The sequence below is a fragment of the Eucalyptus grandis genome, chromosome 5 (genome assembly GCF_016545825.1).
Source record: "Eucalyptus grandis isolate ANBG69807.140 chromosome 5, ASM1654582v1, whole genome shotgun sequence".
NCBI classification, from domain to species: Eukaryota; Viridiplantae; Streptophyta; class Magnoliopsida; order Myrtales; family Myrtaceae; genus Eucalyptus; species Eucalyptus grandis.
In genome coordinates, this window is record NC_052616.1 from 7,122,952 (window position 1) to 7,195,040 (window position 72,089).

Here is a 72,089-nt window from a genome sequence, read left to right on the forward strand (position 1 = left end):
CTCTCTAAACCATTACAAGGCCCCAATTTACATACTTTTCTCTTAATTAGAGCGCTTTGAATTTAACAAGAAAAGATCTACAAACATCATAAAAAATTCCGAATATCGACCTTAATTTTCTGAAAAAGAAGGATTAGTTAGCATCTTTGCTTGTTCCTATGTACTTTGAAAGCTGAGATTGAGAATATCCTTCAAACAACTTTAGTTGACAGTTCTTGTCCTCCCATCGGAGAGAGGCAGGACAGCTAAGCATTAGCAAGGACTTGTTCCTTTGGACACATGGGTTTTGGACACAACGGTTTTCACGCTAAACCAAGTCAAACGACTCTTTCTTAATCGTGTCTTACTTAGGAACCGAGTCAACTGAATTGTCATGCCTTTTCATTGAAGTTATTGGCAAACCAGCCGAAGAGTTGTCCGTAATCCCCGTCTTTACTTGCTCCGTTGAAAACATAGACAAACAAGGACTCTTCCGATGGATTTTTTAGGCATTTTGTTAGGTGTCGCCCATCATGACATTTCTCACTAATCGACCAGTTGTCACTTTCATTGACCCGCTTTGCAATGATTAATTATTTTATTTTCGTCACATTTTTATTAGAATTTAGATGTGACATATACTTTCAAGACTCGGAATTTTTATAATTTACGATGCATGCAAACTTCTTCCATCCAAATATCAAAGGAAATTTCGTGTGCCTCATATGCTTTTGTAGAAGACGAGTGAACCTTCATGGTCGACGAGTCCATCAAGCCCATGCTCGAAATCAGATTCATTTGGTGGTGGCCATCGGCTACCCTACCAACCATGTAATCGAAGATCCAATTATAAAATTCCATAAGCACATATAGTACAGGAAAAAATGGGGGAAATCATGATCAGAAAGTGTCTTTGGAAGTGGGTAAGGGGTGAGGGCGGAACGGTCACGGGCAGGTGACGGTAGAATGCGGGTGGGTGAGAGACGTGGTTGGGGGTTAGTTGGGATTGAAGGCAAGGGAGCAGGAGGCGCGGAGCTTTCGCGTGCGCGACTCCACGAAAACGAACGCGAACCAACCCTTGCGTCTTCGTTTTCCAATTTCGCGTGCCCGGGCGTCATCGCAACCGTACCTTGATCACAATTCACACAATCTGTCATTTTTCACTAAACCATTTTTTAATATTTAAAAAAAAGAAAATCAAGAAATTGGACCGAGTCTTCAACTCGGGTTATATTAGATTTGAGGTGCGGTTCGATTCAAAGTTAACGTACACTCAAATTGATTTAACGTACACTCAAATTGATTCGGGATTCAGAAAATTCGAACCGAATTGTTTACAAACCTTGCTGGCAGCAGGCCCAGGAGAAGCTACAGATGGCCCGTCACGATTGTGCCGCTAGACGGGTAGAGAGGTTGATCCGTATAATGTAGACATTCGTCATTTAATTTCTTCATTTTCGTCTAGTCCTTCTCGGCTTATCTCGTCTCAGTTAATCTATGTCTTCCGCTCGTCGCTGTGCGGTATGGCTGGATTGTTTTCCGACGTAACTTCCCTCTCATCAGGAGTCAATGTCACGGGGAGGTGGTGGATTTGCTTTTGCTGGCATGATTGGTTGCAACGGTCGCTTCCAAGTCAATCCAATTTAATTTTCTTGTCCACGTGTTGTATGGACACGCGGTAAATTCCTAATAATGTCTTGCGGGCTCACCTTAGGTGTCCCGTCGGATGAGGCGAGTTCCCACATGAAATTGATACGATTCAATGACACACGTGCATTGGACCCCGACAGAGTATGAACGCCTCATCTCTTAACGCGCATTGCCATATCAAAAAGCGTGACCACTTGAGCTCCGATCCACAAAAACTACTGTTGGAGTGCACTTGTCATTGGGATAGTAGGTCCCGAATCATACTTTCTCCAAGCAATTTGACCACGATCGCAGTCTGAATTCAATTAAAAGCTACTTTCGGTACTTCTCATTTTTAGAGCCCTCGTCTATCGCTATCAGTTGGCATCCAATGCCGGATTTGATGCCACATGGACTACATGTCCACATTGTGCTGATCACGTGAAGTTTGATTACTTGATCACTAAGTTGAAGAGTCATTAGACTATGTAAAATTTGCACATATAAACAAGAAGATAGAGTGGATAAAGAAAAGAAAAAGAAATGTTAAATTAAGGATATTAAATTGTTGTAGCTATACAGACATATAAAATCATGATATATATATATTTTAAATTTCATCAGCGTCCTATATAAATTTTATGTCTAAAACATAAATCAAACGGTATTTTTGAAATTAAAGACAAAAACTATGTACTGTGAAAAATAAGAATACTAATTCTCTTCATATGATAGTATATTTATATCAATCAATTTTCAACCTTGGGTTATGCATGCAAATTCCTGTTTATTTTTCTCTTTTGTTAGATGGAGACGTTCTTATACTAGGAACACAACCGGACACCGACAACATGCAATTCTTTGCGTTGTCCATCTTCACTCATTGTTCTACTCAAATTCTATTTATTTCATGAAAGAAGTTTTCTTGAAAAACATTTTTCAAAGTTTCTGGCGTAGGATGAAGTTTAAGTGATTAGAAGTATATTGTCTATAATTCATACACAATCTCTCATTTTTCACTAGACTTCTTTTTAATATTTAAAAAACAAAAAACCAAGAAATCGAACTGAGTCTTTGATTAGGGTTATATTAGATTTGAGGTGGAATTTGATTTAAAGTTAATACACACTTAAAACAATTCGAGATTTTAGAAAATTTGAAAAAATCCATTTACAAACCGACCGGCGACGGCCTGACAGAGGCTATAAATGGCCCATCAAGCCTGTGCCGGGTACAGAGGTTGATCAATATAATGTAGGTATCCTCTATTTAATATTTTCGTTTTTTGGTCTCGTCCTGTTCAACTAATCTCGTCTCCGTTAATTTATGTCTTTGCGTCCGTTGGCTGTGTGGCGTGGCTGGATCATGATCCGATGCACCTTTCCTCTCATCAGGAGTCAACGTCAGGAGGAGGTGGCGGGCCTGCCTTTGCTGGCATGATTGATTGCACCTGTCCCTCGGAAGTCAATCCAATTTCATCTTCTGTCCACATGTTGGACCGACACGCGGTAAATTCTTGATTATGTCTAGCGGGCCCAGCACAAGTGTACCGCCACGCGTCCCTATGAGAAATTCATACGATCCGACGGTGTACGTGCATTGAATCTCGACAGAGTATGAACACCTCAGGCCTCGATGCAGGTCGCAATCTGGCAAAAGTGTGAACACCTTGGCTCGGAGCCATAGAAGATACTGTGGAAGCTCGGCTCGTCACCAGAATAGAAGGTCCCGAGTCATAGTTTCTAGAAGCAATCTGTCCATGATAGAAAATTTTCTTTACTATCATGGTCTTTGAACTCCAATGAATTTAATAAATAGTTACTAATAGTTTCGGTACTTCTCATTTTCAAAACCATTACCTAAAGCTATAAGTTTCATCCAACATTGGACTCGATGCCACGTGGACTACATGTCTACATTGTGTAGACCGCGCGAAGTTTGATTACTTGTTCACTAATTAGGAGAATCATTTAGATTGTAAAATTTGCACAAATAAATGAGAAAATAGATTGGATAAAAGGAAAATAGAAATGTTAAATTAAGGATATTAAGTTGTGATAGCTATGCAGATCTATAGAATCATGTATTTTTTTTTTTTAAATTTCATTAGTGTCCATAAATAAATTTTATGTCTAAAACATAAATTGAATGGTATTTTGAAAGGCCGGCCCTATTTTTCACCCTCTAAATAACTATATCCACACCTTTTTCCTAAAAAGACAAAATTGTCCCCAATCTTTCAATTGCTATTTAAAATTATGGACGGACTCCCTTTTTTTTCCCCTTATTTTTCCCAATTTATTTAGGATAATTACCATAATTAAGAATTTCCTATATCTTTTTTTTAGCATATTAAAGAAAAGTGCATGCTTAGGTGTTTCTATAACATTTTACATGATTCATGTCACCAATAGTAAGAAAAAAGACATTTTTTAATATAGTATAAGAATGAAAAATCTCTTCTTCATCATGATCTTATAACAAATTATCTACCATTTTGTTCCTCTAATCTCAAGAGCTCATTTTCTTGGTGAAATTTTTATTAATTTAATTAGTCTTAAATATATGTATCAAGTCTCTTTATTTATTTATAGGAAAAAAAGATAATTTTTTTGATTATTATATTGGCAAGATACTTTAAATAGAGCATAAAAAACATTAGAGGAATATTTTTTGCAAGTTGTTCATAGATGATATTAATTTTTGTCAATCCAAAATAATAACTTTTCACTAAATTTTTTAAAAAATTCTTACTTATGCAATGTTGGATTTAATTAAATTTTCCATAATTTTGATCGCCAACATAGAAAAGAATTGGATTTCTTGGAAATTTCTCTTTTTGACAAACAAATTCTTATTGAAATTATATCAAACAATTAAAAAAAAATAGTTCCTTTAAGATAAAAGGAAAATTTACAATAAACAAAAGATAAATTTATGAAATTCTTAATTATGATAAGTCGAACCTATATAGATATCGAAATACAAAAAAAAAAGGTAAGTAAATAAATTTGTAACCACCAAGACAAATTGCAATTGGAAGATTGACGGTAGTTTTGTCTCTTTAGTGTAAATGAGGGTGAAGATAATTATTTAGAGGGTGGAAATAGCGCCTAAAATTAAAGACAGAAGCTATATTACGTAAAAAAATAAGAATATTACTCTTCATATAAAGGTATATTTATATCAATCAATTTTCAACCTTGGGGTATGCATGCAATTTCTTGTTTATTTTTCTCTTTTATTAGCCTCGGACGTTCTCCTTCTGGATACACACCTGGACACCGAACACATGCAATCCTATGCATCATCCGTTGCACTTATTTTTCCATTAAAGTTCCATCTACTTTTTTCAAATTTTTTGGTGTTCGAGGAGTGGAAAATTAGTGGTAAAAAAAAAAAAATTGTTTCTGATCGATAGGCTGGGACTCGCGTCCTCTTGCCCTTGTGTAGCTTCTCATCCTCACATCCTCGCACCCTCTCGTCGCCCTCGCATCCTCTCTTTGTTATTCCCTCTTTCTTACACGTTCTCTTCTCTTCCCTCTAGAGCTGCTCCTTTTTCCCATCTTTGTCATGCGATTTAGGGCTTCTTTGTCTTGTCCATCATCTCCAGAGCTACTCCTCCTCTGGTGCTGCCTCGCGCTTCTCTTACAAATTGCAGAGTAGAGAGGGTGCGCCGTTATTGTTTTCGCTTTCATTTTCTAATCCATGGAGGCGCGATTCCTGAGGTAATTATTGTAATTAGCTCTCATTTCTATAAATCAATCTCTTTGCTTAATGGCCTATTCAAGGGAAAATGCAAAAACCAACTCTTTGAGTTTAGTCTGATAGCAATATCTTTCCATTTGGCGCCATTAGCGGTTTTGGGTCTTCATACAATTGTTTGTTCGGATGATTCGTCCCGACAAATATTGTGCGATTCTTTTGTTTTCTGAACATGGATCGTGGTCTCTTCGTTGATTTTGTGTTTTTGGAGCAGCTTGTGTTGTCCCACGGTATCAATATATCTGCATTATTGATTACTCAGCTTTAAATTAGAGTGGAAGGATTACTATAGTCGGATGGGAAACTTAGCATCTACCGGTCAACATATATGTAGGAACTTGTCGAGATGTTTGACATTTTTTGGCCTTTATTGCCTAGAGAAAACCATATCGAGTACCTTGTTAGTGATTATCAATAAGCTTCATAATATTTACTACATCTACTACAGTGGGGACTTGATTTTAGGATAACATCGAGCTAACCTAGGATGGAGTTTGATTTATTTGAAGTATATTGTCTACAACCGGTTTGAATGAAGAAGACACCTACTTATTTTGTTCACGTTGAAATAAAATTGAGTGGATGCAAGAGCATTTGCATACCTAATGCATGTATTCTTGAATAGCAGCTTGTGCTGTGTCATGTGGTTCTGGCTCTCTAGTGTTGCCCTTCTAGGATTGCACGCATTTTGTGTTTCATGATCAATGTGCTCCAATATAGATGGATCATGACAAAATCCAAGTGGCGGTAATGGTTGTGGCTGCGACATTTATGACAATTATCATACTAGTTACAGATAATTATAATCATTTTGAGAACCAAATATTGAGAGAAGCTCATGTGAATCGAGATTACGAGAAAGAGTTGTATATGAATCGTGTGTTATATAGTGACGATACTTATTGTATAAATCAAATATGGATGCCGTCGAATGCTTTTTTAGAGCTTTGCAAGGTGCTCAGTGCAAGTAACTTGTGTTCCACAACCATATCATTGGATGTAATGTCAGGTTCAAAATCATCGGGGGGAGATTCCATAGGTCAATAGAACCCGTGCACATATATTTCAAAATTGTCTTTCAAATGATTTTGTAATCGTACAAACATGTGGTAAAAGAATTGGCTGATTCCATTTCTCTTGAGATAAGTAATGATCGAAGGTTTTAATGGTTGAAGGTTTTATCCATATTTTAAGATATGGAATTTGGAAAAAAAAGAAGTCTTTATACATTGCTCGAGAAGTTTCATTAGTATTTGGTTGATAACTATATTTCGGAGCAATAGATGGAACTCATGTGCACGCATCAATTCCTCTTAAAATTGAAGGAAGATTTTGTGGTCGGAAGGAACACAAAATGTATTGGTTGCTGTTACATTTGACTTGAGATTTTCTTATGTGTTAGCTGGTTGAGAGGGCACTCCACGTGATTCATGTATTTTTTTTTTTAATGTAATTTCAAAGCCGGATGGATTGAATACTCCTAGAGGTAAGAAAATGAAATTTATACTCAATTTTTGGTATTGAGCTGAGTATCTTAAGAATAAACTTTTTTTCTAACTTGTTGGAATATATTATCTTGCCGATGCTAGTGGAATGCAAAATGGCATCATCTCTCTATTGTGATGTTAGATACCATTTGAAGGAGTTCAGTGATCGCCCACTTGAAAATAAGAAGGAACTATTCAATCTGCGCCATTCATCTCTAAGAACTACTATCAAAAGAGCATTTGGAGTGTTAAAGAAGCAATTTCAATTGAATATTTTTGGTCGTTAAAACACAAGTCAATGTTGTCTTAGCTTGTTGTATTATTCAAAATTTTATTACAGCCCAATGACTATTATTGAAGAGATGAATAGACAAATGGAATCTTAAAGAAAAAAAATCCAAGAATCCAACTTTCTCAAAGAGAGGAAAACGAGGAAAATAAGATATGGATATAAAAAAGGGGTAGGATTGTGCACACGATGTGGATTAGTTACTAAGAGGTTAGAAGAAGCCAATATTTTTCTTTTTGTTTCTTTTGAGCGTTTCATTTAGAACATGTGGTTTTTATTCCTTTAGTAATAATCATCTTTGAAAATTAGTACTAGTCCTATTTATTATTTGTTTTCTTATGCAGCTGTTTAAGTTCTTGCTTAATTATAGTGATGGGTGAGATGGTCAACCAATCTAGGTGATCTAAACCTATGTAACTTATTCTATTTGAAATTCTTGCTAATGAATTAACCAAAGGTATCAAGCCCTCGAAACATTCAAACTCTTTTCAATTGCTCGAGTTGCCGATAGAATAAAAGAGAGACTTGGCATTCATTTTACGAAAAAGTAAAGACTCGGAAAAATATTTTTCGAATAATGATTAAATATGACGCTTAGAAAAATTAGTCAACGGAAACTAGTTTCATCATTGATGATAATTTATACCTAACTATTTTGGTAGTTGATAAAAATATTTTTTTACTTGTTAATTCTTGTAGGTAATACAAACAATTATTTTTAGAAAAATATTTTCCAAATCTTTAGTTTTGCGTAAACAAAAAATGCACCTTAAAATATGTTGATTTTTCTTAATTTTGACAAATGTACACATCCCATCGATTAATTGATTAAAACTACTATAGTGTCAAGAATTCATCACACTAGGAGGGTTTAGGTGGTTATATATAAACCTTTTTATTTTTTATTTTAAATTTTGATACAAATACTATCAATTAGCCGTGGAAAGTTTCTTTTTCATGATTATTTGTGTGAAAAATATGTTATATCGGCAGAGTACCTTACATACATTCTCTTATGAACTAATGTTGCATGAAACTAGTTGTCAACATTTTTGTTTTTTTGTTTTTTTATTTTGGCCAAGCAGGAGAGTTATTGACTCAATTTCTCAAATATACTCGCTTTTGATCTGTGGCATATTATTTTTAAAAAGTCTTTCATCCTGAGTTGTATAAAATATTTTATTTGAAAAAAAAATCTCATTTATATAAAAAAATCTCATATATATATATATATAGCAAAAGCAGAACAAAAGTATTTACATCGTTTGAATGAGCCTAAAAAAAGAGCATGCGTATGGTTCAAGTCTTTTAAAAACTAGAACTGCAAAAAATGCTAAACAAGTAAAAACGGATCAGCCCATGCCAATGTGGCTGGAACATCTTGCTCTTGTGATTCAGCAACGCTCCTTTGTTGATGGAGAGAAGTCGGACCCCACGTCTGGTTGTCCGGTGTGCCGAGTGTGGATGCGAGCATCGCATTTGTATCGTCTTCTGATGGATTAGCAAAAGGATTTGAACCAAAGAGATAATCGGCGTCAACCACCGGATCTATATCCATATCCATCAAGCGATCAATCCATTCATCGTCATCATTGATGACTTGCTCTGCTGTCGTAGGAAGTAAATCTGCATATGCCCCTGCTGACATCTGAAGTTGTTCGGCATATGCTACGCTGCTGCTAAAGGCTTGGGAAGTGGCGGGTTGAGCTCCATCCACTGTGGATGAGGACGCAATGGCAAAGTCACAGATGACGCTTGAGCGATCACTGGAGTCATTGAGTAGGCACATCCTCTTCGCTCGTCGATTCTCATCTTCAAATTGCACCGGTATGTCGGCCGAAATTACAATTTCCTTGTCTTTTAATTTCTTCTTGTCTCTATAAAATTTGATTTTGCATAGGACGTACTTGCACCGCTGCACCGAGTTAAGCCAAGCGATTAACAATTTCCAGCATGTAGAGTGTCAAAAGGAAAAAGAACGATACGGGAGGGTTAGATTATGGAAGGAGGACCAAGAACCTTTCATTACCGCCCTACGCACAGGAACCATGTTTCCTTGAAACAAACGGATCGTTGCTAATAGGCATTAAGCATCATTACATGAAAAATCGATGCCAATATTCTACCATCAATGCGAGTCAAAGAATTATCAATAGACATGGAATGAAAACCTTACCCTCTCGTCGCACATTGAGAACTCGTACATGATCCAGCGCCCGCTCGTTGCACTCGAGCCACGTCCACCTTGAAACTTGAAGGACTTCTTGTAGCCAGCCAACTCACCAAGAATGTCGGGGATTCTCATCGTGTGCTGCTCTTTCCATGTCCCGGACCCGGCGGTCCTTAAAACCCTCGACTTGTTCTTTCTCAACGTGGTGAAAACGTAGAACGTCTGCTCCGAGGTGGTGTCGAAGATCCTCCAAGGCTCTTGGCTGTACAGGTCGCACTCTTCGATAAGACCGGGAGGCAATGGCGCGCCCGTTGCTTTCTGCTGGAGGTAGTGAGCGAAAAGGTGCTCATCAGTTGGGCGAAACTTAACTAGCGGATTCATGTTGGCGATGATCTCTCTCGTTCTTCTTCTTCTTCTTCTTCTTCTTCTTCTTCTTCTCCTTCTTCTTCTTGATCTCGTTCTTCTTCTTCTTTTTGGTTCTCGATCTTGTTCTTCTGCTTCTTCGTACCGCCTTTCCTTTTTTTATCGTAAAAAAAATTAAAAGAGCTCTAGAAAAAGAAATACTAAAAAGTGGCAGGGCCGGGCTAGAGAGTAGAGACAGCCAAGCCCGGTCCCTTCTTCTTTTTCTTGCTTCTTCTTGCTTCTTCTTCTTCAAACCGTCTTTCCTTTCTTTATCAATAAGGAAGAGAGAGAGAGATCATCGACCGCCTTTCCTTCTCCGCACCTGTGCTGGCTCAGCGCATTCCTTCTCTTTTCTTTCTGAGCGCAGCCACTCCCTCCTTCTCCTTTCCCTTCTCTTGGACGCTAGCTGAGGAACGGCATGAAGAAGAAAGGACGTACATCGGGATGAAAGACAGGGATAACGACAACGGGGCGAGCGATCACGCTTAATGCTCGGTCGGGGGGCATTTTGTTAAATTAAGGATATTAAGTTGTGATAGCTATGCAGACATATAAAATCATGATTTTTTTTTTTAAAATTTCATTAGTGTCCGTAAACAAATTTTATGTCCAAAACACAAATTGAATGGTATTTTGAAAGGGCGGCCCCATTTTTCACATCCACGCCTTTTTCCTAAAAAGATAAAATTGCCCCCAATCTTTCAATTGCTATTTAAAATTATGGAGGGACTCCTTTTTTTTCCTTATTTTTCCCTATCTATTTAGGATAATTACCATAATTAAGAATTTCATATATCTTTCTTTTAGCATATTAAAGAAAAGTGCATGCTTAGGTGTTTCTATAACATTTTACATGATTCATGTCACTAATAGTAAGGAAAAAGACATTTTTTAATATAGTATAAGAATGAAAAATCTCTTCTTCATCAATGATCTTATAACAAATTATCTACCATTTTGTTCCTCTAATCTCAAGAGCTCATTTTCTTGGTGAAATTTTTATTTATTTAATTAGTCTTAAATATATGTATCAAGTCTCTTTATTTATTTATAGGAAAAAAGATATTTTTTTAATTATTATATTGGCAAGATACTTTAAATAGAGCATCGAAAACATTAGAGGAATATCTAGGTATACACTAAAAATATCGTGCAGAATGAGGTATCTTTATATATTTTTGGAAGTTGTTCATAGATGATATTAATTTTTGTCAATCCAAAATAATAAATTTTCACTAAAATTTTCAAAAAAAAAATCTTACTTATGCAGTGTTGGATTTCATTAAATTTTCCATAATTTTGATCACCAACATAGAAAAGAATTGGATTTCTTGGAAATTTCTCTTTTGAAGAACAAATTTTTATTGAAATTATATCAAACAATTAAAAAAAAAATAGTTCCATTAAGATACAAGGAAAATTTACAATAAAGAAAAGATAAATTTATGAAATTCTTAATTATGATAAGTAGATCCTATACAGATATTGAAATACAAAAAGAAAAAAAAGGTAAGTAAATAAATTTGTAACCACCAAAACAAATTGCAATTGGAAGATTGACGGTAGTTTTGTCTCTTTAGTGTAAATGAGGGCGAATATAATTATTTAGGGGTGGAAATAGCACCTAAAATTAAAGACGGAAGCTATATTACGTAAAAAATAAGAATACTACTTCTCTTCATATAAAGGTATATTTATATTAATCAATTTTCAACCTTGGGGTATGCATGCAATTTCTTGTTTCTTTTTCTCTTTTATTAGCCTCCGACGTTCTCCTTTTGGATACACACCAGGACACCGAACACATGCAATCCTATGCATTGTCCGTCTGCACTTATTTTTCCATTAAAGTTCCGTCTACTTTTTTCAAATTTTTTGGTGTTTGAGGAGTGGAAAATTTGTGGTAAAAAAAAAAATAGTTTCCGATCGATAGGCTGGGACGCACGTCCTCTGGCCCTTGTGTAGCTTCTCATCCTCACGTCCTCACACCCGCTCGTCCCCCTCGCATCCTCTTTTGTTATCCCCTCTTTCTTCCACGCTCTCTTCTCTTCCCTCTAGAGCTGCTCCTTTTTCCCATCTTTTCATGCAATTTAGGGCTTCTTTGTCTCGTCAAGCATCTCCAGAGCTACTCCTCCTCTGGTGCTGCCTCGCGCTTCTCTTACAAATAGCAGAGTAGAGAGGGTGCCCCGTTATTGTTTTCGCTTTCATTTTCTAACCCATGGAGACTTATTATAATTAGCTCTCATTTCTATAAATCAATCTCTTTGAGTTTAGCAAAATGCAAAAACCAACTCTTTGAGTTTAGTCTGATAGCAATATCTTGCCATTTGGTGCCATTAGCGGTTTTGGGTCTTCATACAATTGTTTGTTCAGATGATTTGTCCTGATAAATATTGTGCGATTCTTTTGTTTTTGAACATGAATCGTGGTCTCTTCGTTTCTTTTGTGTTTTTGGAGCAGCTTGTGTTGTCCCATGGTATCAATATATCTGCATTATTGATTACTCAGCTTTAAATTAGAGTGGAAGGATTACTATAGTTGAATGGGAAACTTAGCATCTATGCCGGTCAACATATATGTAGGAACTTGTCAAGATGTTTGACATTTTTGGCCTTCATCGCCTAGAGAAAACCATTTGGAGTACCTTGTTAGTGATTATCAATGAGCTTCATAATATTTACTATATTTACTATAGTGGGGACTTGATTTTAGGATAACATCCTTCTAACCTAGGATGAAGTTTGATTTATTTGAAGTATATTGTCTCCAACGGGTTTGAATGAAGAAGACACCTACTTATTTTGTTCACGTAGAAATAAAATTGAGTGGATTCATGAGCATTTGCATAACTAATGTATGTATTATTGAATAGCAGCTTGTGCTGTGTCAAGTGGTTTTGGCTCTCTAGTATTGCCCTTCTAGGATTGCATGCATTTTGTGTTTCATGATCAATGTGCTCCAATATAGATGGATCATGAAAAACCAAGTGGCGGTAATGGTTGTGGCAGCGGCATTTATGACAGTTATCATACTAGTTACAGATGATTATAATCATTTTGAGAACCACATATTGAGAGAAGCTCATATGAATCGAGATTACGAGAAAGAGTTATATATGAATCGTGTGTTATATAGTGACGATACTTATTGTATAAATCAAATATGGATGTTGTCGAATGCTTTTTTAGAGCTTTGCAAGGTGCTCAATGCAAGTAACTTGTGTTCCACAACCATATCATTGGACTTAATGTCAGGTTCAGAATCATTGGGGGGAGATTCCATAGGTCAATAGAACCCGTGCACAGATATTTCAAAATTGTCTTTCAAATGATTTTGTAATCATACAAACATGTGGTAAAAAGAATCGGTTGATTCCATTTCTCTTGAGATAAGTAATGATCGAAGGTTTTAATGGTTGAAGGTTTTATGGCCCTTGTGTAGCTTCTCATCCTCATGTCCTCGCACCCTCTCGTCCCCCTCGTATCCTCTCTTTGTTATCTCCTCTTTCTTACACGCTCTCTTCTCTTCCTCTAGAGCTGCTCCTTTTTCCCATCTTTGTCATGCAATTTAGGGCTTCTTTGTCTCGTCAAGCATCTCCAGAGCTACTCCTCCTCTGGTGCTGCCTCGCGCTTCTCTTACAAATAGCAGAGTAGAGAGGGTGCCCCGTTATTGTTTTCGCTTTCATTTTCTAACCCATGGAGACGCGATTCCGGAGGTAATTATTATAATTACCTCTCATTTCTATAAATCAATCTCTTTGAGTTTAGTCTAATAGCAATATCTTGCCATTTGGTGCCATTAGCAGTTTTGGGTCTTCATACAATTGTTTGTTCGGATGATTTGTCCTGATAAATATTGTGCGATTCTTTTGTTTTTTGAACATGAATCGTGGTCTCTTCGTTTCTTTTGTGTTTTTGGAGCAGCTTGTGTTGTCCCATGGTATTGATATATCTGCATTATTGATTACTCAGCTTTAAATTAGAGTGGAAGGATTACTATAGTTGAATGGGAAACTTTGCATATGCCGGTCAAGATGTAGGAACTTGTCAAGATGTTTGACATTTGTTGGCCTTCATCGCCTAGAGAAAACCATTTGGAGTACCATGTTAGTGATTATCAATGAGCTTCATAATATTTACTATATTTACTATAGTACTTGATTTTAGGATAACATCCTTCTAAACCTAGGATGAAGTTTGATTTATTTGAAGTATATTGTCTCCAACGGGTTTCAATGAAGAAGACACCTACTTATTTTGTTCACGTAGAAATAAAATTGAGTGGATTCATGAGCATTTGCATAACTAATGTATGTATTATTGAATAGCAGCTTGTGCTGTGTCAAGTGGTTTTGGCTCTCTAGTATTGCCCTTCTAGGATTGCACGCATTTTTTGTGTTTCATGATCAATGTGGTCCAATATAGATGGATCATGACAAAATCCAAGTGGCGGTAATGGTTGTGGCTGCAATATTTATTAGGGGTGTGCATGATCCGGGCGGGTGGTTCTCGACCTAGAATCGGGAACTGCCCACTAAGGACTGGTTTTGAAATATTGGGAACTGGATCCATCCGGGAACCGATCTTGACGCGAAACAATTTTAGTTTTCAACATGGAACGGTCGGGTCTATGAGTTGGGAAGGAGGGCAGGAGGTCTATGGTCGGGTTTCAACATAGAACGGTTGTGAAACAATTTTCGTGGCTGTGGCAGGTGGCGGCCGACGCGAGGGGGCAAATAGCAGCGGCGGCGTTGACGCTCGGGGAGGAATTGAAATGGCGATAGGATTAGGAGGAACCGAGGAAGAGACACAGAGAGAGAGAACCGAAGACGAAGGGAGTGAGGAGATGAGTTCTAATATAGGGTTTTTTTTAGTAATTTTTTTAATATTAAAAAGGTTCCAGTCCAGTTCGGGTGGGCGGATCCGCCCATGGAACCGGGAACTGGACCGGTACCCACTGGTTCTGAAAAATTGGAACCGGGAACCGGACCAGTTCCCTCAAGAACCGCCGGTTCCGGGTGGTTCCAGTTCGGTTTCGGGCGGTCCAAGTGGTTCATGGGTATTTTGCACACTCCTAGTATTTATGACATTTACCACACTAGTTACGAATGATTATAATCTTTTTGAGAACCACATATTAGAGAGGCTCATGTGAATCAAGATTACATGAGAGAGCTGTATATAAATTGTGTGTTATATAGTGATGATACTTATTGTATAAATCAAACGTGGATGCAATGGAATGCTTTTTAGACCTTTGCAAGGTGCTCGGTGCAAGTAACTTGTGTTCCACAGCCATATCATAGGTCAATAGAACCCGTACATAGATATTTCAAAATTGTCTTTCAAGTGATTTTGAAATCATACAAACGTGTGGTAAAATAATAGACCAATTCCATTTCTCTTGAGGTAAGTAATGATTGAAGGTTTTAATGGTTGAAGGCTTTATCCATATTTTAAGATATGGAATTTGGAAAAAAGAAGAAGTCTTTATACATTGCTTGAGAAGTTTCATTAGTATTTGGTTGATAACTATATTTCAGAGCAATAGATGGAACTCATGTGCATGCATCAATTCCTCTTGAAATTCAAGAAAGATTTTGTGGTAAGAAGAAACACAAAATGTATTGGTTGCTATTACATTTGACTTGAGATTTTCTTATGTGTTGGCTAGTTGAGAAGGCACTCCACATGATTCAAGTTTTTTTTTTTTTTTTTAATGTAATTTCAAAGCCGGATGGATTGAATACTCCTACAGATAAGGAAATTAAATTTATACTCAATTTTTGGATTGAGCTTAGTATCTTAAGAATAAAATTTTTTATAACTTGTTGGAAAATATTATTTTGCCGATGTTGGCAGAATGCAAAATGGCATCATCTCTCTCTATTGTGGTGTTAGATACCATTTGAAGGAGTTCAGTGTTCGCTCACCTAAAAATAAGAATGAACTATTCAATCTGTGCCATTCATCTCTGACAACTACTATCGAAAGAGGATTTGGAGTCTTGAAGAAACATTTTCGATTGAATATTTTTGGTCATTTAGAACACAAGTCGATGTCATCTTAGCTTGTTATATCATTCAAAATTGTATTATAGCCCAATGACTCTATCATGGAAGAGATGAATAAACCAATGAAATCATAAAGAAAAAAAAAAATCCAAGAATCCAACTTTCTCAAAGAGAGAAAAAAGAGGAAAATAAGATATGGATATAAAAAGGGGTAGGATTGTGCACCCGATGTGGATTAGTTACTAAGAGCTTGAAGAAGCCAATATTTTTCTTTCTGTTTCTTTTGTGCATTTCATTTAGAACATGTGTGGTTTTATTCCTTTAGTAATAATCATCTTTCAAAATTAGTACTAGTCCTATTCATTATATGTTTTCTTACTCAACTGTTTAAGTTCTCGCTTAATTATAGTGATGGGTGAGATGGTCAACCAATCTAGGTGATCTAAACCTATGTAACGTATTCTATTTGAAATTCTTGCTAATGAATTAACCAAAGGTATCAAGCCCTCGAAACATTCAAACTCTTTTCAATTGCTCGAGTTGTCGATACAATAAAAAAAGAGATTTGGTATTCATTTTACAAAAAGTAAAGACTCGGAAAATATTTTTCGAATGATGATTGGTTATGTCGCTTAGAAAAACTAGATAACGGAAAATAGTTTCATGATTGATGATGATTTATACCTAACTATTCTGGTAGTTGATAAAAATATTTTTTTATTTGTTATTCTTGTAGGCAATACAAACAATTATTTTTAGAAAATATTTTCCAAACCTTTAGTTTTGTGTAAATAAAAATTAACCTTAAATTTTCTTAATTTTGACAAATGTACGCATCCCATCGATTAGTCGAGTAAAAATACTATAGTGTCAAAGATTCATCACACTAGGAGGGTTTAGGTGGTTATATATAAATTTTTTTATTTTATTTTAAATTTTGATATAAATACTATCAATTAGCCGTGGAAAGTTTCTGTTTCATGATTATTTGTATGAGAAATATGTTATACCGGCGGAATACCTTACATACATTCTCTTATGAACTAATGTTGCATGAAACTAGCTATCAACTTTTTTGTTTTTTTGTTTTTTTTTTTATTTTGGCCAAGTAGGAGAGTTATCAACTCGACTTCTCGAATATACTTGCTTTTGATCTGTGGCATATTATTTTTAAAAAGTCTTTTGTCCCTAGCCGTATAAAATATTTTATTTGAAAAAAAAATCTTATATACATAACAAAAGCAGCAACAGTATTTACATGGTTTGAATGAGCATAAAAGAAGAGCACGCGTATGGTTCAAGTCTTTTAAAAACTAGAACTGCAAAAAATGCTCTAAACAAGCAAAAACTGATCAGCGCATGCCAATGTGGCTGGAACATTTTGCTCTTGTGCATCAGCAACGCTCCTTTGTTGATGGAGAGAAGTCGGACCCCACGTCTGGTTGTCCGGTGTGCAGTGTGGATGCGAGCATCGCATTTGTATCGTCTTCTGATGGATTAGCAAAAGGATTTGAACCAAAGAGATAATCGGCGTCAACCACCGGATCTATATCCATATCCATCAAGCGATCAATCCATTCATCGTCATCATTGATGACTTGCTCTGCTGTCGTAGGAAGTAAATCTGCATATGCCCCTGCTGACATCTGAAGTTGTTCGGCATATGCTACGCTGCTGCTAAAGGCTTGGGAAGTGGCGGGTTGAGCTCCATCCACTGTGGATGAGGACGCGATGGCAAAGTCACAGATGACGCTTGAGCGATCACCGGAGTCATTGAGTAGGCACATCCTCTTCGCTCGTCGATTCTCATCTTCAAATTGCACCGGTATGTCGGCCGAAATTACAATTTCCTTGTCTTTTAATTTCTTCTTGTCTCTATAAAATTTGATTTTGCACAGGACGTACTTGCACTGCTGCACCGAGTTAAGCCAAGCGATTAACAATTTCCAGCATGTAGAGTGTCAAAAGGAAAAAGAACGATACGGGAGGGTTAGATTATGGAAGGAGGACCAAGAACCTTTCATTACCGCCCTACGCACAGGAACCATTATTCCTTGAAACAAACGGATCGTTGCTAATAGGCATTAAGCATCATTACATGAAAAATCGATGCCAATATTCTACCATCAATGCGAGTCAAAGAATTATCAATAGACATGGAATGAAAACCTTACCCTCTCGTCGCACATTGAGAACTCGTACATGATCCAGCGCCCGCTCGTTGCACTCGAGCCACGTCCACCTTGAAACTTGAAGGACTTCTTGTAGCCAGCCAACTCACCAAGAATGTCGGGGATTCTCATCGCGTGCTGCTCTTTCCATGTCCCGGACCCGGCGGTCCTTAAAACCCTCGACTTGTTCTTTCTCAACGTGGTGAAAACGTAGAACGTCTGCTCCGAGGTGGTGTCGAAGATCCTCCAAGGCTCTTGGCTGTACAGGTCGCACTCTTCGATAAGACCGGGAGGCAATGGCGCGCCCGTTGCTTTCTGCTGGAGGTAGTGATCGAAAAGGTGCTCATCAGTTGGGCGAAACTTAACTAGCGGATTCATGTTGGCGATGATCTCTCTCGTTCTTCTTCTTTTTCTTCTTCTTCTTCTTAATCTCGTTCTTCTTCTTCTTCTTGTTCTCGATCTTGTTCTTCTGCTTCTTCGTACCGCCTTTCCTTTTTTTATCGTAAAAAAAAAAATTAAAGAGCTCTAGAAAAAGAAATACTAAAAAGTGGCAGGGCCGGGCTAGAGAGTAGAGACAGCCAAGCCCGGTCCCTTCTTCTTTTTCTTGCTTCTTCTCGCTTCTTCTTCTTCAAACCGTCTTTCCTTTCTTTATCAATAAGGAACCGAGAGAGAGAGAGATCATCGACCGCCTTTCCTTCTCCCCACCTGTGCTGGCTCAGCGCATTCCTTCTCTTTTCTTTCTGAGCGCAGCCACTCCCTCCTTCTCCTTTCCCTTCTCTTGGACGCTAGCTGAGGAACGGCATGAAGAAGAAAGGACGTACATCGGGATGAAAGACAGGGATAACGGCAACAGGGCGAGCGATCACGCGAAATGCTCGGTCGGGGGCATTTTGTTAAATTAAGGATATTAAGTTGTGATAGCTATGCAGACATATAAAATCATGATTTTTTTTTCTAAATTTCATTAGTGTCCGTAAACAAATTTTATGTCCAAAACACAAATTGAATGGTATTTTGAAAGGGCGGCCGCATTTTTCACATCCACGCCTTTTTCCTAAAAAGATAAAATTGCCCCCAATCTTTCAATTGCTATTTAAAATTATGGAGGGACTCCTTTTTTTTCCTTATTTTTCCCTATCTATTTAGGATAATTACCATAATTAAGAATTTCATATATCTTTCTTTTAGCATATTAAAGAAAAGTGCATGCTTAGGTGTTTCTATAACATTTTACATGATTCATGTTACTAATAGTAAGGAAAAAGAAATTTTTAATATAGTATAAGAATGAAAAATCTCTTCTTCATCAATGATCTTATAACAAATTATCTACCCTTTTGTTCCTCTAACCTCAAGAGCTCATTTTCTTGGTGAAATTTTTATTTATTTAATTACTCTTAAATATATGTATCAAGTCTCTTTATTTATTTATAGGAAAAAAGATATTTTTTAATTATTATATTGGCAAGATACTTTAAATAGAGCATCGAAAACATTTGAGGAATATCTAGGTATACACTAAAATATCGTGCAGAATGAGGTATCTTTATATATTTTTGGAAGTTGTTCATAGATGATATTAATTTTTGTCAATCCAAAATAATAAATTTTCACTAAAATTTTCAAAAAATCTTACTTATGCAGTGTTGGATTTCATTAAATTTTCCATAATTTTGATCGCCGACATAGAAAAGAATTGGATTTCTTGGAAATTTCTCTTTTCGACGAACAAATTCTTATTGAAATTATATCAAACAATTAAAAAAAATAGTTCCATTAAGATACAAGGAAAATTTACAATAAAGAAAAGATAAATTTATGAAATTCTTAATTATGATAAGTAGATCCTATGTAGATATTGAAATACAGAAAAAAGGGTAAGTAAATAAATTTGTAACCACCAAAACAAATTGCAATTGGAAGATTGACGGTAGTTTTGTCTCTTTAGTGTAAATGAGGGCGAATATAATTATTTAGGGGTGGAAATAGCGCCTAAAATTAAAGACGGAAGCTATATTACGTAAAAAATAAGAATACTACTTCTCTTCATATAAAGGTATATTTATATTAATCAATTTTCAACCTTGGGGTATGCATGCAATTTCTTGTTTCTTTTTCTCTTTTATTAGCCTCCGACGTTCTCCTTTTGGATACACACCAGGACACCGAACACATGCAATCCTATGCATTGTCCGTCTGCACTTATTTTTCCATTAAAGTTCCGTCTACTTTTTTCAAATTTTTGGTGTTTGAGGAGTGGAAAATTTGTGGTAAAAAAAAAAAATAGTTTCCGATCGATAGGCTGGGACGCACGTCCTCTGGCCCTTGTGTAGCTTCTCATCCTCACGTCCTCACACCCGCTCGTCCCCCTCGTGTCCTCTCTTTGTTATCTCCTCTTTCTTACACGCTCTCTTCTCTTCCTCTAGAGCTGCTCCTTTTTCCCATCTTTGTCATGCAATTTCGGGCTTCTTTGTCTCGTCAAGCATCTCCAGAGCTACTCCTCCTCTGGTGCTGCCTCGCGCTTCTCTTACAAATAGCAGAGTAGAGAGGGTTCCCCGTTATTGTTTTCGCTTTCATTTTCTAACCCATGGAGACGCGATTCCGGAGGTAATTATTATAATTACCTCTCATTTCTATAAATCAATCTCTTTGAGTTTAGTCTAATAGCAATATCTTGCCATTTGGTGCCATTAGCAGTTTTGGGTCTTCATACAATTGTTTGTTCGGATGATTTGTCCTGATAAATATTGTGCGATTCTTTTGTTTTTTGAACATGAATCGTGGTCTCTTCGTTTCTTTTGTGTTTCTGGAGCAGCTTGTGTTGTCCCATGGTATCAATATATCTGCATTATTGATTACTCAGCTTTAAATTAGAGTGGAAGGATTACTATAGTTGAATGGGAAACTTTGCATATGCCGGTCAACATATATGTAGGAACTTGTCAAGATGTTTGACATTTGTTGGCCTTCATCGCCTAGAGAAAACCATTTGGAGTACCATGCTAGTGATTATCAATGAGCTTCATAATATTTACTATATTTACTATAGTACTTGATTTTAGGATAACATCCTTCTAAACCTAGGATGAAGTTTGATTTATTTGAAGTATATTGTCTCCAACGGGTTTCAATGAAGAAGACACCTACTTATTTTGTTCACGTAGAAATAAAATTGAGTGGATTCATGAGCATTTGCATAACTAATGTATGTATTATTGAATAGCATCTTGTGCTGTGTCAAGTGGTTTTGGCTCTCTAGTATTGCCCTTCTAGGATTGCACGCATTTTTCGTGTTTCGTGATCAATGTGGTCCAATATAGATGGATCATGACAAAATCCAAGTGGCGATAATGGTTGTGGCTGCAGTATTTATTAGGGTTGTGCATGATCCGGGCGGGTGGTTCTCGACCTAGAACCGGAAGCGCTGCTAAGGACTGGTTTTGAAATATTGGAACCAGGATCCACCCGGGAACCCGATCTTCTTGCGAAACAATTTAGTTTTCAACATGGAACGGTCGGGTCTATGAGTTGGGAAGGAGGGGAGGAGGTCTATGGTCGGGTTTTCAACATAGAACGGTTGTGAAACAATTTTCCGTGGCTGTGGCAGGTGGCGGCCGACGTGAGGGGGCAAATAGTAGTGGCGGCGTTGACGCTCGGGGAGGAATCGAAATGGCGATAGGATTAGGAGGAACCGAGGAAGAGACAAAGAGAGAGAGAACCGAAGACGAAGGGAGTGAGGAGATGAGTTCTAATATAGGATTTCTTTTAGTAATTTTTTTTTAATATTAAAAAGGTCCCGGTCCGGTCCGGGTGGCGGATCCGCCTATGGAACCGGGAATCGGACCGGTAGCCACCGATTCTGAAAAATTGGAACCGGGAACCAGACCGGTTCCCTCAAGAACCGCTGGTTCCGGGGGGTTCCAGTTCGGTTCCGGGCGGTCCGGGCGGTTCCCGGGTATTTTGCAGACCCCTAGTATTTATGACATTTATCACACTAGTTACGAATGATTATAATCTTTTTGAGAACCACATATTGAGAGAGGTTCATGTGAATCGAGATTACGAGAGAGTTGTGCATAAATTGTGTGTTATACAATGATGATACTTATTGTATAAATCCAACATGGATGCAATGGAGTGCTTTTTTAGACCTTTGCAAGGTGCTCAGTGCAAGTAACTTGTGTTCCACAGCCATATCATAGGTCAATAGAATCCGTACATAGATATTTCAAAATTGTCTTTCAAGTGATTTTGAAATCATACAAATATGTGGTAAAAGAATAGACCAATTCCATTTCTCTTGAGGTAAGTAATGATTGAAGGTTTTAATGGTTGAAGGTTTTATCCATATTTTAAGATATGGAATTTGGAAAAAAGAAGAAGTCTTTATACATTGCTTGAGAAGTTTCATTAGTATTTGGTTGATAACTATATTTCAGAGCAATAGATGGAACTCATGTGCATGCATCAATTCCTCTTGAAATTCAAGAAAGATTTTGTGGTAAGAAGAAACACAAAATGTATTGGTTGCTATTACATTTGACTTGAGATTTTCTTATGTGTTGGCTAGTTGAGAAGGCACTCCACATGATTCAAGTTTTTTTTTAATGTAATTTCAAAGCCGGATGGATTGAATACTCCTAGAGATAAGGAAATTAAATTTATACTCAATTTTTGGATTGAGCTTAGTATCTTAAGAATAAATTTTTTTATAACTTGTTGGAAAATATTATTTTGCCGATGTTGGCATAATGCAAAATGGCATCATCTCTCTCTATTGTGGCGTTAGATACCATTTGAAGGAGTTCAGTGATCGCTCACCTGAAAATAAGAATGAACTATTCAATCTGTGCCATTCATCTCGACAACTACTATCGAAGAGGATTTGGAGTCTTGAAGAAACATTTTCGATTGAATATTTTTGGTCATTTAGAACACAAGTCGATGTCATCTTAGCTTGTTATATCATTCAAAATTGTATTATAGCCCAATGACTCTATCATGGAAGAGATGAATAAACAAATGAAATCATAAAGAAAAAAAAAATCCAAGAATCCAACTTTCTCAAAGAGAGAAAAAAGAGGAAAATAAGATATGGATATTGTTGACACCTAGTTTTTATCTTTCAAATACTATAAAAAAAAATCGAAAAAATCAATCAAAATCAAAATCAAAATCAAATAAAAAAAATCAAAATCAAAAAATTTTAGCTATTAATTTCTTTAAAAAAAAAAAAAAAAAAGAGTAGTGAGGTGCAGGTCGGGCCGGATCCGGCCTTGGCTCGACCTGGCCCTTTTTTCCTTTTATTTTTTCTTGCGTGAGCCTAAGCCCAACCCTCCCATTACTTTTTCTTTTTCTTTTCTTCCCCTTCGCACAGCCCAACTCTCTTTTTCCCTGCGGCCCGGCCCACCTCGTTGTCTTCTCCCTCGGCCGCTTGCTGCACGGGGAATCGCGAAGCAGTGTAGCCCCGTTCGCATGGGGAAATGGCGAAGCCGAGCGAGGGGCAGAGGCGGAGGAGACAGCATCATCTCGCGGCAGGTCGGCGGGTTGGGAGCGATTTGGACGCACGCGGAGCTGATTCGCGCGCACGCGAAGAAGCGAGGGGGATCCGCACCACAAAGGGAAAAAAACAGGAGAAAAACGGGGGATGGAGAGAGAGTAGGGGACCAGAGCAAAAAAAAAACCAGAGAAAGAAAAACGAGAGGGAAACACGGGGAGGAGGAGTCGTGGTGGCAGCCCTCGCCGCGCCACCGCTACCCCTTGCAACGCCCTGCGGCAGCCCGGCTGCGACGCGCCCGCTGCCCTTCGGCGTCGACCCCATAGTACCCAACGCTGCAGCTCCGACACCAAGCGAGCGAAGAGAATCGGAGGGAGAGGCACAAACGGAGCGAGAGAGGAGAGCGAGCTCGGGCGGAAGAAGACTCGCCATCGCCGTTCGTGCCGTTCTTGCCGCCACCACCGCTGCTGGCCGGAACACCGACCCCAGAGCCCTCTTGCCGCGATCCCGTCCGTGCCGTTGTCGCTGCCCAGGGGAGCGCGACGGCTGCTGCGGCTCGGCCTTAACCCGACGCCGTCAAACCGAGTCGCGCCCCCTTGCGACGCCATCCCGAACCGGCACCGCCGACCCCTGCGCTCGTTGCTTTCGCCGGACCCGCGCCGACTGTGACTCGCCGTGCTCGCACTGAGAACCGCGAGGACCGCCGCGTCTCCGCCCCTACTCCGCTGCGCCTCCACCTACGAGAATCCCGAGCCCCGCAGTAGCTCGCCATCGCCACCCGCGTCTCCATTTGTCACTCGCCGCGTCGCCGCCGCCGTCAAGTCCGTCGTTGCCGTCATCGGCGCCGCCAAGGAGCCGTAGGGCTTCGGCCACGAACCGGGTTGCACGGATCGGGCGCGGGTCGCGAAACAGTAGGTTTTTTTTTTTTAAACAATTTTGGGTTTGTTTTGGGCTTGGTTTGTTTTTGCTTGCGGGCTTAAGGATTTAAGAGATTGTGGGTTTAGGGAGTTGTGGGCTTCATTTTTAAAATAAAAAGATTCGACTAGATTAGGCCGGTTAGGCCCAATCCGGGCGAAGAAAGGCCCGACCAAGGCTAGTTGGGCGGTTCGGCCGTCCCCCCCCATTTGGACCGAACCGGGACCGGACCCGATCGGCGTTGCCCGGGTCGGGTCGAACCGAACCCGACCCGGTTCACCTTTTAAAATAAAATTTAATTTAAAATTTTAAAAATATTTTCTTTAAAAAATTAAAAAAATTAATTAATTAAAAAAAAAGTAAATTTTTTTTTAAAAAAAAATCTAAAACAATTTCGAAAATCCAAAAAATATATTTAAAAATTAGAAATTAGTTATTTTCTTAAAAAAATTTAAAAAAATTAAAAAAATTGAAAATTTAAAACAATTTCGAAAATCCAAAAAATATTTAAAAATTAGAAATTAGTTATTATTATTATTATTTTTTTAAAGTTTTTTTAAAAAAAAATTAATTAATTAAAAAAATTAAAAATTTCGAAAATCCAAAAATGATGGGGTTTGATTAGGACTTGCCATGTATTGCCATTTTAGCGTAATTAGACCTTCATGTGCTCGTGTTTCGATTATGTTGCATGTTTAATTTGCATATCTAATTATGTTTGATTGCACGTGTTTAATTTTATGGCAATTAGGATCTTGATAGTTATGATTATTACTTTAATGATTGCGCACCCGCATGATCACCTCGTATGTTAGTGGATAAGTATAAAATTAATCCAAACTGCATGTCAAAAATCATTTTGTTAAAATGAACAAGATTAGGTACCGAAAGGGCACTAATTGATTAATTAGTGTAATCAAGTCCCGAACCTAGATTCTCAGTTGCGTAGGAAGTGAGGTATACTCCCATACCTCACTTGGTTTTATAGACCCCTGATAGGCTAGTGGCGACTCCTTTTGTGCAAAATTTCTAAAGAATATACCAATGTAACGCGGGGTATGGGCTTGGGAAAGCCCGCGCCTGATCATGGGCCTTAGCCCTATCATTTAGGCAATACCCCTAAACCTGTTCCCTTCCCCCGAGGGTAGGTCACGACAGATATAAAAAGGGGTAGGATTGTGCACGCGATGTGGATTAGTTACTAAGAGGTTGAAGAAGCCAATATTTTTTCTTTCTGTTTCTTTTGTGCGTTTCATTTAGAACATGTGTGGTTTTTATTCCTTTAGTAATAATCATCTTTCAAAATTAGTACTAGTCCTATTCATTATATGTTTTCTTACTCAACTGTTTAAGTTCTCGCTTAATTATAGTGATGGGTGAGATGGTCAACCAATCTAGGTGATCTAAACCTATGTAACGTATTCTATTTGAAATTCTTGCTAATGAATTAACCAAAGGTATCAAGCCCTTGAAACATTCAAACTCTTTTCAATTGCTCGAGTTGTCGATACAATAAAAGAGATATTTGGTATTCATTTTACAAAAAAGTAAAGACTCGGAAAAATATTTTTCGAATGATGATTGGTTATGTCGCTTAGAAAAACTAGGTAACGGAAAATAGTTTCATGATTGATGATGATTTATACCTAACTATTCTGGTAGTTGATAAAAATATTTTTTTATTTGTTATTCTTGTAGGCAATACAAACAATTATTTTTAGAAAAATATTTTCCAAACCTTTAGTTTTGTGTATATAAAAATTAACCTTAAATTTTTCTTAATTTTGACAAATGTACGCATCCCATCGATTAGTCGAGTAAAAATACTATAGTGTCAAAGATTCATCACACTAGGAGGGATTAGGTGGTTATATATAAACTTTTTTATTTTATTTTAAATTTTGATATAAATACTATCAATTAGCCGTGGAAAGTTTCTGTTTCATGATTATTTGTATGAGAAATATGTTATACCGGCGGAATACCTTACATACATTCTCTTATGAACTAATGTTGCATGAAACTAGCTATCAACTTTTTTGTTTTTTTTTTTTATTTTGGCCAAGTAGGAGAGTTATCAACTCGACTTCTCGAATATACTTGCTTTTGATCTGTGGCATGTTATTTTTAAAAAGTCTTTTGTCCCTAGCTGTATAAAATATTTTATTTGATACATAACAAAAGCAGCAACAGTATTTACATGGTTTGAATGAGCATAAAAGAAGAGCACGCGTATGGTTCAAGTCTTTTAAAAACTAGAACTGCAAAAAATGCTCTAAACAAGCAAAAACTGATCAGCGCATGCCAATGTGGCTGGAACATTTTGCTCTTGTGCATCAGCAACGCTCCTTTGTTGATGGAGAGAAGTCGGACCCCACGTCTGGTTGTCCGGTGTGCCGAGTGTGGATGCGAGCATCGCATTTGTATCGTCTTCTGATGGATTAGCAAAAGGATTTGAACCAAAGAGATAATCGGCGTCAACCGCCGGATCTATATCCATATCCATCAAGCGATCAATCCATTCATCGTCATCATTGACTTGCTCTGCTGTCGTAGGAAGTAAATCTGCATATGCCCCTGCTGACATCTGAAGTTGTTCGGCATATGCTACGCTGCTGCTAAAGGCTTGGGAAGTGGCGGGTTGAGCTCCATCCACTGTGGATGAGGACGCGATGGCAAAGTCACAGATGACGCTTGAGCGATCACGGAGTCATTGAGTAGGCACATCCTCTTCGCTCGTCGATTCTCATCTTCAAATTGCACCGGTATGTCGGCCGAAATTACAATTTCCTTGTCTTTTAATTTCTTCTTGTCTCTATAAAATTTGATTTTGCATAGGACGTACTTGCACTGCTGCACCGAGTTAAGCCAAGCGATTAACAATTTCCAGCATGTAGAGTGTCAAAAGGAAAAAGAACGATACGGGAGGGTTAGATTATGGAAGGAGGACCAAGAACCTTTCATTACCGCCCTACGCACAGGAACCATTATTCCTTGAAACAAACGGATCGTTGCTAATAGGCATTAAGCATCATTACATGAAAAATCGATGCCAATATTCTACCATCAATGCGAGTCAAAGAATTATCAATAGACATGGAATGAAAACCTTACCCTCTCGTCGCACATTGAGAACTCGTACATGATCCAGCGCCCGCTCGTTGCACTCGAGCCACGTCCACCTTGAAACTTGAAGGACTTCTTGTAGCCAGCCAACTCACCAAGAATGTCGGGGATTCTCATCGCGTGCTGCTCTTTCCATGTCCCGGACCCGGCGGTCCTTAAAACCCTCGACTTGTTCTTTCTCAACGTGGTGAAAACGTAGAACGTCTGCTCCGAGGTGGTGTCGAAGATCCTCCAAGGCTCTTGGCTGTACAGGTCGCACTCTTCGATGAGACCGGGAGGCAATGGCGCGCCCGTTGCTTTCTGCTGGAGGTAGTGATCGAAAAGGTGCTCATCAGTTGGGCGAAACTTAACTAGCGGATTCATGTTGGCGATGATCTCTCTCGTTCTTCTTCTTCTTCTTCTTCTTCTTCTTCTTCTCCTTCTTCTTCTTGATCTCCTTCTTCTTCTTCTTCTTGTTCTCGATCTTGTTCTTCTGCTTCTTCGTACCGCCTTTCCTTTTTTTATCGTAAAAAAATTAAAAGAGCTCTAGAAAAAGAAATACTAAAAAGTGGCAGGGCCGGGCTAGAGAGTAGAGACAGCCAAGCCCGGTCCCTTCTTCTTTTTCTTGCTTCTTCTCGCTTCTTCTTCTTCAAACCGTCTTTCCTTTCTTTATCAATAAGGAACCGAGAGAGAGAGAGATCATCGACCGCCTTTCCTTCTCCGCACCTGTGCTGTCTCAGCGCATTCCTTCTCTTTTCTTTCTGAGCGCAGCCACTCCCTCCTTCTCCTTTCCCTTCTCTTGGACGCTAGCTGAGGAACGGCATGAAGAAGAAAGCACGTACATCGGGATGAAAGACAAGGATAACGACAACGGGGCGAGCGATCACGCGAAATGCTCGGTCGGGGGCATTTTGTTAAATTAAGGATATTAAGTTGTGATAGCTATGCAGACATATAAAATCATGATTTTTTTTTTTAAATTTCATTAGTGTCCGTAAACAAATTTTATGTCCAAAACACAAATTGAATGGTATTTTGAAAGGGCGGCCCCATTTTCACATCCACGCCTTTTTCCTAAAAGATAAAATTGCCCCCAATCTTTCAATTGCTATTTAAAATTATGGAGGGACTCCTTTTTTTTTCCTTATTTTTCCCTATCTATTTAGGATAATTACCATAATTAAGAATTTCATATATCTTTCTTTTAGCATATTAAAGAAAAGTGCATGCTTAGGTGTTTCTATAACATTTTACATGATTCATGTTACTAATAGTAAGGAAAAAAGAAATTTTTTAATATAGTATAAGAATGAAAAATCTGTTCTTGATCGATGATCTTATAACAAATTATCTACCATTTTTTTCCTCTAATCTCAATAGCTCATTTTCTTGGTGAAATTTTTATTAATTTAATTAGTCTTAAATATATGTATCGAGTCTCTTTATTTATTTATAGGAAAAAAAAGATAATTATTTTGATTATTATATTGGCAAGATACTTTAAATAGAGCATCGAAAACATTAGAGGAATATCTAGGTATACACTAAAAATATCGTGCAGAATGAGGTATGTTTATATATTTTTTGGAAGTTGTTCATAGATGATATTAATTTTTATCAATCCAAAATAATAAATTTTCACTAAAATTTTCAAAAAAATTCTTACTTATGCAATGTTGGATTTAATTAAATTTTCCATAATTTTGATCACCAACATAGAAAAGAATTAGATTTCTTGGAAATTTCTATTTTTGAAGAACAAATTTTTATTGAAATTATATCAAACAATTAAAAAAATATAGTTCCATTAAGAGACAAGGAAAATTTACAATAAAGAAAATATAAATTTATGAAATTCTTAATTATGATAAGTCGATCCTCTATAAATATCGAAATACAAAAAAGGAAGAAAGAAAGGTAAGTAAATAAATTTGTAACCACCAAGAGAAATTGCAATTGGAAGATTGACGGTAGTTTTGTCTCTTTAGTGTATATGAGGGTGAATATAATTATTTAGGGGGTGGAAATAGCACCTAAAATTAAAGACGGAGGCTATATTACGTAAAAAATAAGAATACTACTTCTCTTCATATAAAGGTATATTTATATCAATCAATTTTCAGCCTTGGGGTATGCATGCAATTTCTTGATTCTTTTTCTCTTTTATTAGCCTCGGACGTTCTCCTTCTGGATACACACCCGGACACCGAACACATGCAATCCTATGCATCGTCCGTCTGCACGTATTTTTCCATTAAAGTTCCGTCTACTTTTTTCAAATTTTTTGGTGTTCTTTTTTTTTTTGATCGGAAACTTACCTTGACATTCAAGAGGAGAAAAGATTACAACTCTTAGAAAGGGCATCATTACACAGAAGATTAAACAGGGGGGGCGGTGGAAGAGAAGCCCACTTGGAGCCCAGAACTCCACGGCCCTGAGCCTTGGCAGCCCAGTCAGCCGGCAAGTTAGATTCACGTCTGCAGTGAAGAAATCGGAAATTAGGGCATCGACGAAACAGGGCAATGGCGTCCTCGATCAGCAATCGACATTCTGGGGGTGATCGGTGGCGGAGATTCACGGCCTCGACAAGCTCCAAGCAGTCCGATTCAAGGAGCAGGTCAGTAGTAGCCATTCCCTTCCCTATCAAAGAGTTGAGAGTGAATAAGAGAGCATGTATTTCTGTTTGAAGGGGGGAGGAGGCAACGACAAGTTGGGAGTTGCCGTCGATTAAGGAACCATTGTGATCGCGGCAAAGATAAGCGATCGAACCCTTGAGGGGGCCAGATGGAAAGGCCCCATCCATATTTACTTTCACGAAGCCAGGAGCGGGAGGGATCCAGCAGGTATGAGGATTCAGGGCGGGTATTCGTGGATTCAGAGGCCTCGCTGCAGAGGAAAGATACAACCTCGCTGAGGTGAGTGCGGAATCGACAATAGACTGAGGGCTCAAACGTTTACGTTGAAAAACGTAAAGGTTCCGTGCCTTCCACAGCTGCCAGAGAGTGGATGCAATTGTCGTCAGGCCAGGTAAATATTCTGTACTCTGAACTAGATCAGCCAACCATGCATCCATACGGTGTGTTCGATATGCAGAAACTGAAACATTTATATCAGAATGAGCCCAAACTTGTTGAGAGGTAGGACAAGCGATGAATAAGTGTTCCATAGACTCTGGGACTCGAGATGTGCAAAGGGGACAGATTGGGTCTTTTGTGATATGTCTTTTGAACAGGTTCTCCTTTGTAGGTAATGCATTGTGACATATAGACCATAGGAATATTCGAATTTTTGGAGCTGTGTTGATTTTCCAAAGTTGTTGCCAAAGACAAGGAGGAGTGGTATATGAAGAAGAGGCCCTGTTAGTAAGTGGATTGGTCTCTGATTGTCTGATATGAAAATAGCCACTCTTAACAGAGTATTGCCCATTATGCGATCCAGTCCAGAGTAGTTGATCTGGGTTAGAATATGGTTTAAGTGGAATAGCTGTCACCTCTTGAACTGTCTGTGTATCAAAGCATAATTCTAGTTTTGGAATATCCCAATTGGGCGATGATGAAGAGATAAAACCAGCAACTTTCTCGGGTTCATAGCTGGGTGCTGGTCCCGCAATGATCCCTTTGTTCAGCCATCTATCTTGTCTGACTCTAATTGTTTTTCCGTTACCCACTTGCCACTTCATATGATCTCTAATGGAGTCTCTTCCTAGGAGTATACTCTGCCAACCCCAGGAAGATCGCTGTCCCTTATCGGCATGCCAGAAATCCTTGGAATGATAATATAAGCCCTTAAAAAGAGAAGTCCACAAGGAAGGGGTGTGCTGAGAAAGTCTCCACGCCTGCTTGCCCAAGAGGGCTCTATTAAAGGTAACTAGATCTCTGAATCCCATACCGCCGTTCTGTTTGCATTCTTTCAATACTTCCCAGCTTTTCCAGTGTATCCCAGATGTTGTCTTGCTATTCTGCCACCAAAAGTTTGCTATCCTCTGTTCAATAGCTTTACAGATAGAAATAGGTAGTTTAAAAAGGGCCATTGCATACTGGGGAAGGGCTTGCACCACTGTTTTCAATAGAATTTCCTTGCCCCCTTTGGAAATAAGGTTTTCTTTCCATCCTGCGAGCTTTGCATTGACTCGAGCCATAATCTATGAGAACATCTCTTTCTTAGAAGCTCCCCAATCAGACGGTATCCCTAAATATTTACCAGTTTTCTGCATTAAAGGAACTCTCAATTCCATAGACATATTTTCTTGTAAGCTCAGCGGACAGTTTTTACTAAGGAAAAGACCTGACTTATTCCTGTTGATAGCTTGACCAGAGGCTAGACAGTATTGCTGTAGAATATTGGAAATATTTTGACATTCAGTCAGCTTGCCATCAAGGAAAAAAATGGCATCGTCAGCAAAAAGTAGGTGAGATAGAGTGGGACACCATCTATTTAGTCGAATACTTGAAAGATTGCCCATGTCTACTGCTTGTGTAATTAGTGTAGAGAGAAGATTAGCCAGCAGGATAAATAGGTAAGGAGAAAGTGGGTCACCTTGCCGTAGGCCCCTGGATGGCTGAAAGTAAGGGAGATTTTCACCATTGAGCTTGATACTAATGGAAACTGTGGTTACACACTGCATTATCCATTGTATCCATCTAGGATCAAACCCCAGGTGATGAAGATACGCAGCCAGAAAGTCCCATTCAACCCGATCATATGCTTTGAGCATATCCAACTTTAAGATCCCTTGAACTTTTTTCTTTCGCTCCCTTATTCTCAGCTGATGTAAGACTTCTTGCACGATCAGAATACTGTCTTGGATTTGTCTTCCCTCGATGAAAGCATTCTGTTCTTGAGAAATGAGGTTAGGGAGCCATCGTTTGAGACGGTTAGCCAGAATCTTGGAGATAATTTTATAAAGAAAGTTGCATAGACTGATCGGTCTATATTGATCTAACCTCTCTGCCTGATTAACTTTAGTGATGAGGATGATAATGGTTTTATTTAAAGCTGGTGCAAGCAGGCCGGTTGAGAAGAAATCTTTCACGGTAGTGACTAAATCAGCTTCCAAGATATCCCAATGCCGATGATAGAACAGGCCATTGAAACCATCGGGTCCGGGGGCCTTAGTAGCTCCTAGTTGAAAGGCAGCTCGTTTGATTTTTGCCGTGGTCACCTCCGCTGTTAACTCGAGGTTCATTTCAGCAGTAACTGTTTGGGGGCATTGTGATAGAATAGGTGCAAAGTTCCTAGGACCAACTGAGGTGTATAAGTTTTGGAAGAAGTCAATCGTCATGAGTTTCAAAAGTGAAGGTTCACGAATCCATAGGTTATTTACATCTAGCAGCATGCTGATATGATTTTTTTGCCGTCTCTGAATTGTAGTGGCATGAAAAAACCTGGTATTTTTATCTCCCCAACGCAGCCAATGAACCCGAGATCTCATAGCCCAGTATTGCTCCTCTTGTTGCCAAACTTGTTGAATCTCAGCTTGCAGTTGATTAATCTGTTGTTTATCAAAATGGCCTGCTGGTTGGTTGATTTGATCTTGAAGTTGCTGTTTCAACAGGTTAATACTAAGCTGGCCGTTACTGAATGTATGACGGCTCCATCTTTGAAGCACGGTGGTAATGAGCAGAAGCTTGCGGGAGATGGAAGCATTTCCAAGAGATAGAGATGTCCAGGTATCAGCTATGACTTGACGACACTCAGAATGATTAGCCCAGAAGGCCTCAAATGTAAAGGCCTTTCTTCTTCTCGTAGCAGGAGGCTGAAGTGATAACAGCAACGGACTGTGGTCAGAGCCTATGGCAGGTAAGGCGAAAACTTCAGCTGCGGGGTATGTTAATCTCCATTCCATATTGCACAGAGCCCTATCAAGCTTTTCCTTTACTAAATCCTCACCTTCTCTTTTATTTACCCAGGTATAGGTACACCCTTTGCTATCAATCTCCAAGAGTGAGCAATGGTTGACGAAGTCCCGAAATGAACGCATCCTATAAGAGTGAGCAAACCTTTTACTCGCCTTTTCCCAATGGTTTAGGATCTCATTAAAATCTCCGATGCATACCCACGGCATTATATTTGATCTGCTGATTGCTTTAATAACTGTCCATAACTGTTGTCTTTGATGGAAAGAGGTAGGCGCATGGATACAAGTGAGTCTCATAGAAGTGCCACCTTGAGTAGCGGTACAAGTCAAGTCGATATAATTGGCTGAGAAGTTCTCAACAGAAACAGAGAGAGGATCATTCCAAAAGACAGCCAATCCTCCAGCCAAGCCTGAGGGGCTAACCAAAAAACGATGCTGGTAATGTAATTTCCTTTGCACTCTATCTAAAACAGAGTCTTGGTTTTTAGATTCCATCAAAAAAATGAGATCGGGCCTATCGTGGACGACAAGGTCCTTTAGAGCTTGAACTGTCAGGGGGTTGCCCAGCCCCTGACAGTTCCAACTAAGGATCTTCATTTATCTGTTGGTGGCTTTTTAGGGCAAGCCACCATCGCCCAATTGCCTACCCCTTCAACCTCAAGGATAGGGGTATCCAGTAATTGATGATCATCCAGTGCTCCTGAACCAAGAGCAAACGAGTCATAAGGTGCATATCTCTTCATCTTCTTTGGCGGACTGCCTTTGGTAACTTTCCTAGGGCTTTTTAGTTTCACAGGTTTGGAGGATTCAGCATCTATATCACTGATAATAAGAGGTCCAGCTAAAATAGGGGACTTCATTTTGTACATTGCAGCTTCTTGCTGAAGGGACTTCTTACGTGAATCTCCCGGAGAATCAGTTAGATTGAAGGGGCGTTGCCAATCTGAAGTATCCGCCAGAATTGGAGCTTGCTGATCTATATTCTTGGGAATGGCAGGCAGCATTAGAGGGGCCGTTGAAGGAGTTTCAGGTACAGTGTCAATCTCAGTATCGATATTGATTGAAGAATCATAGAAAGCTTGCCAGAAAGGACTAGCTTCCTTAACTTCCGCCCGAAGCCATTGACCAAAATAGAGATTGTCACGGCCTTCCAGCTTTGCATCATCATAAGGAATTAGAGTGCAATACGAAGCATAATGTCCGATAACCCCACATGAATAACAGAAGTGGGATAGACGCTCGTATCTGAAATCTAACCAAAATGGTTTACCTTCAATTCTTATTAGTTTTCCAGGCTTTAAGGGTTCATGCAGAGGAAGGGCAACCCTAACTCGCCAAGCGCGAGTGGAAGTGGCTTCTTGAGCAGCACTACTGACCTCCAAGACCTTACCCATATGCTGCACAGCTCTACGCAACAGAAATTCAGTACATCTTTCTAAAGGTAAGCCGAAAATTTGGATCCAATACGCACATGTAGTAAAGTCATAACAATGGAGAGGAGTATTAGGAATCCATGGCTGTAGAATTAGGAGGTGGTTTGAAAAAAGCCAAGGGCTATTATCCATAATCCTTTGTTTTTCTGCTTCAGAGTTAAACTTGAACACAAACAATCCAGCATCCCTTTGAGATATGTTGACACGGTCGATACGCCACACACGTTTCATAGTAGATTGGAATGCCGGAAAGTTAATTGAAGGGTTCAAATGGAGTTTACCGACTAAGGTTTGATGACATTCAGTCAATTTGTCTTCTGGAATAGCATCTTCCCAGTCTTCAATTTCCTGATTATCCCATAGTCGGCCCATTCTTTTGCAGAGAGCTGCAAGTCTTGCATCATTTTCAAGGTCCATACTATTACACTGGGAATTGGGAAGATTTCCGAGGAGGAATCAGTCAGTAGCGATGTAGATGGCCGGCGATGAAGATGGAATTGACTAGACGGAACCAGAGAAGACGATGATCAGGAGATTTGGGTCGTCAAGGAAGCACATGCAGAACATAAGTGAGGGAATGCATGGCGAAGATGGGATGGTGGAGGAATCAAAACAAAAGGGGCTGCGGAATAGGGAGATAGTGAAGAAATTGGACAAGGAAAGCGATGAGGAGGTGGTCGCGGGAGGGGTGAACTATGGAGCTTGTGAGTGAAGGAAACATGGCGATGGAGAAAACAGATGACAGAAGGGTTTAACTGGAGAAGAAGCTACCAAAGGGTAGAGAGAACTCTACATATCGAGAGTTATTCAAAATTGAAAGTCAATGTTTATTGAGTTGAAAGAGTGAAGACATTTTAGAAACTCTACACGAGGAGTGGAAAATTAGTGGTAAAAAAAAAAATTGTTTCCGATCGATAGGCTGGGACTCGCGTCCTCTTGCCCTTGTGTCGCTTCTCATCCTCATGTCCTCGCACCCTCTCGTCGCCCTCGCATCCTCTTTTTGTTATCCCCTCTTTCTTCCACTCTCTCTTCTCTTCCCTCTAGAGCTGCTCCTTTTTCCCATCTTTGTCATGCAATTTAGGGCTTCTTTGTCCCGTCCCTCATCTCCAGGGCTACTCCTCTGATGTTGCCTCGTGCTTCTCTTACATATAGCAAAGTAGAGAGGGTGCCCCGTTATTGTTTTCGCTTTCATTTTCTAATCCATGGAGATGCGATTCCCGAGGTAATTATTGTAATTAGCTCTCATTTCTATAAATCAATCTCTTTGCTTAGTGGCCTATTCAAGGCAAAATGCAAAAACCAACTCTTTGAGTTTAGTCTGATAGCAATATCTTTCCATTTGGCGCCATTAGCGGTTTGGGGTCTTCATACAATTGTTTGTTCCGATGATTCGTCCCAACAAATATTGTGCGATTCTTTTGTTTTCTGAACACGCATCGTGGTCTCTTCGTTGATTTTGTGTCTCTGGAGCAGCTTGTGTTGTCCAACGGCATCAATATATCTGCATTATTGATTACTCAGCTTTAAATTAGAGTGGAAGGATTACTATAGTCGGATGGGAAACTTAGCATCTACCGGTCAACATATATGTAGGAACTTGTCGAGATGTTTGACATTTTTTGGCCTTTATTGCCTAGAGAAAACCATATGGAGTACCTTGTTAGTGATTATCAATAAGCTTCATAATATTTACTATATCTACTACAGTGGGGACTTGATTTTAGGATAACATCAAGCTAACCTAGGATGAAGTTTGATTTATTTGAAGTATATTGTCTACAACCGTTATGAATGAAGAAGACACCTACTTATTTTGTTCACGTTGAAATAAAATTGAGTGGATGCAAGAGCATTTGCATACCTAATGTATGTATTCTTGAATAGCAGCTTGTGCTGTGTCATGTGGTTCTGGCTCTCTAGTATTGCCCTTCTAGGATTGCATGCATTTTGTGTTTCATGATCAATGTGCTCCAATATAGATGGATCATGAAAAAAACCAAGTGGCGGTAATGGTTGTGGCAGCGGCATTTATGACAGTTATCATACTAGTTACAGATGATTATAATCATTTTGAGAACCACATATTGAGAGAAGCTCATATGAATCGAGATTACGAGAAAGAGTTATATATGAATCGTGTGTTATATAGTGACGATACTTATTGTATAAATCAAATATGGATGTTGTCGAGCTTTGCAAGGTGCTCAATGCAAGTAACTTGTGTTCCACAACCATATCATTGGACTTAATGTCAGGTTCAGAATCATTGGGGGGAGATTCCATAGGTCAATAGAACCCGTGCACAGATATTTCAAAATTGTCTTTCAAATGATTTTGTAATCATACAAACATGTGGTAAAAGAATCGGTTGATTCCATTTCTCTTGAGATAAGTAATGATCGAAGGTTTTAATGGTTGAAGGTTTTATGGCCCTTGTGTAGCTTCTCATCCTCACGTCCTCGCACCCTCTCGTCCCCCTCGTATCCTCTCTTTGTTATCTCCTCTTTCTTACACGCTCTCTTCTCTTCCTCTAGAGCTGCTCCTTTTTCCCATCTTTGTCATGCAATTTAGGGCTTCTTTGTCTCGTCAAGCATCTCCAGAGCTACTCCTCCTCTGGTGCTGCCTCGCGCTTCTCTTACAAATAGCAGAGTAGAGAGGGTGCCCCGTTATTGTTTTCGCTTTCATTTTCTAACCCATGGAGACGCGATTCCGGAGGTAATTATTATAATTACCTCTCATTTCTATAAATCAATCTCTTTGAGTTTAGTCTAATAGCAATATCTTGCCATTTGGTGCCATTAGCAGTTTTGGGTCTTCATACAATTGTTTGTTCGGATGATTTGTCCTGATAAATATTGTGCGATTCTTTTGTTTTTTGAACATGAATCGTGGTCTCTTCGTTTCTTTTGTGTTTCTGGAGCAGCTTGTGTTGTCCCATGGTATCAATATATCTGCATTATTGATTACTCAGCTTTAAATTAGAGTGGAAGGATTACTATAGTTGAATGGGAAACTTTGCATACGCCGGTCAACATATATGTAGGAACTTGTCAAGATGTTTGACATTTGTTGGCCTTCATCGCCTAGAGAAAACCATTTGGAGTACCATGTTAGTGATTATCAATGAGCTTCATAATATTTACTATATTTACTATAGTACTTGATTTTAGGATAACATCCTTCTAAACCTAGGATGAAGTTTGATTTATTTGAAGTATATTGTCTCCAACGGGTTTCAATGAAGAAGACACCTACTTATTTTGTTCACGTAGAAATAAAATTGAGTGGATTCATGAGCATTTGCATAACTAATGTATGTATTATTGAATAGCAGCTTGTGCTGTGTCAAGTGGTTTTGGCTCTCTAGTATTGCCCTTCTAGGATTGCACGCATTTTTTGTGTTTCATGATCAATGTGGTCCAATATAGATGGATCATGACAAAATCCAAGTGGCGGTAATGGTTGTGGCTGTAGTATTTATTAGGGGTGTGCATGATCCGGGCGGGTGGTTCTCGACCTAGAATCGGGAACTGCCCGCTAAGGACTGGTTTTGAAATATTGGAACTGGGATCCACCCGGGAACCGATCTTGACGCGAAAAAATTTTAGTTTTCAACATGGAACGGTCGGGTCTATGAGTTGGGAAGGAGGGGAGGAGGTCTATGGTCGGGTTTTCAACATAGAACGGTTGTGAAACAATTTTCGTGGCTGTGGCGGTGGCGGCCGACGCGAGGGGGCAAATAGGCGGTGGCGTTGACGCTCGGGGAGGAATTGAAATGGCGATAGGATTAGGAGGAACCGAGGAAGAGACACAGAGAGAGAACCGAAGACGAAGGGAGTGAGGAGATGAGTTCTAATATAGGGTTTTTTTAGTAATTTTTTTAATATTAAAAAGGTTCCAGTCCCGGTTCGGGTGGGCGGATCCGCCCATGGAACCGGAACTGGACCGGTACCCACTGGTTCTGAAAAATTGGAACCGGGAACCGGACCAGTTCCCTCAAGAACCGCCGGTTCCGGGTGGTTCCAGTTCGGTTTCGGGCGGTCCAAGTGGTTCATGGGTATTTTGCACACTCCTAGTATTTATGACATTTACCACACTAGTTACGAATGATTATAATCTTTTTGAGAACCACATATTAAGAGAGGCTCATGTGAATCAAGATTACATGAGAGAGCTGTATATAAATTGTGTGTTATATAGTGATGATACTTATTGTATAAATCAAACGTGGATGCAATGGAATGCTTTTTTAGACCTTTGCAAGGTGCTCAGTGCAAGTAACTTGTGTTCCACAGCCATATCATAGGTCAATAGAACCCGTACATAGATATTTCAAAATTGTCTTTCAAGTGATTTTGAAATCATACAAACGTGTGGTAAAAGAATAGACCAATTCCATTTCTCTTGAGGTAAGTAATGATTGGAGGTTTTAATGGTTGAAGGCTTTATCCATATTTTAAGATATGGAATTTGGAAAAAGAAGAAGTCTTTATACATTGCTTGAGAAGTTTCATTAGTATTTGGTTGATAACTATATTTCAGAGCAATAGATGGAACTCATGTGCATGCATCAATTCCTCTTGAAATTCAAGAAAGATTTTGTGGTAAGAAGAAACACAAAATGTATTGGTTGCTATTACATTTGACTTGAGATTTTCTTATGTGTTGGCTAGTTGAGAAGGCACTCCACATGATTCAAGTTTTTTTTTTTTTTTTAATGTAATTTCAAAGCCGGATGGATTGAATACTCCTAGAGATAAGGAAATTAAATTTATACTCAATTTTTGGATTGAGCTTAGTATCTTAAGAATACAATTTTTTATAACTTGTTGGAAGATATTATTTTGCCGATGTTGGCAGAATGCAAAATGGCATCATCTCTCTCTATTGTGGTGTTAGATACCATTTGAAGGAGTTCAGTGATCGCTCACCTGAAAATAAGAATGAACTATTCAATCTATGCCATTCATCTCTGACAACTACTATCGAAAGAGGATTTGGAGTCTTGAAGAAACATTTTCGATTGAATATTTTTGGTCATTTAGAACACAAATCGATGTCATCTTAGCTTGTTATATCATTCAAAATTGTATTATAGCCCAATGACTCTATCATGGAAGAGATGAATAAACAAATGAAATCATAAAAGAAAAAAAATCCAAGAATCCAACTTTCTGAAAGAGAGAAAAAAGAGGAAAATAAGATATGGATATAAAAAGGGGTAGGATTGTGCATGCGATGTGGATTAGTTACTAAGAGGTTGAAGAAGCCAATATTTTTCTTTCTGTTTCTTTTGAGCGTTTCATTTAGAACATGTGTGGTTTTTATTCCTTTAGTAATAATCATCTTTCAAAATTAGTACCAGTCCTATTCATTATATGTTTTCTTACTCAACAGTTTAAGTTCTCGCTTAATTATAGTGATGGGTGAGATGGTCAACCAATCTAGGTGATCTAAACCTATGTAACGTATTCTATTTGAAATTCTTTCTAATGAATTAACCAAAGGTATCAAGCCCTTGAAACATTCAAACTCTTTTCAATTGCTCGAGTTGTCGATACAATAAAAGAGAGATTTGATATTCATTTTACAAAAAAGTAAAGACTCGGAAAAATATTTTTCGAATGATGATTGGTTATGTCGCTTAGAAAAACTAGATAATGGAAAATAGTTTCATGATTGATGATAATTTATACCTAACTATTCTGGTAGTTGATAAAAATATTTTTTTATTTGTTATTCTTGTAGGCAATACAAACAATTATTTTTAGAAAAATATTTTCCAAACCTTTAGTTTTGTGTAAATAAAAATTAACCTTAAAATTTTCTTAATTTTGACAAATGTACGCATCCCATCGATTAGTCGAGTAAAAATACTAGTGTCAAAGATTCATCACACTAGGAGGGTTTAGGTGGTTATATATAATTCTTTTTATTTTATTTTAAATTTTGATATAAATAATATCAATTAGCCGTGGAAAGTTTCTGTTTCATGATTATTTGTATGAGAAATATGTTATACCGGCGGAATACCTTACATACATTCTCTTATGAACTAATGTTGCATGAAACTAGCTATCAACTTTTTTGTTTTTTTGTTATTTTGGCCAAGTAGGAGAGTTATCAACTCGACTTCTCGAATATACTTGCTTTTGATCTGTGGCATATTATTTTAAAAAGTCTTTCGTCCCGAGCTGTATAAAATATTTTATTTGAAAAAAATCTTATTTTATATATATATATATATATATATATAACAAAAGCAGCAACAACATTTACATGGTTTGAATGAGCCTAAAAGAAGAGCACGCGTATGGTTCAAGTCTTTTAAAAACTAGAACTGCAAAAAATGCTCTAAACAAGCAAAAACTGATCAGCGCATGCCAATGTGGCTAGAACATTTTGCTCTTGTGCATCAGCAACGCTCCTTTGTTGATGGAGAGAAGTCGGACCCCACGTTTGGTTGTCCGGTGTGCCGAGTGTGGATGCGAGCATCGCATTTGTATCGTCTTATGATGGATTGGCATAAGAATTTGAACCAAAGAGATAATCGGCATCGACCACCGGATCTATATCCATATCCGTCAAGCGATCAATCCATTCATTGTCATCATTGACTTTCTCTGCTGTCATAGGAAGTAAATCTGCATATGCACCGTCGTCAAAAGCTGGGTAAGTGGTGTTGCTGGTATCTACTAGGGTGGGAGGGACATTGGCATCTCGATTGCACCCAAAACTCGGGGAATAACTGGCATAGCGAACTTCAGTCCCGCCGGTCGTAAGAAGCCAGTTGAGGGTTATGTTGCTGCCAAAGGCTGGAGACGTGGGGTCGCAGATATCTAGTCACGGGTCGTTGTCATTGTCGTAGCTGTAGCAGGAGGTGAGGATGCACGTACTGATAGATTTGTAAAATAATCTTCTTCCAATGGAGCAAGAGATCTTGACTTGGAGTTCTGTGGTCATCAATAACTTTGCCATCGCATCCTCATCCACAGTGAATGGACCACCGAGTCTAGTTCTGTGGTCATCCACCCCTCAATCCAATCATTATTGCTTCCTTGCACCGTCACCGTCGCCATAGGAGCAAGTAAATCGGCAATTGCGTCATTGCCTGAAATCAGGGAAAATCGGGTTATCGTTATCTAAAATGCAAGGTGGGCGCCGCCCCTGCTGACATCTGAAGTTGTTCGGCATATGCGACGCTGCTGCTAACGGCTTGGGAAGTGGCGGGTTGAGCTCCATCCACTATGGATGAGGATGCCATGGCAAAGTCATAAATGACACTTGTTCGATCGCTGGAGTCGTTGAGTAAGAACATCCTCTTCGCTCGTTGATTCTCATCTTCAAATTGCACCGGTCTGTTGGCCGAAATTACAATTTCCTTGTCTTTTGATTTCTTCTCGTTTCTATAAAATTTGATTTTGCATAGGACGTACTTGCACTGCTGCATAGAGTTAAGCCAAGCGATTAACAATTTCCAGCCCATAGAGTGTCAAAAGAAAAGGGATGATACGGGAGAATTAGATTATGGAAGGAGGACCAAGAACCTTTCATTACCGCCCTATGCACAAGAACCATTCTTCCTTGAAACAAACGGATCGTTACTAATAGGCATTAAGCATCATTACATGAAAAATCGATGCCAATATTCTACCATCAATGCGAGTCAAAGAATTATCAATAGACATGGAATGAAAACCTTACCCTCTCGTCGCACATTGAGAACTCGTACATGATCCAGCCCCCGCTCGTTGCACTCGAGCTACGTCCACCTTGAAACTTGAAGGACTTCTTGTAGCCAACCCACTCACCAAGAATGTCAGGGATTTTCATCACGTGCTGCTCTTTCCATGTCCCGGATCCGGCGGTCCTTAAAACCCTCGACTTGTTCTTTCTCAACGTGGTGAAAATGTAGAACGTCTGCTCCAAGGTGGTGTCGAAGATCCTCCAAGGCTCTTGGCTATAGAGGTTGCACTCTTCGATAAGACCGGGAGGCAACGACACGCCCGTTGCTTTCTGCTGGAGGTAGTGAGCCAAAAGGTGCTCATTGGTTGGGCGAAACTTAACTAGCGAATTCATGCTGGCGATGATCTCTCTCGTTCTTCTTCTTCTCTGGCTTTTGTTGCTTTCGAAGGAGAGAGTTTCGTTTTTTTTTTTTTTTTTTTTTTCTCGGATTCTGGGGAGAATGATTACAGGGGAAGGACCTGAAATTGCGAGCAAAAATCTGGGGCAATGAAATTAGGGTTTGGGCGGAAAAAGGGGATGCGCTACCATGGGGTAGAGAGAGAGCTCGCAGACGCGAGAGAATGAAGAATCTGGAGTCTCGACAACCCTTCGGAAAGGAGGAATGGAGTGGCCGCTCTTTCAGGGGTAAGGTCGATTCACAGCTCTCCGCACTGATCTAAGCAAGATTGCCATAAATAGGTGAGTTTTCGTCAGTCTTCTCTTGCCTGTGCGACGCACCTGGAGATGTAGAAGCTGGTAGTCAGGTAATCTCGTGGTCGGGTAGAATCGAGCAAGATGAACATCTGAGAATCATAGAAGAGACTATTAGTTAATGACTATGGAGAGTAAAGAAGAGAACGAAATGCGGCTGACAGCATTATGCAAAAGTCTAGGGCATCTGTGGTCGGAGGAAGATGTAGTCAAAGTATCTGATGAAATACCTCAACAAAAAAGGGAGGAATGCAGGCGAACCCTATTCGGAAAGTTATTCTCAAGACCAAATGTAAACTATCCGGCATTTATAACCACAATGACTAAAGCATGGAAGGCAGAAGGCGTCATATGTTCGCAGAAGGAACCAGGGCTATTCACTTTTATTTTCCCTACGGAGGAGGAAAAACACCGAATACTGAGGAACTCACCTTGGTCATACTCAACCAACTTGCTAGTGTTACAGCAGTGTCTTCCAGAAATCCCAGAGCATTGTTATGAATTCTCAAAAGCCGCCTTCTGGATTCGCATTGGAGGAGTCCCCCCTGGCTGGAGAATAGAGAAAGTATTCAATGACCTGGGGAAAAGGTTGGGAAAGGTTACTGAAGTTCAACTCGACTCAACAAATCATGCTCAGAACAAAGGAGGCAGAGTACGAGTAGAGATTGACTTAACATTACCGTTGAAAGCGGGAGCAGTTCTGGATATAGGCAATAAATGTCTCTGGGTGGAGTTCAAATACGAGCGGCTCCCACACTACTGCTTCTCATGCGGAAGGATAGGACATTATGCCACAGACTGTCTTGAATTCCCATATGCAACATCACCCTGGGCATTGAACAAAAAAGGGTCATATGGACCATGGTTGAAGGCTGAAACCAGCGACCACAGCCCTTATTGGGATACTTTCTACGGGAAAATAGAGGAGTTTGTAGTGGAAGAGACTGCACCTGATCCACCAACTGAACCGAGGGAGAAGAATTACACTGAGCAAGAGTTGCCAAATGATATGCAACTTGTAGTCTGCAGCAAGAAAAGATCAGAAAGCAGCTCACCACAGACAATAAACCTAGCAAAAGCTCCTAATGCAGCAGAAGTTGGAGACCGTGGAAAACAGGTAATGAGCATTGAAACTCAAAATCCATTAGTATTAAAGGTTGGTAAAAACAGCAAGAAGACAATGAAAGTTCAAAAGGCAAAAAAAAAATGCATGCCGAGATATCATCCCTCATCCCAGATGATGTAGACCTTCTGGAGACCCCGGTGAATTTGATACAAGAAGGACATGATTGGGCTTTGGTGGCTAGCCCTAATAAGCCACCACAAAAGCCATGAAAATAGTGAGTTGGAATTGTCAGGGGCTGGGTAACCCCGACAATCCAGAGTTAAGAGCTATTAATGCTCGTGAAAGGCCCAACATAGTTTTTCTTATGGAAACGAAAAATAAAACAACCAGGGTGGAAAAGATTTGCAAAAAGCTTCAGTTTCAACAACTTTATCTAGTGGATCCGACAGGAACAGCGGGGGGATTGGCAATTATGTGGCATGATGAACTAAGCTTAAAGGTGCAAAACAGCTCACAGCACTTCCTTGATGTACAGTGTACAGATCCTGAAAGTAAAAAGAAATTGCAGATTACCTTCCTCCATGCATCTATTGATTTTGGAGAGAGGATGGAGTTATGGCAACAGCTGGGAATCCTCAAACCTTCAGGCTCCATTCCCTGGATCTGCATGGGAGATTTCAATGAGATTCTATATGCATGGGAGAAAATTGGGAAAAAGGAGGCAGACAATCGAAGAATCGCAGCTTTCAGAAATATGGTTAATGACTTATCCCTGATGGATGTAGAAAGCCACGGATGCGCTTTTACATGGGCTAATAACGGGGAGGGAGATGAGTTGGTAAAAAAAGACTCGTCGAGTACTATGTAATATGGAATGGAGAGTTACCTTTCATGAAGCAGAAGTCCAGGCGCTCCCTGCTATAGGATCAGACCACAGTCCCCTCATCCTTCGCCTGTATCCTCTAGTAAACAAAAGGAAAAAACAGTTCAAATTGGAAACCTTCTGGATGGATCATGCAGAATTTCAGGAAGTTATCAGGCAAGTCTGGGAAGATACTTCAACTCCACAGCACATCTTTGCAGAAAAATTAGGGAGAACATCGAAAGAATTAACGAAGTGGAGCAAAGAAAAGTTCTCAAATGCTTATTCCCAGATCAAAGAGCTTAACCAAGCTTTACAAGCAATCACTAATCAAAAAGCTCAGCACACAAATAGATAGAAAGTGCAGAATATTATCAGCCAAATAGCAACATTGAGAAGACAGAAGAACAATTCAGGGGATGAGGTCACGTATCAAATGGCTACATTGGGGAGACCAAAACACCAGTTTTTTCCATGCCACGACAATCCAAAGGCGACACCAAAATCGTATTACAATGTTGCAATTAGAGGAAAATCGGTGGTGTAGGGAGCCGGCAACAATAAAACAACATATTATAGCTTTCTATGAAAAACTCGTATAGCTCGAGGACAAAGACACTACCAACCGATATTAGAACAATGCCCATCACCAATCACAGAAAGGATGAATGCAGATCTGATGGCTATACCACTATTGGAAGAAATCAAGGAAGCAGTGTTCCAATTGGGAGCTCTCAAGGCTCCAGGACCAGATGGATTCAATGGAGCTTTCTATCAAAAATCATGGGCAACTATAAAAACTGACCTGCTGCAACTTGTACTGGAGTTCTTTCAAACAGGGGTGCTTGACCACAAGCTAAACCAGACCCATATTGTGTTGATCCCGAAAGTAAAAGGCCCCGAGACAATTAGTCAATACAGCCCATCGGTCGTGTAACTTCAGCTACAAGATTATTTCCAAAATATTAGCAAAAGACTCAAAAAATGGTTGCCACTTATCATTGAACCGGAAAGGTGGAGCCTTCGTCTCGGGGCGGCAAATACAGGACAACATCTTTATTGTCCAGGAAATTCTGCATCAGCTGCGAATAACCAAAAGGAAGACAAAACATCAGGCAATTGTAAAGCTTGATATGCAGAAAGCATATGATCGCATAGAATGGGACTTCGTGAGGGATCTAATGCTGCATATGGGATTCGATGCCAAATGGGTCTCCCTAATTATGCAATGCATAACAACGGTTACTTTCAGCTTAAAGATCAATGGTGAACCAACCTCTTTCTTCCATCCATCGAGGGGTCTCGAGACAAGGCGATCCCCTCTCACCCTATATCTTCATCCCGATATCCAATGTCTTAACCTCGGATGTTGAGGAAAGCATTAGCGAAGGTACACTCAAAGGAATACGGTGAATAAACATTGCCCTCAGCTTTCACATTTGATGTTTGCCGATGATGTTATATGTTTTCTAGATGGGACTCTTACGAGAATGCCGAACCTTGCCCTCATATTAACCCAATCTTGCTATGCAACGGGACAATCAGTAAATTTGAATAAATCGGGGTTTATTTTAGTGGACATTGCCCAGAAATTTTACAACACAACCGCCACACAAGTTGAGAGTCCCTATACTAAAGAAAACAGGTAAATACTTGGGCATACCTGCGAGTGGGGACAATCAAAAAATCGATGTTTTCGTGGATCTGGATAGAGTAAACTCCAAGTTAGCGAGGATGGAAAGAAAAATGCTTACAAAGGCTGGTAAGGAAGTGCTAATAAAGAGTGTGGTGCAATCCCTACCTACCTATGCCATGTCCATATTCAAGCTGCCTGTTTCGATTTGCCGAGCTATAGAACAACGGATAGCGTCCTTTTGGTGGCAGAACGGTGATGCGAAAAGAGGCCCGCATTGGAAAACTGGGAAATGTTAAAAACTAGAAAAGATGCAAAGCGGCATGGGCTTTAAGGATTTGATTACCTTCAATCGAGCCATGCTAGGTAAACAGCCCGGCGTCTAGTTTCCTCTCCTTCGATCTATGGTGCGAGAATGATTAAAGGGATTTATTTCCCTCATGGAGATCTATGGAACGCGTCCAAGGGCAATCGACCATCATGGGGCTGGCGCAGCTTAATGCTTGCGAGATACCATCAAAAGCAATGTTAAATGGTCGTAGGGGATGGGAAATCAATTCGCATAAGAGAAGACAGGTGGCTATCACAAGGCACAATAGGTGGAACAGCAAACCACACAGAGCCTCAACTTGTGTCTGAACTGATCAATCCAGAATCCAGAGAATGGAAAAAGCAACTAATTGACAATCATTATGAAGAAAAAATTGCAAATGAAATTGTAGCAATTCCCTTACATCAGCAACCAATGCAAGACACACTAATATGGACAGTAGTGGTTTCGGACAATATTCTGTCAAGAGTGGATATAATGAAGCAAGAAAATCACTAGCCACACAGATCGAATCGGCCATCATGTTCCTTTCAACCGCCACGAACCTTGTGGACACAAATTTGGAGTCTTGATGTGCCTCCAAAGGTTCGCTTCTTCATCCGGAGCCTATGCCAAAACGCCCTCCCGACGAAGGAAAACCTATACGAAGGAAAATTGTAAGCGACCCACGATGCCCGGTATGCAGTTCGAGTATGGAAACTACAGAGCACTTGCTGTTTCTTTGTAAATGGACAAAGCGAGTATGGCAAGACCCGATTTTTGAGCAGATCAGGCCAAACAACAGCATCAATCGCACGGATCGTGGCTTCTAACAGCTTTCGGAAGAGATCGAACTTACCCGCCGTGAACTCATTAGTCCGATCCCGTGGAACATCCGGAAGGCGAGAAACAACCGGATCTTCCGAGCAAAGGAACCCCAACCAGCAGATCTGCCATTGTTAATAGCAAAGGAACAACGGTACACGATCAGCACGGTAGATCGAAAAGGCGAGCGAGCTCTCAATCAAAACTCACCGCGCACCGGGAGGCCTCCGGAAGGGCTAAACCTGAAGTTGAATGTAGATGCGTCGTGGAGACCCGGAGATTTCCTCGCTCCGTCGCCGGTATCGCACGAGATGCAGCTGGTAGGGTGCTCGACGGCTTGCGGCAACAGCCTAGGGTTTCCTCGGCGGAAGCGGAAACTCAAGCAATTCCTCACGGGATTTCGTTTCGCACGAACTCAAGCCGAACCACGTGCGAGATCTTGGAAGTCCAAGCGGAAGCTACTTCATAGAAAGCGACTGCTCTGCGGTAGAAATGGTCATGGGCCGGGCCGCACATACATGGGACCTTAAAGAAATTGTTCACGTGTGTACGCATGGGCTTCAGCGGGACAATGGCTTCACGGTGATTTATAGCCCACGAGAAACCAATGCAGCAGCGGATTGGATTGCTCGACACCATCGACAAAACACCCTCCCACGTAATTGGGTGTCTTCCCCCCCTCTTCCCCTATGGAATATATTATGTGCAGATCTTTCCCCTTCTGTGGTTTGTAAGAATTCTCTTAATTAAGTAATAGTCACTTCTATTTTGACCAAAAAAAAAAAAAAAAAGGAGAGAGTTTCGTTCTCTTGTGCTTTTGTAAACGTTGGAATGAAGAAGGCCACAAGATAAATCAAATTCCATTAGCAATAACCGTCAACAGATTTAATCTGCTTAAATAATGAATTATGGGGCGTGGGAGACATAGAAAGCCAAGACGAAATTCAATCAAAGATTTGATCAAAGATTTTATCAGGGCAGCTAAGACGAAGTTACGAAAAATCAAACGATATACGAACTTCTCATTAGCTAAACTATAGATAAAACAAACTGTCTTTCCTTTTTTTAGCAAAAAACCTAGCACGGCTGAATACATTATCTGGTAGAAAACGATAAATAAAGATGCATAGAGAAGTGCGAGTGAACGATATTTCTCACTAATCGACTAGTTGTCACTTTCATCAACCCGCTTTGCAATGATTAATTATTTTGTTTTTGTCACATTTTTATTAGAATTTAGATGTGTCAATACTTCCAAGACCTGAAATTTTTATAATTTACGATTTGTGCAAACTTCTTCCATCCAAACATCAAAGGAAATTCCGTGTGCTTCATATGCTTTTGTAGAAGACAAGTGAACCTTCATGGTTGACGAGTCGATCAAGCCCGTGCTCGAAATCGGATTTATTAGGGGGTGGCCACCGGCTACCCTATCAACCATTTAATCGAAGAGCCAATTATAAAATTCCATGAGCACATATAGTACGGGAAAAAAATGGTGAAAATCATGATATGAAGTGTCTTTGGAAGTGGGTAAGGGGTGAGGGCGGAACGGTCACGGCCAGGTGACGGTAGAATGCGGGTGGGTGAGAGACGTGGTTGGGATTAGTTGGGATTGAAGGCAAGGGAGAAGGAGGCGCAGAGCTTTCGCGTGCGCGACTCCACGAAAACGAACGCGAACCAACTCTTGCGTCTTCGTTTTCCAATTTTGCGCGCCCGAGCGTCATCGCAACCGTACCTTGATCACAATTCACACAATCTGTCACTTTTCACTAAACTATTTTTAGTATTGAAAAACAAGAAAATCAAGAAATTGGACTGAGTCTTCAATTCGGGTTGTTTTAGATTTGAGGTGCGTTTTGATTCAAAGTTAATGTACACTCTAATGATTCGGGATTCAGAAATTTGAATCGGATCATTTACAAACCTTGCTGGCAGCGGGTCCGAGAGAAGCTACAGATGGCCCGTTGCGCCTGTGTCGCTAGACGGGTAGAGAGGTTGATTCGTATAGTGTGGACATTCGTCATTTAATTTCTTCCTTTTCGTCTCGTCCTTCTCGGCTTATCGCGTCTTAGTTAATTTATGTCTTCCGCCGTCGCTGTGTGGTATGGCTGGATTGTTATCCGACGTAACTTCCCTCTCATCGGGAGTCAACGTCACAAGGAGGTGGTGGATCTGCTTTTGCTGGCATGATTGGTTGCAACGGTCGCTTCCAAGTCAATCCAATTTAATTTTCTTGTCCACGTATTGTATGGACATGCAGTAAATTCTTAGTAATGTCTGGTGAACCCAGCTTAGGTGTCCCGTCAGATGAGGCGAGTTCCCACATAAAATTGTTATGATTCAATGGCACATGTGCATTGAATCTTGACAGAGAATGAACACCTCATCTCTTGATGCGCGTTACCATTTGGCAAAGTGTGAACACCCGAGCTCCAATCCACAAAAGATGCTATTGGAGCACACTTGTCATTGGGATAGTAGGTCCTGAGTCATACTTTCTCCAAGCAATTTGATCACGATAGGGAATTTTCATTATTATCATAGTCTTTGAACTCCAATGAATTCAATTAAAAGCTACTTTCGGTACTTCCCATTTTCAGAGCTATTGTCTATTGCTATCAGTTGGCATCCAACGCCAGATTTGATGCCACATGGACTACATGTCTACAGTGTGCTGATCACAGGAAGTTTGATTACTTGATCACTAACTTGAAGAGTCATTAAACTATGTAAAATTTGCACATATAAACAAGAAGATAGAGTGGATAAAGAAAAAAAAAGAAATGTTAAATTAAGGATATTAACTTGTTGTAGCTATGCAGACATATAAAATCATGATAGTTTTTTTTTTTTTAAATTTCATCAGTGTCCTAAATAAATTTTATGTCTAAAACATAAATCAAATGATATTTTTGAAATTAAAGACGAAAGCTATGTACCGTAAAAAATAAGAATACTAATTCTCTTCATATGATACTATATTTATATCAATCGATTTTCAACCTTGGGGTATGCATGCAAATTCTTGTTTATTTTTCTCTTTTATTAGCATGAGACGTTCTTATACTGGGAACACAACCAGACACCGACAACATGCAATTCTAAGCATTGTTCATCTTCACTCGTTATTCTACTCAAACTCTATTTATTTCATGAAAAACATTGTTCAAAGTTTCTAGCGTAGGACGAAGTTTAAGTTATTAGAAGTATATTGTCTATAATTCATACACAATCTCTCATTTTTCACTAGACTTCTTTTTAATATTTCAAAAACAAAAAAAACCAAGAAATCAAACTGAGTCTTTGATTAGGGTTTATTAGATTTGAGGTGCAATTTGGTTTAAAGTTAATACACACTTAAACAATTTGAGATTTTAGAAAATTTGAACCAAATCATTTAGGGCCTGCATGTTTGTGTTTCTTTTTTTTGTTCATGAACAATTTTCTGTTTTTTTGTTTCTGGGAACAAAAAAAGAACAAAAACGTGTTTGTTTGCGTTTTTGTTCAAAATCTGTTTTTTTGTTCTAGGAATAAAATTAGAACATAAATAAGAAAAAAAAAGTTGTTTTTTTGTTCCAGAAACGCTTTTGAAGAATTGAAAGAACAAAAACATAAGAAACACTTTTTCTTTTTTTTTTTTTTTGACGGTTGCTAGCCTCGGCCATGGTCGGCGACCGGCCGTTGAGGGTCGGCGACCTTGCCGGAGGGTCGCCGACCCTTGGCGAGGCCAAGCATCGTTGGCCCCTAGCGAGGCTTAGGCTCGCCCGCATTGGGCGAGGTGGCTAGGAGAGCTCGGCCTCGCCGGATTTGCGTGAGCCCGAGCTCACCTAGCCAAGGCAAAGCCGCCGACCTTCGTCGGCCGGTTGCCGGCCATGGCCGAGGCCAGCGACCGGCCAAAAGAAGAAAAAAAAAAAAAAAGAAAGAAAAAAGGGAAAAATAAAATAAAATATTAAAAATTAAAAGAAACAAAAAAGAACACAAATTTACCAAACGTGTTTCTATTCCTTTTTATTCTTGGAACAAGTTTACTAAACGCGTCTTTCTGATAAAAAATTGTTCCCCGGAACAGAAATAGTTTTTTCTATTTTTATTCTCCGGAACAATTTTTGAACAGACTTTACCAAAATAAAAACAATTTTTAAACGAAACATAAACAAATGCACCCTTACAAACCCAACCCGGCGACGGCCCGACAGAGGCTATAAATGGCCCATCGTGCTTGTGCCGGGTACAGAGGTTGATCAATATAATGTAGGTATCATTTATTTAATATATATATATATATATATATATATATATATATTTTGTGGACAGGAGGAACCAACTTACAGCCAACAGTCGCGCCGTAAACCTCTTGGTGACGCTAGCGTAGGACCTACCACCACGGCATCACTCTTAAGTTACCAAGTAATTCTTTCGGCCTCCTTGCATTGCAAGGGCTTCAAACTCCTCACCTCTCTCACAAAGGATCATTGAAACCTACACGTCTGAGCCACCACGGCCAGTGATAGTATTTTCCTTTTTGGTCTCGTCCTTTCAACTAATCTCGTCTCCGTTAACTTATGTCTTTGCGTCCGTTGGTTGTGTGGCGTGGCTGGATTATGATCCGATGCACCTTTCCTTTCATCAGGAGTCAACTTCAGGAGGAGGTGGCGGGTCTGCCTTTGCTGGCATGATTGATTGCACCTGTCCCTTGGAAGTCAATCCAATTTAATCTTCTGTCCAGGTGTTGCACCGACACGCGGTTAATTCTTGATAATGTCTAGCGGGCCCAGCACAAGTGTGCCGCCATGAGTTTCCACGAGAAATTCATACTCTCCGATGGTGTACGTGCATGGAATCTCGATAGAGTATGAACACCTCAGCTCTCGATGCATGTCGCAATCTGGCAAAGTGTGAACATCTTAGCTCGGAGCCATAGAAGATACTATTGGAGCGCGACTCGTCATCAAAATAGAAGGTCCTAAGTCAATAGTTTCTAGAAGCAATCTGACTATGATAGGGAATTTTCTTTACTGTCATGGTCTTTGAGCTCCAACGAATTTAATAAATAGCTACTAATTGTTTTGGTACTTCTCATTTTTAGAACCATTACCTATAGCTATAAGTTTCAACCAACATTGGACTCGATGCCACGTCGACTACATGTCTACATTGTGTAGACCGCATGAAGTTTGATTGCTTGTTCACTAATTAGGAGAATCATTTAGATCGTAAAATTTGCACATATAAATGAGAAAATAGATTGGATAAAAGGAAAAAAAAAGAAATGTTAAATTAAGGATATTAAGTTGTGATAGCTATGCAGACATATAAAATCATGATTTTTTTTTTTTTAAAATTTCATTAGTGTCCATAAATAAATTTCATGTCTAAAACATAAATTGAATGGTATTTTGAAAGGGCGGCCCTATTTTTCACCCTCTAAATAATTATATCCACACCTTTTTCCTAAAAAGACAAAATTGCCCAATCTTTCAATTGCTATTAAAATTCTGGACGGACTCCTTTTTTTTTTCCTTTTTTTTCCCTATCTATTTATGATAATTACCATAATTAAAAATTTCATATATCATTTTTTAGCATATTAAAGAAAAGTGCATGCTGAGGTATCTCTATGACATTTTCCATGATTCATGTCAGTAATGGTAAGGAAAAAAGAGATTTTTTAATATAGTATAAGAATGAAAAATCTCTTCTTCATCAATGATCTTATAACAAATTATCTACATTTTTGTCCCTCTAATCTCAAGAGCTCATTTCCTTGGTGAAATTTTTATTAATTTAATTAGTGTTAAATATATGTATCAAGTCTCTTTATTTATTTATATAAAAAAATTATTTTTTTTTCCTTATTATAATGGCAAGATACTTTAAATAGAGCGTCGAAGACATTGGAGGAATATCTAGAATACACTAAAAATATTGTGCACAATGAGTTATCTTTATATATTTTTCGTGAGTTGTTCATAGATGATATTAATTTTTGTCAATCCAAAATAATAATTTTTCACTAAAATTTACAAAAAAAATTCTTACTTATGCAATGTTGGATTTAATTAAATTTTATCTACCTAACGAGTTTTCCATAATTTTGATCGCCAACATAGAAAAGAATTAGATTTCTTGGAAATTTCTCTTTTGACGAACAAATTATTATTGAAATTATATCAAATGGTAGTTTTGGAAGATTGACGGTAGTTTTGTCTCTTTAGTGTAAATGAGGGTGAATATAATTATTTAGAGGGTGGAAATAGCGCCTAAAATTAAAGATGGAAGCTATATTACATAAAATATAAGAATACTACTTCTCTTCATATAAAGGTATATTTATATCAATCAATTTTCAAGCTTGGGGTATGCATGCAATTTCTTGTTTCTTTTTCTCTTTCATTAGCCTCGGATGTTCTCCTTCTAGATACACACCCGGACACCGAACACATGCAATCGTACGCATCGTCCGTCTGCACTTGTTTTTTCCATTAAAGTTCCGTTAAGTTTTTTCAATTTTTTTGGTGTTTGAGGAGTGAAAAATAAGTGGTTAAAAAAATAGTTTCCGGTTGATAGGCTAGGACTCGCGTCCTCTTGCCCTTGTGTCGCTTCTCATCCTCACGTCCTCGCACCCTCTTGTCGCCCTCGCATCCTCTTTTTGTTATCCCCTTTCTTACACACTCTCTTCTCTTCCCTCTAGAGCTGCTCCTTTTTCCATCTTTGTCATGCAATTTAGGGCTTCTTTGTCTCGTCCATCATCTCCAGAGCTACTCCTCCTTTGGTGCTGCCTCGCACTTCTCTTACAAAGAGCGAGTAGAGAGGGTTCCCCGTTATTGTTTTCGCTTTCATTTTCTAACCCATATAGATGTGATTCCCGAGGTAATTATCGTAATTAGCTCTCATTTCTATAAATCAATCTCTTTGCTTAGTGGCCTATTCAAGGGAAAATGCAAAAACCAACTCTTTGAGTTTAGTCTGATAGCAATATCTTTCCATTTGGCGCCATTAGCGGTTTTGGGTCTTCATACAATTGTTTGTTCGGATGATTCGTCTTGACAAATATTGTGCGATTCTTTTGTTTTCTGAACATGGATCGTGGTGTCTTCGTTTATTTTGTGTTTTTGGAGCAGCTTGTGTTGTCCCACGGTATCAATATATTTGCATTATTGATTACTTAGCTTTAAATCAGAGTGGAAGGATTACTATAGTCGGATGGGAAACCTAGCATCTGCCGGTCAACATATATGTAGGAACTTGTCGAGATGTTTGACATTTTTTGGCCTTCATCGCCTAGAGAAAACCATATGGAGTACCCTGTTAGTGATTATCAACGAGCTTCATAATATTTACTATATTTACTACAGTGGGGACTTGATTTTAGGATAACATCATTCTAACCTAGGATGAAGTTTGATTTATGTGAAGTATATTGTCTACAACACGTTTGAATGAAGAAGACACCTACTTATTTTGTTCACGTAGAAGTAAAATTGAGTGGATGCATGAGCATTTGCATACCTTATGTATGTATTCTTGAATAGCAGCTTGTGCTGTGTCATGTGGTTCTGGCTCTCTAGTATTGCTCTTCTAGGATTGCACGCATTTAGTGTTTCATGATCAATGTGCTCTAATATGGATGGATCGTGACAAAATCCAAGTGGCGGTAATGGTTGTGGCGGCAACATTTATGACAGTTATCAAACTAGTTATGGATGATTATAATCATTTGAGAAACACATACTGAGAGAGGCTCATGTGAATTGAGATTACAAGAGAGAGTTGTATATGAATTGTGTGTTATACAGTGACGACACTTATTGCATAAATCAAATATGGATAACGTCGAATGCTTTTTTAAAGCTTTGCAAGGTGCTCAGTGCAAGTAACTTGTGTTTCACAGCCATATCATTGGATGTAATGTCGGGTTCAGAATCATTAGGGGGAGATTCCGTAGGTCAATACAACCCGTGCATAGATATTTCAAAATTGTCTTTCAAGTGGTTTTGAAATCATACAAACATGTGGTAAAAGAATCGACTGATTCCATTTCTCTTGAGATAAGTAATGATTGAAGGTTAATGGTTGGAGGTTTTTATCCATATTTTAAGATATGGAATTTGGAAAAAAAAAAGTCTTCATACATTGCTTGAGAAGTTTCATTAGTATTTGGTTGATAACTATATTTCAGAGCAATAGATGGAACTCATGTGCATGCATCAATTCCTCTTGAAATTCATGGAAGATTTTGTGGTCAAAATGAACAAAAAATGTATTGGTTGCTATTACATTTGACTTGAGATTTTCTTAAGTGTTAGTTGGTTGAGAAGGCACTCCGCATGATTCGCGTTTTTTTTTTAAATGTAATTTCAAAGCTGAATGGATTGAATACTCCTAGAGGTAAGAAAATGAAATTTATACTCAATTTTTGGATTGAGCTTAGTATCTTAAGAATAAACTTTTTTATAACTTGTCGGAAAATATTATCTTGCCGATGCTGGTGGAATGCAAAATGGCATAATCTCTCTCTATTGTGGTGTTGGATGTCATTTGAAGGAGTTCACTGATCGCCCACTTGAAAATAAGAATGAACTGTTCAATCTACGTCATTCATTTCTGAGAACTACTATCGAAAGAGCATTTGGAGTATTAAAGAAGCATTTTCAATTGAATATTTTAGATCATTTAGAACACAAGTCGATGTTGCCTTAGCTTGTTGTATCGTTCAAAATTTTATTACAGCCCAATGACTATCGCGGAAGAGATGAATAGACAAATGGAATTTTAAAGAAAAAATCCAAGAATCCAACTTTCTCAAAGAGAGGAAAAGGAGGAAAATAAGATATGGATATAAAAAAGAGGTAGGATTGTGCACACGATGTGGATTAGTTACTGAGAGGTTAGAAGAAGCCAATGTTTTTCTTTTTGTTTCTTTTGAGCGTTTCATTTTGAACATGTGGTTTTTATTCTCTAGTAATAATCATCTTTGAAAATTAGTACTAGTCCTATTTATTATATGTTTTCTTACGCAGCTGTTTAAGTTCTTGCTTAATTATAGTGATGGGTGAGATGGTCAACCAATCTAGGTGATCCAAACCTATGTAATGTATTCTATTTGAAATTCTTGCTAATGAATTAACCAAAGGTATCAAGCCCTCGAAACATTCAAACTCTTTTGAATTGCTCGAGTTGCCGATGCAATAAAAGAGAGATTTGACATTGATTTTACGAAAAAGTAAAGACTTGGAAAAATATTTTTCGAATAATAATTAAATATCTCGCTTAGAAAAATTAGTCAACGGAAAATAGTTTCATTATTGATGATAATTTATACCTAACTATATATTTTTTTTGGTAAGGTATACCTAACTATTTTGGTAGTTGATGAAAATAAATTTTTTATTTGTTAATTCTTGTAGGCAATACAAACAATTATTTTTAGAAAAATATTTTCCAAATCTTTAGTTTTGCGTAAAAAAAAATTTCACATTAAAATATGTTGATTTTTCTTAATTTTGACAAATGTACACATCCCATCGATTAGTTGATTAAAAATACTATAGTGTCAAAGATTCATCACACTAGGAGGGTTTAGGTGGTTATATATAAACCTTTTTTTTATTTGTTTTAAATTTTGATATAAATACTATCAATTAGCCGTGGAAAGTTTCTGTTTCATGATTATTTGTGTGAAAAATATGTTATATCGGCGGAGTACCTTACATACATTCTCTTATGAACTAATGTTGCATGAAACTAGCTGTCAACTATTTTGTTTTTTTGTTTTTTATTTTGGCCAAGCAGGAGAGTTATCGACTCGACTTCTCGAATATAATCGCTTTTGATATGGGGCATATTAAGTCTTTCGTCCCGAGCTGTATAAATTATTTTATTTGAGAAAAGAAAATCTCATTTATATAAAAAAAATCTCATATATATATAGCAAAAGCGGAACAATAGTATTTACATGGTTTGAATGAGCCTAAAAAAAGAGCATGCGTGTGGTTCAAGTCTTTTAAAAACTATAACTGCAAAAAATGCTAAACAAGCAAAATTTGATCAGCCCATGCCAATGTGGCTGGAACATCTTGCTCTTGAGATTCAGCAACGCTCCTTTGTTGATGGAGAGAAGTCGGACCTTACGTCTGGTTGTCCGGTGTGCCGAGTGTGGATGAGAGCATCGCATTTGTATCGTCTTCTGATGGATTAGCAAAAGGATTTAAACCAAAGAGATAATCGGCATCGACCACCGGATCTATATCCATATCCATCAAGCGATCAATCCATTCATCATCATCATTGACTTTCTCTGCTATCGTAGGAAGTAAATTTGCATATGCACCGTCGTCAAAAGCTGGATAACTGGTATCTACTAGGGTGGGGAGGACATTGGCATCTCGGTTGCACCCAAAACTCGGGGAATAACTGGCATAGCGAACTTCAGTCCCGCCACACCCAAAACTTGGGGAATAACTGGCATAGCGAACTTCAGTCCCGCCGGTCGTAAGAAGCCAGTTGAGGGTTGTGTTGCTGCCAAAGGATGGAGACGTGGGGTCGCAGATATCTGGTCCCAGGGTCATTGTCGTCGTCGTAGCTGTAGCAGGAGGTGAGGATGCACGTATTGATAGATTTGTAAAAGAATCTTCTTCCAATGGAGCAAGAGATCTTGACTTGGATTTGAAACTAGAATGGACCACTGAGTCTCGTTCTGTGGTCATCCACCCCTCTCTTCAATCATCACTGCTTCCTTGCACCATCATTGTCGCCATAGGAGCAAGTAAATCGGCAATTGAGTCATTACTGAAACCAGGGAAAGCCGGGTCATCGTTATCTAAATGCAAGATGGGCGCCGCCCCTGTTGACATCTGAAGTTGTTCGGCATATGCCACGCTGCTGCTAAAGGCTTGGGAAGTGGCGGGTTGAGCTCCATCCACTGTGGATGAGGACGTGATGGCAAAGTCATAGATGACGCTTGAGCGATCACCGGAGTCATTGAGTAGGCACATCCGCTTCGCTTGTCGATTCTCATCTTCAAATTGCACCGGTATGTCGGCCGAAATTACAATTTCCTTGTCTTTTAATTTCTTCTTGTCTCTATAAAATTTGATTTTGCATAGGACGTACTTGCACTGCTGCACTGAGTTAAGCCAAGCGATTAACAATTTCCAACATGTAGAGTGTCAAAAAGAAAAAGAATGATACAGGAGAGTTAGATTATGGAAAGAGGACCAAGAACCTTTCATTACTGACCTACGCACAAGAACCATTATTCCTTGAAACAAACGGATCGTTGCTAATAGCATTAAGCATCATTACATGAAAAATCGATGCCAATATTCTACCATCAATGCGAGTCAAAGAATTATCAATAGACATGGAATGAAAACCTTACCCTCTCATCGCACATTGAGAACTCGTACATGATCCAGCACCCGCTCGTTGCACTCGAGCCACGTCCACCTTGAAACTTGAAGGACTTCTTGTAGCCAACCAACTCACCAAGAATGTCGGGGATTCTCATCGCGTGCTGCTCTTTCCATGTCCCGGACCTGGCGGTCCTTAAAACCCTCGACTTGTTCTTTCTCAACGTGGTGAAAACTGAAGGCTTTATTAGTATTGGGCTTAAGGCTCGTCCGCCCAAGTTGGGCCCAGAAAGCTCGGCCCACGGGAATAGGGCCCGTGGAAGGAGAGAGGTATAAAAGGGAGGAGAGAGAGAGAAAAACACACCGTTTTGTTTTAGAAAAAGACGTACGTTTTTCTCTCAACGTACTCTCCCTCTCTCTCTCGTTTTCTTCAAAGCAAAAAGGAAAACAGTGAAGCGCGAAGGCCAATTTGCTTCATCGGATTGAACAGGATCAAGCTTCTCTTCCTCTAACGGCGTCGGTGTCTAATCTGTGGCTAAAAGGTACACTCGAATCCGTGGTGTGCCTTAGGATCGGTGATACGTGTTGTTTTTCCCGGGCTCGTCTTCCGCATTGTTTTAGGGGTTCGATTTAGTGTCAAATCCGTTTTTCGGAGATCCGTTAATCCCAACATTGGTATCAGAGCCCTAGTTCACGTTTTTCCGACTTGTTTGACAATTTTTGATTGATTTTTCGCAAAAGCAATTCGGCCGTACGGACCGGGGCGAGAAATCCCGACACCCGAGCGCTGTTCGGCCATTTTTCTGAGTTTTTGTAAGTCGAAATCGTTTTCTGAACACATGGGGAGAAATGCGACGTCGAGAGGAGTCTGGCGGTACGTCGTGCGCCGCTGGGTGACGCTACACACGCCCACATGCGCGGCCGGAAGCCGCTGCGCGTGGGCGTGACGCACTTAAGCGCCGCTTGCCTGGGCCGCGTGCGACACACGCGCCGGTCGGCGAACCAGCACGTGCTCGCCGCCGGCCGGCGAACCGGCACGCGCCGGTCCGCGGACCGATGCGTGCTGACGTCACCCAACGGTCAGTAACCGCTAGGGTGACGTCATCGATGACGTCAGCACGCCGATGTTTCGCCGGGCGGTGACCGGCCGGCGACCCGACCCGAGGACGCCGGCACGCGCGCGACACGTGCCGGCTGACGTCTGCGTGATGTCAGCCCGCGCACGCGTGCGGCACGTGCCGTCGGTTCGCCCGAACCGGCCCGACCGGTTCGACCGGTCTGTCCAGTCCGATCGGTCCGATGAGCGTTGACCACCGTTGATCACCGTTGACCGTTGACCAAAAAAAAAAAAGGAAAAGGAAAAGAATGTTTTCTTTTTCAATTAAGTCTATGTGGATTATATTGTGATCCCTTATTTGTTCTGCATTTGCTGCGGTGAACAATGCCTCCGAGATTGCGCACACCTATTCGCGCAATTACCGATGAACAAAAGGATAAGCTGTCTAAGTTGATAGCTGAGCTGACTGATCATCGATGGGAGAGTGGTGACTTAATTGATCACGTCCTTGAAGTCAATGGGAAGATTCAACAGGTCATATGAAATGGTCGTCCTATGCCACAATCAGAGATGGTGCGATTTTTCATAAACACTCTTCCACCTGAATGGCAAGATGTGTTGAATCGCATATGGGATGTCAACGGAGCTGCTTCCTACAAGAAAATTGTGATGGATTTTGTAAATGAATATTAATGTATTGTTTCAAGGGAAAAGATCAAGAAATTGAACAAAATAGGATCTTTCCCAGTTCGTGTGCTGACTTGGTGTTAGTTGTATTGGCTGATATATGTTAAATGTGATTTGTGGAATAACTACTACCTAATTGTGTTAATTGAAAGCATTATTGTTTTATAGGATGTCTATTATATGTTGCTTTCTGTTATTGCTGGTTGCTGTGGGTAATTAGCTATGGGTAGTTTTAGTTTTTTTTTTTTTTTTTTTGGTAGCTTCATAGAATTGATTTTGCATAAGACAATTATATTGATGATAGTTTTAAGTTAGGATTTTTGGAGGATGATTGGAGACGTAGTGACCTTTTGATTCTAAAGCCTTATTTGAAATTATTCATTAATATGATAGGTCTATGTAAATAGGGATGCATAAATGATATGCATTAATAATTCGTGCATATTTGTCTGATTTGTTCATATCAATGGCTTTAGCCACAAAGAGCATAGTTGCCGAGCTGAACAAAGGTGAAAAGCTCAATGGTGACAATTATGAAATTTGGCAAATGAAAATCCAGTATGTGCTGGAAGAGCAAGAAGCACTTGAGGCTCTTAACCTGACCATGGTAGAACCTGAAGAGGGAACCACTGCATAGCACAAAAGAGACAAAGAAGCTTTTTCTGCATGGGAAAGAAAGAATTCTCTAGCTCGCATCACGTTGCTGAGCAGCATGGAAAATGACGTCATGCGAGAGTTTTGACGTTTTGACAATGCCAAGGAAATGTGGGAGGCATTGGCAGTTAGATTTGGTCATATTTCGGTGACTAGACTAAGGCAGCTCACTATCGGGTTTGACTCTTATAAGAAGCCTCATGGTCAGACCATGAAGCAACATCTTAGAAAGATGTCAAACATGATAACTGAGCTGAAAGATGCTGGCCATGTCCTCACAGATGAGTAGCAAGTGCAAGCAGTGATTCGTTCCTTGCCTAAGAGTTGGGAGCATATGAAGGTGTACCTGACTCATAATGAAAATATCAAAACCTTTGAGGATGCAATGCGTCATCTTGAGCTGGAAGAGGACCGCTTGTTGGCGGCTAAGCCGGATGCTGCACTCTATCATGCTAGTTCTAGCTCAAATGGAGCTTCGAGCTCAAGCGCAAGCGCCCTAACTGGGTTTGATAAGGGGAAAGGCAAGGAAGAAGCAGGTCCTTCAGGGAAGAAACCCAAGTTTAACCAACATGAAAGAGGGAAGCGTCCTTGCATGAAAAAGCTTGCAAGGGTGAAATGCTACAACCGTGACAAGAAGGGTCACTATGCTCATGATCGTCGTGAGCCAAAGAAGGTATGCACCCCTTGTACTTTTCAGAATTTTGCTTTTGTGTCGAGTTCGTGTTCTTAATCGAGTCTAATCCTTTGTGGACTGTGGATTCGGGAGCGACGGACCATGTAGCGAAGGATAGAGGATCCTTCGTGGAATTCCGCAGTACCAACGGAACTAAGTGGATCTATGTGGGAAACAACTCAGAGCTGAAGTGAAAGGAATTGGCACATGCCAACTGAATATGCATGATGGACGACTTTGTTCCTTCATGATGTGCTGTATGCTCCGGAGATTCGTCGGAATTTAGTGTCATTTTAGTGTTGGTTAGACTAGGTTTTAATATGAACTTCGTAATAAAGGTGTGAATTTGTTTTTAGATACAAATTACTATGGTCGTGGTTATTTTCTGGATGGTTTTATTGTATTAGATATTGATTATGTTAATGCTAATGTTTGTTATTCCCTTCTCACGTCTCCTAATAAATATGATAACGATGTGAATGTGTGGCATGCTAGACTTGGTCACATTGGCCAACAGCGTATGAATAGACTAGCCAAAGAGGGCTTGTTGGCCAATATTGAAAAAGTCGATTTGTCCATATGTAAGCGTTGCCTAGAAGGGAAAACGACAAAGAAACCATTTGGAAAAGGAAAAAGAGCTAAATTTCCCCTGCATTTAATCCATTATGATGTCTGTGGTCCAATGAATGTGAAAGGAAGGCATGAGGCTGTTTATTTCATCACTTTTATTGATGATTATACTCGATTCGGATATGTCTATTTGATTTCTCATAAATCTGAAGCAATAAGTTGTTTCAAAAGGTTTATGAACCTGGTAGAGAATCAATTAGACAAGAAAATAAAAGCATTGAGATCCGATCGAGGTCGAGAATATTTATCTGATGAGTTCAGAAAATTATGTGATGAAAAAGGAATAGAAAGACAGTTGTCTATTCCATATACTCCTCAACAAAATGGTGTTATGGAGAGAAGAAACAGAACCCTACTGGAAATGGTTAGGTCTATGATGGCGCATGCTAACTTACCTATTACCTTTTGGAGTGATGCGTTGTTAACTGCTGCCTATATACTTCACCGTGTGCCTTCCAAATCAGTTACTTCCACTCCATATGAGTTATGGACAGGAAGAAAACCGGACTTAAGTTTTCTTAAGCCATGAGGTTGTGCCGCCTATACACATGAGTCCTCTCACAAATTCGGGAAATTGGGTCCCAGAGGAAAGAAGAGTATTTTCATAAGGTACTCTGAACACTCGAAATGATATGTGTTCATAGGTGAGCAGGAAAGTGGGAGTATAACTGAGTTTGAATCGCGAGATGTCACATTCTTAGAGGATGAATTTCCTAAGAAGGGCGAAATAAGGGAAGATTGTTCCCTATTTGAGACCTTGGATCGGGATAATGATGTTAGTGGAGTTCGTCCAAGTGGGAGTAATATGAGAAGTGATGAATTAAATTCAACTCATTCTCAATTGCAACCACATGATGAGACGACATCATCATTACCTAATCCAAGTGGGAGCATGATGGGGGATGATGTGCAAAGTGTGCAATCTCCCATACGACGAACAAGTCGTCAAAGTATTCCCCGTCGACGTTTTGACATTGAAGGGGAAACTTTTATGGTTGCTCCACAAGATGAGGATGAGCCAAGAAATATTAATGAGGCTTTGAATTGCCCTAGTAAGGAAAAATAGATTAATGCAATGGAAGATGAAATGGAGTCAATGAAATCAAACCAAGTCTGGGAACTAGTTGATCTTCCAAAAGGACGCAGAGCTATTGGGAACAAGTGGGTTCTTAAAATAAAGCGAAAGGCTGATGGCTCGATTGAAAGGCATAAGGCTCACCTTGTGGCGAAGGGGTATAATCAACAGGAAGGAATTGATTGTGAAGATACGTTTTCTCCTGTAGTGAGATTTACCTCGATTCGCATTATTCTGGCAATAGTGGCTAGTTTGGATCTTGAGTTACATCAAATGGATGTAAAGACTGCTTTCCTCAATGGAGAATTAGAGGAAGAAATATATATGGAACAACCTGCTGGTTTCATAGTAAAAGGCCAAGAAGAAAAAGTATGTCTACTTTTGAGGTCGATATATGGTCTTGCGAGTCATCAAGACAATGGTATATACGTTTTCATAATGCCATAATGGCATATGATTTTACAATGATTGATGAGGATCATTGTGTATATATCAAAAGATCCAAGGATCAATTTGTGATCATATCATTATATGTTGATGATATACTAATTGCCGGAAGCAATATGGAGTTTGTTAAGACTGTCAAGAGTTGGTTGTCTTCCAACTTTGAGATGAAGGACATGGGTGAGGCTGCATACATTCTTGGAGTTAAGATTTCAAGAGATCGTTCGAAGAGATCATTGTCTCTTTCGCAAGAAACCTATATAAATAAGGTTCTTGAACGATTTCGTATGCAAGATTGTAAACCTATAGACACTCCTACTGCAAAGGTGAAGGATTGAGCCATAGACGTGTCTAAGGACTCCACAAGAGAAGGAACAAATGAAACATGTTCCTTATGCAAGTGCTGTTGGGAGCTTGATGTACGCTATGATGTGTACAAGACCCGACATATGTTTTGCAGTTGGAATGGTGAGTAGATACCAATTCAATCTAGGTCCAGCACATTGGAAGGCCGTTAAGAGAGTACTGAGGTATCTGAAGGGAACTGCTGATTTCAAGTTGAATTACCAAGGAAAGGATCTGCGACTTGAAGGCTATTCAGATGCTGATTGGGGAGGAGATTTAGATGAAAGAAAATCTACCTCAGGATTTGTTTTCTTACTGAGCAATGGCGTCATATCATGGAGTAGTAAGAAGCAAACGTGCATAGCCTTATCCACGATGGAAGCTGAGTTCGTGGCATTATCAGCAGACAAGAAGCAGTTTGGCTTAAGAGATTCTTGGATCATTTAGGTGTTATTGAGAAAGCTGCAAATCAATTATTGGTTAACTGTGATAGCCAAGCAGCTATAGCATACACCAAAGATCCAAAGTATCATGGCAAGACCAAACATATAGATACAAAGTATAACTTTGTAAAAGATATGGTTGCACGAAAGGATGTGAACTTACAGTATATATCTACGCATAGAATGGTAGCAGATCCTATGACAAAGCCAATACCTAGAGATGTGTTTTGTGGTCATGTAAAATCTCTAGGATTGCGTAGAGTCTGATGTATTGGATTGTAATTTCCCTGAGTTGTTCACATTTATGAACTAGTGTTGTTTCATTATTAATGCCTATGAATCTTTGTTTGATCTTTATGCATCTTAATACTCAGTGTATTATTTTATGTTGAAGAAGTATGTCGGACAGATAAAAGATTAGCCCACTCACACGGGTAATCGCTTCTATTTACTATGTGATAAATAGAGATGAGACTGTTTTTAAGCTTATTATCTAGGTGATAATTGAGAGCTCAAGCTTAAAATACGTATGTCGCCTTAACTGAGTGTTAAGATGAGGACATAATACTTACTATGTCCGAAAGTAAAATACCCCACATATTTTACTTTATCTGTCTAAGATGCCAGATGTGAGTTCCGATGAATTTTGTAAAAGAGTAGATATATGAACTCAAGTTAGACATTGGGTATGTCTAAACTATCATATGTACGGTATTGAAAGGTGTAGACATACGCTCCATGGAAAATGAGTTAATATCGTAATACGTATTCCATACTACATATGCATGAGCTGACCAATAAGAGTGACAAAAAGTTTGATCTCAATTTTTATGACGTGTGAGACTCTTGAGGAAAAGAGTTCCGCAATTTTAGTGCCCTCATGACTTTTACTTATTCTCAAGGTTTCTATTTAGTGTTTGCTATCTTAGGATGTTGCCAATGGTCATGAGTTGATTCGATCTAATGGGACATTTCTAGAAAAGCAAGCTGAACTGAAATTGAGAGTTTGAAGGAAAGAGGAAGATCGATTTTGGAGAATCACATTGTAGTTTTTGTATTCACTGGTCGACCAATTATGATTGTCTTTGTGATAACTGTAATTGTGAATACAATATATATATATATATATATATGATGTTTTAAAAGAGATCAAGTGAGATATAAAATGTGATCGATCGATCTAGGGTACTGCATACTAAATCTACTCAGAGTGTGACGCCCATTATGAGCTGCTATATATTCCTAACAGATGTATAGCAACGAGTTCTCAAAAGTATGTTGGTCGCACGGATTATTCACCGGTATGAATGTTGAAAAGAGGTAAAGAGAATCCTGTTCGGCCCACCATGTGCGAGTGGGAGATGAAGGCTTTATTAGTATTGGGCTTAAGGCCCGTCCGCCCAAGTTGGGCCAGGAGAAGCCCGGCCCACGGGAATAGGGCCCGTGGAAGGAGAGAGGTATAAAAGGGAGGAGAGAGAGAGAGAGAAAAACACACCGTTTTGTTTTAGAAAAAGAAGTAAGTTTTTCTCTCAACGTACTCTCCCTCTCTCTCTCGTTTTCTTTAAAGCAAAAAGGAAAACAGTGAAGCGCGAAGGCCAATTTGCTTCACCGAATCAAATAGGATCAAGTTTCTCTTCCTCTAACGGCGTCGGTGTCTAATCTGTGGCTAAAAGGTACGCTTGAATCCGTGGTGTGCCTTAGGATCGGTGATACGTGTTGTTTTTCCCGGGCTCGTCTTCCGCATTGTTTTAGGGGTTCGATTTAGTGTCGAATCCGTTTTTCGGAGATCCGTTAATCCCAACAAAAATGTAGAACGTCTGCTCCAAGGTGGTGTCGAAGATCCTCCAAGGCTCTTGGCTGTACAGGTCGCACTCTTCGATAAGATCGGGAGGCAATGGCGCGCCCGTTGCTTTCTCGCTGGAGGTAGTGAGCGAAAAGGTGCTCATCGGTTGGGCCAAACTTAACTAGCGGATTCATGTTGGCGATGATCTCTCTCGTTCTTCTTCTTCTTCTTCTTCTTCTTCTTGTTCTTGATCTCGTTCTTCTTCTTCTTTCTTGTTCTTGATCTTGTTCTTCTGCTTCTTCGTACCGCCTTTCCTTTTTTTTTTATCGTAAAAATAATTAAAAGAGCTCTAGAAAAAGAAATACTAAAAAGTGGCAGGGCTGGGCTAGAGAGTAGAGACAGCTAAGCCCGGTCCCTTCTTTTTCTTGCTTCTTCTTGCTTCTTGCTTCTTGCTTCTTGCTTCTTCTTGCTTCTTCTTCTTCAAACCGTCTTTCCTTTCTCTATCAATAAGGAAACGAGAGAGAGATCATCGACCGCCTTTCCTTTTCCCCACTTGTATTTCAAAGCAATAGATGGAACTCATGTGCATGCATCAATTCCTCTTGAAATTTAAGGAAGATTTTGTGGTCAAAAGGAACACAAAATGTATTGGTTGTTGTTACATTTGACTTGAGATTTTTTATGTTTTAGCTGGTTGAGAAGGCACTCCACTTGATTCACATATTTTTATTTTATTTTATTTTTTTTATGAAATTTCAAAGCCGAATGGATTGAATACTCCTAGAGGTAAGAAAATGAAATTTATACTCAATTTTTGGATAGAGCTTAGTATCTTAAGAATAATTTTTTTTATTACCTGTTGGAAAAATATTATCTTGCTAATGCTAGTGGAATGCAAAATGGCATCATCTCTCTCTATTGTGGTGTTAGATACCATTTGAAGGAGTTCAGTGATTGCTCACCTGAAAATAAGAATGAACTATTCAATCTGCGCCATTCATCTCTGACAACTACTATCGAAAGAGGATTTGGAGTCTTGAAGAAACATTTTCGAATGAATATTTTAGGTCATTTAGAACACGAGTCGATGTCGTCTTAGCTTGTTATATCATTCAAAATTTATTATAGCCCAATGACTCTATCATGGAAGAGATGAATAGACAAATGAAATCATAAAGCAAAAAAATCCAGAAATCCAACTTTCTCAAAGAGAGAAAAAACAGGAAAATAAGATATGGATATAAAAAAAGGTAGGATTGTGCACGCGCTGTGGATTAGTTACTAAGAGGTTAGAAGAAGCCAATATTTTTTCTTTTTGTTTCTTTTGAGCATTTCATTTAGAACATGTGGTTTTTATTCCTTTAGTAATAATCATCTTTCAAAATTAGTACCAGTCCTATTTATTATATGTTTTCTTACTCAACTGTTTAAGTTCTCGCTTAATTATAGTGATGGGTGAGATGGTCAACCAATCTAGGTGATCTAAACCTATGTAACGTATTCTATTTGAAATTCTTGCTAATGAATTAACCAAAGGTATCAAGCCTCGAAACATTCAAACCCTTTTCAATTGCTCGAGTTGTCGATACAATAAAAGAGAGATTTGGGATTCATTTTATAGAAAAAGTAAAGACTCGGAAAAATATTTTTCGAATGATGATTAGATATGTCGCTTAGAAAAACTAGTTAACGGAAAATAGTTTCATCATTGATGATAATTTATACCTAACTATTTTGGTAGTTGATAAAAATATTTTTTTATTTGTTAATTCTTGTAGGCAATACAAACAATTATTTTTAGAAAAATATTTTCCAAACCTTTAGCCTTGGGTAAAAAAAAAAAAAATTGCACCTTAAAATATGTTGATTTTTCTTAATTTTGACAAATGTACACATCCCATCAATTAGTCGAGTAAAAAATAATATGGTGTCAAAGATTCATCCCACTAGGAGGGTTTAGGTGGTTATATATAAAATTTTTGATTTTATTTTAAATTTTGATATAAATACTATCAATTAGTCATGGAAAGTTTCTGTTTCATGATTATTTGTATGAGAAATGTTATATCGGCAGAGTACCTTACATACATTCTCTTATGAACTAATGTTGCATGAAACTAGCTGTCAACTTTTTTGTTTTTTTATTTTGGCCAAGCAGGAGAGTTATGTTGGAGAAATCTTTCCGGAATATTTTGAAGCTGACAAAACATTTCTATCAGTCTAGTCTGGATATCGATAGTTAAAGTCTCAAGACTTTGTAATCTCAAGACTCAAGACTCAAGACTCAAGATTATTCTCACCGTGTCTTTCTAATCCAAAGTGGCGAAGGATATCCGGCCGAAGTATATGGTTGGGGATTCGATCCAATCCTCGGAAAAGATCCCTTGGTTGGATAATCACTACGGATTTTTTGATTCTTATCTAAGATCAATAGAAGATCCGATGGTCAACGAAACATTCTTGGAATGTTCTATTCTTGGAAACCAAAATCCTGATTGTATGGGCGAACAGGATTGATGGGCTATCATCAGATTCCTTAAATAGCTCGGATGATCTTCTTAATTGATTTCGACCAACGGGTAGATCGGAGGAATTCCTTTGGTAAGTGCCAACGGCTATGATGGCATAAAGGAGTATAAAAGGAAGACGTTCTAGTTGTTTTAAGTGTGTGATCGATAGAAAAATTCCAGAGTCTGAAGAACCTTGATAGTTAGTCGATACAGTTCGAGCGAAATTGTACACACAGAGAGTGTTTATACTTGGTGATACCTTGAACGAGTGTAGTAGATCATCTACATCGAGAAATCAAGGAAGATCAACACTGTAACATCTCTTTGTTCATAGTGGAATCCAGCCAATCTACTGCATCGGTGCGAAAAGAGTGGACGTAGGCTTGAATCAAGCCGAACCACTATAAACCTCGTGTTTAATTCTCTCTTTCCTTTACTCGAGTCTTACGATTGATTCTTTAATCATTCATCTGTCTAAGTATTGTGCAATCTCCAAGAAAATTTTTATAAACCTATTCACCCCCTCTAGGTACTGTACTAGCATTATCAATTGGTATCGAGCCGTGTTCTTACTTTATTTGAAGTGTTTTACTTGAGTAAAAGATCCATGGCTAGTATGCTAGCATTGAGCTGGTGGAAGGGCAAAGCAATACCGGACCACCCTACTTTGATGGAAAGGATTACAACATCTGGAAAACAAGATGAAAGCTTTTCTACGATCAAAGGATCCTCCGGAATGGGATGTGGTGGAAAGAGGAATTACTCCTACCGCTGCATCAGCATCCGAAAGAGGGAAAGAAACTGTTGAAACCATGGAATGTCTCAAGAAGAGATAAACAAGAGACAAGCACTCGATGCAAAAGCAATTTACTCTTTATATTGTGCTTTATCACCAACCGAATATAACAGAATATCTTCTTGTGATACAGCAAAAGAAGTCTGGGACAGATTACATATCACTTATGAAGGGACAGATTGAGTGAAGGAGACCGAGAATTAACATTCTCCTTGGTCAATATGAAGCCTTCAAAATGAAACAAGGAGAATCTATAACCGACATGTTTAGCTGTTTTACAGATATTGTCAATGGTCTTGAGAATCAAGGACAACAAATTTCTGATCCTATGAAGGTGAACAAGCTCTTTGCGTGGACTCTCCAAGGATTGGAATCATATAAAGACTTCAATAAGAGAGACGCAAAGAATTATGCCATTATCTCAGACGAGCGATTGGAACTCTTGATCTTATGAAGTGGAACGAATTAATGAAGACGAAGATCCAAGAGGTAAGAAATCCATTGCATTAAAATCTAACGATGATTACGATGATACGGACTCGAAGAAGATCGGGACGATGAGGAGCTTGCTCTTATGATTAGAAGGTTCTTAAAGCTGAATAGAAAAGGGAGAAGGTTCAACTCAAGGAAAACAAAGTCTTCGAAACAGCAAACCAAGTTTGTTGATAATGAGGAACCAAACAAAGATGTAGTTTGTTTCGAATGTAAGAAAAAGGACACATCGGACCAAATTGTCCTCTCTGAAGAAGAAAAGAGGAAAAGCTGGAAAGTCTCGAAAAGCTCTCAAAGCCGAAACTTGGAGCGATACGAGTGTGAAGAAAGTGATGAGGAATATGCCAACCCGTGTCTAATGGCACAATCGACTCAGATTGGATTAGACTCGACGGTGAATTTGAGGTAAGTGATTATAAAATCCCTGTCAAAGTCTCTAAATACATTGATGAACTATGTTTTAGTCTTAAGACTCTCTAAAAAGGATTTCCGAACTTAAAAAGGAAAACTCAGTCTTAAAACAAAAGGAAAATATTTTAGAAGAAAAAGTGAAAAGTTTAGACTTGAATGTTTCTACTCTTAAGGAGAATGAAGATAAACTTTCAAAAGAAAATGCTTTCTTAAAAACTGACTTATCAAATATTTCAAAGAAATTTTCAATAGGTCTGAAAAACTTAAAAAGTTCTTTCGGTCCAAAGACCTTACTTTAACAAGTCGGGTTTGGGTATGACAGCAGAAACAATTCCTTTGATTGATTTTCCAAAAGTAAAAGAAAGAATTAAGAAAAGACCGTCAAAAGAGGCTTACAAAAATCATTTCAAGAAAGTCTTTGTAAAGTCTATAGGTCGAAGTGCTCTAAGGTGTTCAAAGTGTAACAGATCGGGATCATTTTGAAAAAGAGTGTTCTATGGTTTGGAAGCTTTGTCAAGAAAGTATGGCCTAGTAATGCTTATTCTACTAACGTCAAAGGACCCAAGAAAATTTGGGTACCAAAGAAAGCTTGAGACTCTCTTTTGAATGCGGGTCTGTCAAAAAAGAAAATTAAGTGGTATCTTGACAGCGGATGTTCAAGACACATGACAGAGACTCAAATTGCTTCATAAAGCTTGTTCAAGTGAATGGTGGAAAAGTTTCATTTGGAGGAAACAGCAAAGGAAGCATTGTGGGATTTGGAACTGTGAAAATTGGAAATCTCACAATAAGCAATGTCTCTCTAGTGGAAGGACTCAATTACAATCTTCTAAGTATTAGCCAATTGTGTGATACTGGTTTCAAGATCTCCTTTCACGAAGGCATATGTTC

At 39.1% G+C, this 72,089-nt stretch overlaps 4 protein-coding genes across 4 annotated transcripts; all 4 read right to left on the bottom strand.

Annotated features, from left to right (window-relative positions):
* Positions 1-8,482: 8,482 nt before the first annotated feature.
* On the bottom strand, positions 8,483-9,700 carry LOC120293570 (NAC domain-containing protein 41-like). The gene is made up of 2 exons (XM_039313249.1): positions 9,326-9,700; positions 8,483-9,064 (listed from the first exon to the last, which is right to left on the bottom strand). Exons 1-2 carry the CDS (start codon positions 9,698-9,700, stop codon positions 8,483-8,485), a joined length of 957 nt encoding a protein of 318 aa, XP_039169183.1.
* Positions 9,701-17,128: 7,428 nt separating this feature from the next.
* LOC120293571 (NAC domain-containing protein 41-like) lies at positions 17,129-18,283 on the bottom strand. The gene is made up of 2 exons (XM_039313251.1): positions 17,909-18,283; positions 17,129-17,647 (listed from the first exon to the last, which is right to left on the bottom strand). Exons 1-2 carry the CDS (start codon positions 18,281-18,283, stop codon positions 17,129-17,131), a joined length of 894 nt encoding a protein of 297 aa, XP_039169185.1.
* Positions 18,284-26,592: 8,309 nt separating this feature from the next.
* On the bottom strand, positions 26,593-27,806 carry LOC120293572 (NAC domain-containing protein 18-like). The gene is made up of 2 exons (XM_039313252.1): positions 27,427-27,806; positions 26,593-27,010 (listed from the first exon to the last, which is right to left on the bottom strand). Exons 1-2 carry the CDS (start codon positions 27,804-27,806, stop codon positions 26,593-26,595), a joined length of 798 nt encoding a protein of 265 aa, XP_039169186.1.
* A 13,416-nt stretch (positions 27,807-41,222) lies between these two features.
* Positions 41,223-42,791, bottom strand: LOC108955997 (NAC domain-containing protein 14-like). The gene is made up of 4 exons (XM_039313253.1): positions 42,417-42,791; positions 41,888-41,957; positions 41,683-41,823; positions 41,223-41,551 (listed from the first exon to the last, which is right to left on the bottom strand). The coding sequence occupies exons 1-4, from the start codon at positions 42,789-42,791 to the stop codon at positions 41,223-41,225; spliced, it is 915 nt and encodes a 304-aa protein (XP_039169187.1).
* Between the last annotated feature and the right edge of the window lie 29,298 nt (positions 42,792-72,089).

Bases quoted from the DNA above. Each gene is read 5' to 3' on its own strand.
- LOC120293570 (XM_039313249.1), bottom strand. From the start codon at position 9,700: ATGAATCCGCTAGTTAAGTTTCGCCCAACTGATGAGCACCTTTTCGCT. The intron at 9,065-9,325 runs GTAAGGTTTTCA...AACTCGGTGCAG, and splicing joins TCTCAATGTGCGACGAGAGG to CGGTGCAAGTACGTCCTATG.
- LOC120293571 (XM_039313251.1), bottom strand. From the start codon at position 18,283: ATGAATCCGCTAGTTAAGTTTCGCCCAACTGATGAGCACCTTTTCGAT. The intron at 17,648-17,908 runs GTAAGGTTTTCA...AACTCGGTGCAG, and splicing joins TCTCAATGTGCGACGAGAGG to CAGTGCAAGTACGTCCTGTG.
- LOC120293572 (XM_039313252.1), bottom strand. From the start codon at position 27,806: ATGAATCCGCTAGTTAAGTTTCGCCCAACTGATGAGCACCTTTTCGAT. The intron at 27,011-27,426 runs GTTTTCATTCCA...TGATCGCTCAAG, and splicing joins ATGTGCGACGAGAGGGTAAG to CGTCATCTGTGACTTTGCCA.
- LOC108955997 (XM_039313253.1), bottom strand. From the start codon at position 42,791: ATGAATTCGCTAGTTAAGTTTCGCCCAACCAATGAGCACCTTTTGGCT. The intron at 41,824-41,887 runs GTCAGCAGGGGC...CCCTGATTTCAG, and splicing joins TATGCCGAACAACTTCAGAT to GCAATGACGCAATTGCCGAT. The intron at 41,552-41,682 runs GTTATTGATGAC...ACCCGTGACTAG, and splicing joins GATGAGGATGCGATGGCAAA to ATATCTGCGACCCCACGTCT.